The 72089-nt window shown below is 41.2% G+C and overlaps 2 protein-coding genes across 2 annotated transcripts; both read left to right on the forward strand.

Moving 5' to 3' along the window:
• Positions 1-1478: 1478 nt before the first annotated feature.
• On the forward strand, positions 1479-11421 carry LOC137276638 (cytochrome P450 2C3-like). The gene is made up of 4 exons (XM_067808249.1): positions 1479-1911; positions 6578-7096; positions 7662-8102; positions 9183-11421. The coding sequence occupies exons 1-4, from the start codon at positions 1521-1523 to the stop codon at positions 9362-9364; spliced, it is 1533 nt and encodes a 510-aa protein (XP_067664350.1). The 5' UTR covers positions 1479-1520; the 3' UTR covers positions 9365-11421.
• A 13125-nt stretch (positions 11422-24546) lies between these two features.
• LOC137276639 (cytochrome P450 2C3-like) lies at positions 24547-33532 on the forward strand. Its single transcript, XM_067808250.1, has 4 exons — positions 24547-24954; positions 30515-31033; positions 31319-31759; positions 32838-33532. The coding sequence occupies exons 1-4, from the start codon at positions 24564-24566 to the stop codon at positions 33017-33019; spliced, it is 1533 nt and encodes a 510-aa protein (XP_067664351.1). The 5' UTR covers positions 24547-24563; the 3' UTR covers positions 33020-33532.
• Positions 33533-72089: the final 38557 nt, after the last annotated feature.

Below are 72089 nucleotides of genomic sequence, written 5' to 3' on the forward strand. Positions count from 1 at the left end.
TCAAAACTTACCAAACAATTACATTTCTTTTAAAATCCCATTAACTCAATAACAACTAACATATCAAAGAGATCCTTGACAGACGAACAAAATACCGAAAAGAACTAACGACAGTACACAAGATAATACGTAGTGAATGGCTATCATACCTAGATAATTTGATAACCTGCAAACCATCAACTGCCTCAAATAATAACCTCCACAACAATTTTAACATTACCGTTCCTTTTGCCGGAAGTGCGTCTGTATGTCAGATTCACTAAAATTATGAAATTCACAAAAAGGCAATGTTAAATGAACCTAAACCAAGAATCTATCAAAATGGTATTAGATGGCCAAATTATTAATTTTCATAATTAGACTTTTACTCTGTCATTTCAGTTTATGGCTAGATTGTCTAAAATTGCTACAAGATGAACGAATGGTGTAAATCCAGTTAGGGCCCATGCTTAGAATAACAAGACGACCGAGGATGCAAGTGAAGCCAATAAACGCACAGTGGTATCATGCTCTGTCTTTGCACCACATTCACCCATGGTACTTAAAACAGATATTTTCAGTTGTGTCTCCTCTCCATCATCTGTTTTCACCATTTTTTCATGGGGCTAGACATTCTAAAGGAAGTGGTTTGGACTGGTTACAAAATGCTCAATGTCATCTTAGATTCTTCTAGTTTATGTGGCACAATGTCAAGGTATTGGATTCTGCCTTTACTTTCATTATACTTTTTAATTTTGGTGCCTCTGTGGAACTGAATACAGTTTCCTTGAACGTGCCCATTACAGGATAATAACCACACATTATGGTATATTCCACCATACCTGATTTGAAACTGATGACAATTGTTCTTTTGAAATTCAATTAATCAACAATTTTAATACTTTCATACAGATATCATAAGATAAGATAAGATATTTTATTGCATGACGTTCCATAATTTCGTACAGAAAGTCACTATTACTACAAGTGTCTTCAAATCACGACCTCTGCAATGTACTGATCACGACCAGTGCGGTGTATGTACAGTTTGATTTTCACAGAATGGGCGAAACACTCTGAGTTTTTGAAGCCAGATTCTCGAGATTGTGTAATAATTTGGTCAATATGGTTCCCAGTAATTACATCTATTGTCAAATAAGATTCTATCGTCACCACCCTGATCAGTACAACCACATGACTACAAACAAATACGTCAGCAATATGTTAAAGTAATGAGAGATATGGAATTAAAGCACCAAACATTCAGCTTCACATCCGTCCTAAGCAATAAGCCTTTACAATCCATATGTTACTCCAGAGCACCAATTATTACACATTTGCCGTAAATATTCTCGAAAATGCGATCACTATCACTGATGCGTTCGCTGTACAGAATCACTATCACTTGATACCTATGGTGCAGGGTTCCAAATGGTGTGAACCACTGGGCTACAGCACCGCCTCTCTGTGGTCTGATTAACTGCTATAAATACGCCTGCAGTACAAGCGGCCTGACCTACATAAGCTGACAAGGCGTCGAAATGGCAGCCTTCTTAACTTCAAGCCCTGCTGCCCTCGTGGCTTCTATGACACTGCTGGTGGGGATGCTAGTGTTTAATGCATCTCTGATACTGGTGTTTATCACTGTATTATTAATACTATGGCTGTCAACACGGCGCCCTGCTGGATTCCCACCTGGACCCCCTCTTCTACCAATAGTGGGCAACATATTTCAAATGGATGCAGACCCCAGAGTCGCTTTCAGCAAAATGCGACGTCAGTACGGCGACATCTTCAGCGTATACATCTTCCATAGGCCGATCATCGTCCTCAACGGCTACGACGTTATGAAGGAGGCTTTCATCAAGAACGCCGACTTCTTTTGCTACAGGCCATATTCCTTTCTAACAAATGTTTTCAGTGAGGGCAAAGGTAGGTAATTGTTTAGTTTACCTTAAGAAGTTGAAAGTGACAGTTGTTAGACCACTTTTACCACTGTTATGGACATAGCACGGGGATTTTTTATGCTGGCGTTTCCCTGGGTGCCATGTCAGTCAGAAATATGCTCAGTTCCAAAAGAAACGCGGCATTCATGTTTGTTTTGGAATTTCCATAAGTATCTTATCAACTTTACAATCATAACGCACGTGCATGGTAAATGTTCTTGGAAATTACTTTTTGGAATAAAACATCTGAAACAAGACTTGGATGTCACAGAGACATACAGAGCCGTAACCTAAATTCGTGGATAACCTTGATTCGTAGATCGCAGAAAATGTTATACCAACTCGTAAATTAAGTTTTGACTGACGTCTCGAAGCGGTATTTCGATGTACATACAACGCCACGCATAGATGACGAAAAAAGTTCAGAATCTCTGCATTACACGATATAGTACACTGAATACAATTATTGCTAAAATGGATAGAATTATCATTAAAACGCCTGCACGTTATCAGAAATGAGCGGACCACTGTAACTTGATAATACCCGCAAAATGCTTGACGAAGGTCCATTATCAAGCCCGTTGTTCGGTAACGTCATGAGTGGCTCAGCTGTTGAAGTTAAATCACCTACGGCTCGTTTGAACTTGGGTTCATTATTGACGATATATCTGGCTCGAATTCGTCACATGAACATTTGCTATTATGCACTCTCTTGCCTGTGCCAACCATAACAATTGTACCATAAATTGTCATATACAGCAAATGAAAACAATGGCTCCTTGTAGTATGTGCAAAGGTCAAGGTCGAATGTCGTCATTCACCTTAGTGACGTCATCTGTATTGTTCTATGACGTGTCTATATTTGTAAAATGTGTGTCAGTGACCTTCGACGTTTGGTGTTATCAGTAAAATGCTTCTAAACCGATGCCGTTGTTTTTGCTCCTATTTTATTAAAAATCATATTCATTTTAGCTATAATAATAACGGTAACGCTGTTTTTCAGGGCATTATCATTTGCAGGAGCCTTCGATCTTTTCATCTACCCTCCTTCGTCGGGCAGTTAATGAAAGACCTCAGGCTTCTGCAGATGATAATGCCCTGAAAAATAGCGCCACCCTTATATTTTCCAACATTGAGGTGAATAGCCCCAGATCACTAATACCACCATTACCAATTTTTATCTTTTCGTAAGAGGCTACTAACGGGATCGGGTGGTCAGGCTCGCTGACTTGGTTGACACATGTCATCGATTCCCAATTGCGCAGACCGATGCGCCTGTTGTTGATCACTGGATTGTCTGGTCCAGACTCGATTATTTACAGACCGCCGCCATATGGCTGGAATATTGCTGAGTGCGGCGTAAAACTAAACTCATGAGTTCCTGTGATGTACAATATTCAGTACGATGGGACTGATATGGCAGTTTCATACGACCAGGTTTATACACAGCGATTTCAGTCAGTATTGTAAGTAAAACTGATAATATTAATAAAAACGATTTAGACATTTTATGAAATGTAAGGGCACACATGTTTACACTAACTGTATTGTTCAATGAATTTGTTTGTGACGTTTGGTAGATAAAAGAATTATGAATATTGATTTACCAGGTGCGAGTTTGTCAAGAACGTTTTATGATTCATTATCACTGTTTTCGATAATACAATCAATTCAAATTCGATTAAAACATATTGTAACGGCAGGATATCTAACTCAAACAATGTATATACGAAAACGGGTTAAAAATATAAAAACCTTGTCATGTTTTAATTTGGACAAACTTTATTGTAATAGTTCCGTGCTAAAAAACACGACCCGTGAAGGTCCGGGGTAGAATAGGCCTTCAGCAACCCATGCTTGCCATAAAAGGCGACTATGCTTGTAGTAAGAGGCGACTAACGGGATTGGGTGGTCAGGCTCGCTGACTTGGTTGACACATGTCATCGATTCCCAATTGCGCAGATCGATGCTCATGTTGTTGATCACTGGATTGTCTGGTCCAGGCTCGATTATTTACAGACCACCGCCATATAGCTGGAATATTGCTGAGTGCGGCGTAAAACAAACTCACTCACTCACTGCTGAAAACGATCTTTTCGTACCTCTCACGCCATACTTATGACGAGAAATAGTAACATAATCATAAGAAGAAAAAACAATGTCCTAAATGAATATTCAATGAATGGTCAGGTGCTGAAACCGATATCAAACAGGTGCGCGAGTTGCTCAGAAGACACGCAGTTAAACCGTCTAATTATTGATATATATATATTATTATGTTTTGTCAAAAGAGTGTTGAATTCTGAAACAGCAGCCGAGACCTTTTGTACAATTGATGGAAATTAGGTGAGATATATATCAATCAGCAATCCAATGTCGTCTTTTTCCCACGTCACAAAATGCACAAAACATGACATGACGCCATGTGGCTGTTACTCCGTTAATTATGATGCAAAAGTAGTCAAAATACAACTACACAAACATCAGAAAATGGGAATCTAACGTATATAACGGATATGGCCATCCAAATAACTACAGCTTGTACAACTTGTACACTGGCATCTTTTCACAGAAATTGTGAAACTACCAAAAAGGTATCCCCTCACAATGGGGAACTTTGTACTCGAATTATTTGGTTCACCGTGAACAACACATAACGAAAATATAGTGTCCGTATCCACAACAAAGTCTCTTCACGTGATCTCTGCTACGTTGGCCTAGTGCTATTTAAGCATAGCGGGGTTATGCCCCTTTCTACATGCGTGGCCTCTCTGTTGACGTTTGACGTCATAGAAGACAATACAATTCTGACATTTAAAGCGGGTCATTTTTAATGTTGAGCGTAGAACGTTATGCACTAGCACAGAAATTCATTTCGTATACATTTATGTCGTTCAGATATCAAGCTGTATTTTCTTCGCTCACACTTAAAGAGCGAAAACAGAGAAAAATGTGCTTTTTAACGGATATAACAATTTTAATGAGAAAAAAAACAACAGAAACGCATCAAATAAACGCATGCCCTGAATTTTACGCATGCAGGTGAATTTAACTTAACTTTCTCAAGAAAAAAGAGAAAAAGGACCCTATAAAGATGTGACGGCTGTTTCTGTTGTGTTTTTTTCTGAGAGGTACGTAGGACAATAGGCCATGTCTACGTGCTCTTGGGATGATTGATGCAGGTTCCAGTGTTGTCAAAGTCGCACAACATATGGGGGCACATCGGACGACACTGATTTCATCGTTGAATATCGTCGTTCAAACGAATTCGGTGAGAGATCGACCTAGAGATGGAAGGCTACGAGTGGCGTCACGCTGGTATGATCGTTACATCATCACGTCACATCTTCGCAAAGGTTTTCACAGCAGACCAGTGTCAGGAAACACTGTGCGTCGACATTTGGCAGCACACCGACTACACTGTAGGAAGGCCTATGCTGGACCGATTTCGACGCCATGGCACCGTCGTCTGCGCTTAGCATGGGCTCGCCAACATCAGCATTGGAGATATGCACAGTGACAGAACGTTGTTTTCTCAGACGAGAGCCGTTTTGTGCCCACGTTGCAGATGGAAGAGTATGGCGACGACGAAAGTAACGCTTCAGAGACTCGTGAATTCGGGAAGTGACCGCTAGGGTGGGTCATCCCTTATGGTGCGGGGTGAAATAAGCTACGGAAGCATGTACTTCTTGTAATCTTCTGAAACAACGGACAAGGTCGTGGAAGGGGTCTAACTGGACGATGCTACTTTGATGAAGTCTTATGCCTGTTGTCGTCCCCTTCTTCAGGCCCAGACCATAGTTGCAGTTCCAACGCGATAGTGCTCGCGCCCATTATCGCAGGACAAATTCGGCAACTCACCACATCCAGACAATGGTTTGGCCTCATCTTAGTCCTTATTTAAATCCATTGGAACATCCCTGGGACGAGTTGGACCAATGCCTTCGTCAAAGACCAGTGGCCCGTTTCACGAAACTCTCGTAAGCCTAAGATCTCATAACTTTTCTCGTAGCATTTTACCTGGCATACTGTAACATAGGAGGTGCATTGCTACAAGAACAGTTACGAGATCTAAGCCTTACGAGAGTTGTGTGAAACGGGGCCCTGATCCGACATTCGTAACTACTCGTGTCATTCCGGCAAGCCGGATGTCACGGAAAGAGACGGGAAGCTACGAATGCCTGATTCCAGTAACTGGTAGATATGTGACTAAAGATCAATTCAAAATCGGATTGTTATTGTATATAATATGGTTCGTTATTACTCATGTGGCAAGTGTGTTGGTATATTTGGATACTAATCTCGTACGTCACGCGAGTGTCGTATCGGGTTGACCTGTGTCGTAACGACTTGACCTGAGATTCTAACGATATCCCGATAACCGATGAACTCTGACCTTCGTGTCTTCTGATATGAAACATATCAACGCTCGTTGATAAAAGTAAAAATATCTTCGGGAAGCGTATGTTTTCACTTTATTAACTCGTGGTGATATATTTGATATTAGAAGACACGACGGTGAGATTCTCTATGTGTGTAGTTTCTGTCGTTCCCATTCATATAATATATCTCCAACACAAAAGAAGTATACAAGTTCTTAATTTCATGACGATGTCAAGAAAAAATACATATAAATTTCCTGTATGTTTCAGGAATATTTACCACAAGCGGCGCAACATGGAAAGACATAAGGAAGTTTGCTGTCACCACTATCAGAGAATTGGGGATGACAAGTTCAGTCGCTGAACAGAAAATACAACAAGAGCTGAGTCTACTTTTGAATGCTTTCGAGGATGAAGGTTCAAAGGAGTTTGATTGTAAACAGATTCTCTTCACTGCTACGTGCAATATAATTTCTGGAGTTTGTTTCGGAAGGCGGAATTATGAATACAATGACCCAAGACTCAACAAGCTAACAGTTGCAGCAGAACAAATATTTAGTGATTTAGGGAATGCAAACGTGGTCGATATGTTCCCAGCCGTAAGGCTGCTGCCGGGAGATTTCTTTAATTATAAACGTCTTATGAGAAACATTGCGGTTATGAGGAAGGAGATATCTCGACTCACTGAGATCTGCATGAACCACTACGACGAAGACAACGTTGAAGATTTTGCCTCAGCCTTCATCAAGGAGGTGCGACACAACAAGCAGGAAGACAAGGCGTTTGATGGTAAATTGAATTATATGTAATGAGTGGGTGTCTGTGTTAAGTAATTGATGTATTTTTATGCAGACGGGCAACATACCTTCTTTACAATATTGATAAGGCTTTCAAATCCCCTGTTGTTGATGCTTTAAGTCTGTTGCTTTAAACTGATAATTTGTAAACAGTCTCTATGTGGTACCTTCAAACTTAATTAGAGTCCCCAAATCTATTGTCAGTGGTGTTACAATTTACAAATGTTGCACAATTGTATAATTCTTAAACAATGTTGATACCTTCATGGTAACAGTTATATAAAGCAATTGAACTCACATTTATTGACTTACACTTTACAAATGTTGCACAATTATATAATTTTTTTCAAACAATGTTGGTACCTTCATAGCAACAGGTACATAAAGTAATGGCAAGTCACGACATCTATTAACTTACCATTTACAAACTTAGCACAATTTAATCATTCTTATGCAAAGTTGGTACCTTCATACTAACAGTTATACAAAGTGACTGAAGTCCCGAAATCTACACAAATTTTGCACTGTCTAAAGAAAAGATTACCACTTTTGTCTAGAAAGTCACCTACATATGGCAATTATCGACCTCTTTATCCCCGGAACGTTTGATGTCGGCAACGTCCTCAGGTGGTCACTTCTACATCTACTCCACTACCCGGAAGTCCAGGAGAAGTGTTTCCAGGAGATCAAAGAACACATTGGGCTGGAGAGACGACCCACGATGATGGACAAAAGCAAACTTCCTTACGTTGAGGCTACATATACAGAACTGTTGCGACACGCAGATTCTGCACCCACAGGAGTGCCCTATACAGTCCCCCAGGACGTTCAGTTAATGGGCTATACGGTTCCCAAGGGTGTCACTATATTGCCCGTGATGAACTCAGTGCTCCACGATCAGGCGACGTGGGGGGATCCCCAAAATGTCAGACCTGAGCGTTTCCTGGACGATGAAGGGAAATTCCAAAAGAGGGATGAATTTGTGCCCTTTTTCCTTGGTAAGACTTTGACTGATGATGTGAACTTTTCTGCTTATATAGCTTTTCATTGTGATTGTTAGTTTTGATAGTGTGGTGTTTGGCAAGATTCGGGAAAACAGGATAAATAAGTGGATATCGCCTATAAAATATCTCGCTTGCATCTCAAATACAATATCGTCAGCCTCCCCATTTATGTCTGCGAGATTCGGTTTGGTACCTCCAGTTCTCTTGAACGTTGTTGATGGGTCCGATTAAGCAGCTCTTCCGCGGAATCCAGTTCGCTCTCTGGGCAATCCGTAGAGGGGCAAGGATAGAGGTGGGTGCGATTATGAGAAAATAATGATACAGGCTTGGTGATGCTTCTCCGTGGCGGCATAGATAGGGACGAGAGAGTTGTTCCCCTTTGATGTTGGTGCAACATTTGGTTATGTGGCAGCTGGAAGTAAACAATCTATTAACTTGCGCAGCGCTGGCAGCCATATCGACTTAATTTCTCCTAATAAGTCAGGTCTACATATAGTTGGGGATCCAGACAAATGTAGAATACACCAGGAGAAAATCTGAAAATCGAAGCTTATCGCTAGCAATAAAGTCAATGCCACAATTCATAAATATTTCGAATATTTTTTAGTGGAAATAGTATGAAATACAAAACAAAGAATCATATCAATGCATGTCCTCACCCTTGATCTCAAGATATGTGAAACATGTGGAAACTCACTATGAAAGACTGTATACAATTTTCCTAGGCGAGGGTGTAGAGCACAATCGCAACGTCAGTGTGGACTTTGTTGTTGGTTCTGTATTGGACGACACCCCAAAAATGAGTATCAACCAGGCGTTCTATGTCATGTATCAAACACCACACACTCAAGTTTGCAAGGGAAGGCTATTTAGACAAACACTGCCCAGCTCTTTTAAAAACAATTTTTGGCTTGGATAATGCCTGCTGAACAGAAAACTGAAACGGAACGGAATTGAACTGTACCGATATCAAATATCCTGGTGTAGCCAAACCCCACAAGTGTGATAAGTAAAATGATTTATCATTTGTGTTGAATACGCAATAATGTTTCTGGTATTAAATCTGTTTGACAGGACGTCGAGCGTGTGTAGGACAACCCCTGGCTCGCATGGAACTCTTCCTGATTCTCACCACTTTGATTCAGAAGTTCAAGTTCGTCCCTCCAAGTGGAACGCTGCAACCTCTGATAGGAATACTGGGTTTAGCCAATACTGCTCCCCCTTTCAAGTGCAAAGTAATACCAAGGGACATTTGAAATGATCACCACTTCATAATGATTAAATGCGCTCGCACTGTATTTTTCTATGCGAAACGGTTTCTGTTACTGAGAATCTAAGAATCTAACAAGGTCGGCTGTAAATGAAATTTCCAGGCATCCTATTTGTTAAATGTCAGTACACCCGCTGACTGGCTTGTACTTTGAGGGCCAGACCCAATTAAGCCTCTCTTGAACTAAATCATGATTGGGCTGAGCTCACCTAAGATGTAGGTGCAGTCATGCACCCAGACAAAATACTGTCTTCTAGATGAAGATTAACGGAAACCATGTTCTTGTCTACAGTGAACTTCTTTATTGCAATGAGTGCAACGTGAAACGCTGATCATTATCAAAACATCATACCAAATCTGTGAGGTTTTTAAATTTTTTTTGTAGATTGTTAACCACCATTTTTATTTTCAGGGAAAACATTCTGCAAAAAGTAATGAAGGTATGATATTTTGATTATTATGCATTATATTGAGCATTTAATGTTCATTAGCTTTCGAGTTATACTGCAGTTCATCGGCCCGATTTGAGCTGAACGAACTATAACACCATCATCAAGCAAGTGGTGATCGGATATACTTCTTATCCAAGTTGCTGGGTTTGTTAGTGGACTTAATTGACACGTTTCCATGTAGATGGCGTATAACTTCTCAGACAGTCATTTTTAAAGTTGTGAGTGAGTGAGTTAATATGTATCGTCACATCGGCAATAGTGCAGCCATATCGTGACGAGAACAAGTAATATTGACATTGTAGATCAAGAATATAAGAAACTAAAACCCTGTTGACGAAAAACAGTAAAACCACTAGTATATATCACAGATATCCATTTAAAACTAGTAATTATATCTGAAACAGTTTAACTATAGAGGATAATACAATCTAGAAATGGGCTGTAGATTGCCAACACCTGAAGGTAGATCACCACACTACGGTTAAAAGTTGTGAAGATGACGGAACACCTAGTTCTAAATAATCACTTGCTCAATGGTACCTTCGCCGAAACGTCGCATTCATTGAAAGTTCTTTTCATAGAACTTGGTTAATCTCCAGGAAAAAACACAAATTCAGAAAAACCTATGTACATTAACCACGATTTTTCGGCCTGTTTAGTTCAACATTATATTATATTCGATCGATACACATTTCCAAAATGTGTCAGGGTTTCCTGTGTGACCTTTAACCTTTCTCAATGTTCCGATATGATTTGTAACTTTTTTTGTGCGTGAACATAAGTTAATGTTTTGGGACCATAGTAGTATCAAACCGCCCTATCCAAAATAGATATTTATGGATCGATACACGTTAACGATGATCTAACATAAACTGATGCATGGGCGTATATTTCCTCATGAACTACAGCGCACCAATGCCCTCTTAATCAGCAGTTGATTGTTTGATGTTTGACTTGCATACAAACACAAACAACATATGGCTTAATGTTTATCATTATGTACATGAGACGTGTACATTAATACCCGTATGACTGCTTAGCCTTGCAATTATAAAGTCCTAGGGTTTCACAGTGTTCTTGCCAGCAGTAACCAGTAATAGTCCATCCACTGATTTTCCCATTCCCAGACAGATTGCGAGTTACAAATTTGTCTCCTCTAGGCTGTATGACAAAAAATAGATCTCAACTGTATTTTTTTAAATAGTCAACCTTCCTTTCATGTCGGCCTATATTCCTACAGCTCCAGTGTTTGGTGTTTCAAGTCACAATATATGACGTCCAAGATTTCTAAGCGAGCCATGCCACTCTTGCATCCTCAAAATTAGAGATTTACATCACCTTTTTAATTCTCGTCCTTTTCAACATTTACATAATCGATTTGTGCGAAACACCTCGGTCGTTATATTGCCAATAGTCAGTACATTGTCACTTGCATACTCAATTGTATGGGTTTTCTGGAATGGATTTCCGACATATATTCAGATGAAAGTAGTATGTAATGTATCTTTTGCATTTACCTTCATTTTGCCATTTGTATTGTAGGACGTGTACACTTATGGCTGGATAAAAAACTTTGCCTTGCAATTAAAAAGTCTTATGTTTCACTGTGTTTCACATCATTGATAACCATGAAATAGTCAATTCCCATCCACTCAATTTCCCATCTATGTATACAGATTCCAGGTGACAAACACTACGCTACATGACAAAACAGATGATTTCAGCATCCCAATAAACTTTCATTTCATAATGTACAATCGTTAACCTTCCAATAAACTTCCTTTCATGATGCACAATCTTCAACCAAGATTTCTAGGAGCATCACACGACGCATGCTCAGATGTTTGGTCACGTGGACATTTCAGAATCAGTGAAGAAATGATATCAGATGCATTCCCTGTATGGACTTGTACCATACGTTCCCGAATCAGGTGTTTTTATAATTTTATTTCAAAATGTCTAAACAAGTGGGTGAGTGATTGTGTTAATATTTATTGTCACATCGGCAATATTGCAGCCATATCGTGACGACAACAACTAATACATTACATTGCACATTAAGAAAATTAGACACTAAAACCGTGTTGGCGAAGAACAGTAGTGCGTGAGTGAGTCAATATTTAACTCACATCGGCAGTATTTATCGTGACGAGAACATTTTTGACATTGAAATGGAATACGGAATACGGGTCGTCAAAGGATACTAAAACAACTAGATTATCACAATCACATTAAAACTGGTATGGAAAGGTAAAACTAATAGCACTATTTGGACAGAGCACCACAAAACACGGGCTAAACATAGCTAACAACCAGAGGTAGATCACCATACCTGGGTCCATGGGGACTTACAGTACTTTTGCTACCTGCATAGATCCTAGCTGGATTTACACCATTTACGATGGCAGGAAGATTTGTCCACAACTTCAGAATTTAAATTAAGAAAACGAGTATGATTAAAAAGTATGGTTGAACAAAATTGACTATGAACGTTTCTGGGAATCGCGTATCCTCTGAAGAACAATACGTTTACGCAACTTCAAGTCCCTTTGAGTCTACAGCCACTAACAATCGCAGTATCTAATAAATACCACCTTGTTTCAAAATACACATTACATATGCACAAAAATATTCAAACTTTATCTAATAATTTTACTTCCTTTAAAAATCCAATTATGAAATGATAATTAGCATGAAAAGAAAGATTCTAACAGTTTTCAAATTGAATTATTTATCCCTTGTGACTGAAAACCAAACAAAATAAAACGACATGCATTGAAGTTGCTATTTCATTTGATTTAAGAGGCAGTGATGTACCCAGTGGTTGTGTGGTCACGTGGTCACGCCAGGGGCCTGGGCCTATTCCCTTCATTGGTGTAACTTGAAGAGCCGGGTTTTTTTAATTTCACATCGTTATACTACTGTCAGGGACATTGCATAAAAAAGCGACCGATCACTCTCACACTCTGCAGGGGGTTGTGTAATGTGTACATGTTCATTGTTGGAACCAATACTAATTGTCATTACTGTTGTGTATACATTCGGAAAAAAAGCATGATTTCATTTTTTCTGTTTGCTGTCAATGTCATTGTGGAGTAATTGAATATGAATTTCCCAATTGCTTGTGACACCATTTCGAGACAAAAAAATTCATAAATTTATCACAATAGAGACCTGTAGTTATCAAATGTTGCTTATGATGTATGATGTAGAAATGACCAGACAATGTGAATAATTTTAATTTGGTGACATAAAATATGACACCGTCCTATAAACTGACCACATGTTGTCTTTCCGTAATCGGACACCAACCTTGTAAGTACCGGCCTATAGTAATGGAAACCATTTATTCAGTTAATGAATGAGTGGGTGAGTTGAACGTTAACGTGACATCGGCAATATCTCAGCTATATCGTGACGAACACAATTTACACAATAAAAATGAAAACATTTTGAAGAATAATGTTTCTGGGAATGGCGTATAGTGCCCATGGGCTCCCCTCTGTCCCCACTCCTCACCGAAATTTACATGACTGCCTTTGAACAACAAGCTCGCAGCACCTATCTGCTGGTACCGGAAAGTCGATGATCGCCTCGTCATCCTACAACAGGACCAAGATCCAGAAACCCTCCTGCATCACCTCAACCAACAACATCCTCGCATCAAGTTCACCACAGAAAAAGAGACCAAAGGCCAACTTCCCTTTCTAGATGTCCTCGTAACTAGAACCCCGCCCAACATCATCCAAATCAGTGTCTACAGGAAGCCAACCAACTACGATCAACACATACACCATAACTCCAACCACCCCCTGAGGATAAAAACTGGCATCATCTCCACCCTCAACAGGCGCACCATCAATCTTTGCCCTGCCGACTCTACTGCAGAAATCCAGCACCTTTGCCTTGTCTTCGCCTAGTTCAACCATTACCCACCCAAGCTAGTTGACAAAATCATCAGCACCACTGTCCATCCAACAAGAAAACCAGACTCAACCAAAGCCGAGTCAGCACCCATCCGCATCTCTCTCTCTTTCTCAGGAAAGACCTCCTACCACATCAGCCGTCTCCTCAAACGACAAGCCGGCATTGAAACCCTTTTCACCAGCTCCACCCCCTCTGAAAACTCCAAGCCAATGGTAGGAATACTGCCAAACATCTAAAACCCAAAGGAGTTATCTACAAGATCAGCTCTGACTGTGGTGAGGCCTATGTTGGTTAAACTTCCCTCCCGATAAACCTCAGAATTAAGGAACACCAGGCATCAACCAAGAAATCAGATCGAAAATCAGCCATCTCAGAACACAAAATCAACTGCCCTGGTCAAAACTTTGAATGGGACAGTGTGGAAATATTATCAAAATACCTCCACGACTTTACCAAAGGAAAACTGACAGAAGCTGTCCAAATCCGCCGACACAAGCCTTCAATCAACAGAGACCAAGGATTCCTCATTTCCTCCGCCTACAATGGACTCATAGAAACAACAGGACAGGGCACTCCAACCATCGTTGCCAATTAAACCCTATCTGCTATGTATACCCTGGCTCCCTCCTATTATCATTGCATTACTGCCCACCTCATCTGCTATGTATACCCAGATCTGCTCTGGCTTCCTCCGTATTCTTACTGCATTATTACCCACCCTATCCCCTATGTATTTAAGAAAATACGGTTCGTTCTACCACCATGTATAGTGAAAAAAAGCACACTCGTGCTTTAACTATAATAGTTCAGGGCGAAAGTGTGCTTTATTACACTATACATGGTGGTAGAACGAACTGTATTTCTTTTCTAAGATGCCGTATTCAATAACTTCTAAGCCTAATTTCGATTAATCTACGGAAGAAAACAAACGACGGTGTCTGTGACCTAAATTAAGAATCCTCGCGCAGGGCTAACTGACGCGCTGTTCTTTTGACGTGTCAGCCCCCTACGTTAAGACAAAGGTTACTAGAAAAACAAATGATGAACAGTTTGATGATGGTTTATGTTCGGGTTAAATATCTTCTCTAGATCATTTTATTTACATCCGTGATTCTCTTAAACCATACAAGGCAATATGACCGCCTCATTTCTACTACCAACGAAAGTTTAGATCAGTATATTCAGAGGAAGCTGACTCGTCAAGCGACATTCCACGATTGCATTATGGGAATGTAAACATTGCCAACATTACCGTGTCTCTGTAAGATTTTGAGTCGAACTATGAGACATTTTATCCTTCGGAAAACATAAACGTAATGTTTCCACAGTGATGTTGGTTGTGTAGTGCAACTGCAAACACCTGTTTATGTTGAGGGTGTCTTTGAATATATTTAAGAGCAGTTAGTATTGCGTTAGCTTCAGCTGTAAAAATAGAACTGTTTGGTAATCTAGAAGATATTGTTCTGGATCCAATGACAGTGGCAAAAGCTACAGCGCCACCGTCCTTGGACCCATCTGTAAATAAGGATTTATAATTGCTATATTTATGTTTTAATTGATGATATTCTTGTTTGTATTGTAATTCATTTGTTGCTGATTTTTTATATGTGGTCAATGTTAGGTCCACTTGGGGCCTGACCAACTGCCAAGGAGGAGAAGAAAGAAGACGGGAGGGAGCTATGTTTTCCAGCTCAATGCCGGCCGAAGAAAGAAAGGGTTTAATTCTGTGTCCTAGAGGCGGGACAAGCGAGGATTTCTTGGTGTATAAATCCTCATGAAGGGGATTGAAAACGCAGTTATAGGCAGGGTTAGATTCATTAGAGTATAACTTAGTAATGTACTGTAAAGCTAACTTTATACGGCGGTGCTCAAGAGATGGTTCATCAGCCTCAACATAGAGACTGTCAATAGGTGAAGTTCTGAAGGACCCAAGACAAAGTCTTAGGCCTTGGTGGTGGACAGAATCAAGAAGTTTAAGATTGCTTTTGCAGGCTCCGCCATATACGATGGAGCCATAATCAAGTTTTGAACGGACCAGTGATCGATATAGGTGTAAGATCCCCTCCCCACTTTGAGTTGGAACCAACTTTCAAAAAGTCAAGAGCCTTCAGGCATTTAGTTTTAAGGAACTTAATATGAGGCAGAAATGTTAAGTGGGAGTCAAAGATTAGGCCCAAGAACTTGGCCCAAGAACTTGGCCAAGAACTCTGATGGGAGTGCCATCTAGAGATAGTTCTGGGTCCTTATGTGGCTTATATTTTCTACAAAAAAGGATACAATTAGTTTTGGATTTAGAAAACTTAAAGCCATTTTCAAGACATCATTTATTTATTTTGTTTAAACACAGCTGCAGTTGCCGTTCAATAGTATGCATAGTTTTCCCACGACAAGAAATATTAAAATCATCCACAAATAACGATCCATCAATTGAATCATTTAAAACTTTTGCTAAACTATTTATCTTTATACTAAAAAGAGTAACAGACAAAATACTGCCTTGTGGAACACCCTGATCCTGATTGTAATGATCAGACAGGGTAGAACCCACTCGGACCTGGAATTGTCTGTCATTTAAAAACTTGGCAATAAATTCAGGCAAACGACCTCGCAAGCCGAAGTCATGTAAATCTCATAAAATGCCATATTTCCAGGTAGTGTCATATGCCTTCTCAAGGTCAAAAAAGATAGAGACAACGTGTTGTTTTTTGATTAGTGCGTTTTTCACAAATGATTCTAAACGCACTAAGTGATCGACAGTACTTCTATTTTTACGGAAACCACATTGTATATCTGTGATAAGGTTATTTGTTTCCAAGTACCAAACAAGTCGATTATTTATCATGCGTTCCATGGTTTTGCAAACACAGCTAGTTAGTGAAATAGGTCGATAATTGGACGGATCAGTATGATCACGTCCAGGTTTAGGTATTGGTATTACTATGGCGTCACGCCATGAGTGAGGAAAGTTACCCGATGTCCAAATATCATCAAAAATATTTAGAAAAGTTTCTAGGCAGGATTCTGGTAAATGCTTTAGGAGTTGATAATGGATGTTATCAGCTCCTGTAGCAGTACCATGGGCTTGATCAAGAGCAGTATGGAGCTCATGAAGAGAAAAAGCTTCATTATAATCTTCCCCATTATCTGAATGGAAGTTAATAGTTTTCTTTTCTTGTTGTTTTTTATACTGCTGGAATTTAGGTACATAATTAGAAGAGGAAGAATGTTTAGCAAGGGTTTCGCCCAGTTTATTTGCAATATCTGATTTATCCGTTAGTAATTGATCTCCATGTTTAAGATAATGGACTGTAGATTTAGTACCTTTACCTTTAATTTTCTGGACCATGTTTCATACCTTGGACATGGGTGTCCGAGAATTTATTTTGGATACATAATTTTGCCAAGATTGGCGTTTGTTCTGTTTAAAAGTACGCCGCGCTTTAGCATTTAAAATTTTCAATTTATTTAAGTTATGCACCATAGGATGGCGACGGAAATAATGTTCTGCTTTTTTCCTTGCCTTCCTAGCTTGTTTGCAGTCATCGTTGAACCATGGTTTTCGGATATGTGGAACTGCAGAGGACTTTGGAATACACTCATCAGCAATGTTATTTAGTTCACCAGAAAAGCACTTGATAGCATCAGAACGTCAATAAAATGTTCAGGTTTAAGTTTGTCAGCACATTGTATAGTATATAAAGGCCAGTTAGCCTTTTTAAAATTCCATCTGGATAATGGAGGAGTATCAGATGGGGTCACACGTTTAAGTATTGTAGGAAAATGGTCACTTCCACAAAGGTCATCTTGGACTGACCATTCAAATTCATTAAGTAAGCTGGAGTCAGTTATTGATAGGTCAAGGGCTGAATATGTTCCTGTTCCAGGATGTAAATATGTATCTGCACCATCATTGTATATACATAAATTATTATTTGAAATAAATTCTTCAATAATTTTACCTTTAGTGTTTGTGGTCGCACTCCCCCAGAGCGGGTTGTGACCATTCAGATCGCTCATGAGTACACATGGTTTGGGAAGTTCATCATAGAGAGATTGAAGATCAGCCAGAATAAGAGTTGATGATGGCGGAATGTACAATGAACACAGAGTAAGTGTAATGTTCAACGTAAGTCGTACTGCAACTGCCTGAAGGTTTGTTGTGAGTTTCACATGACTGTGGATAACGCCATTTCTGACAAGAATGGATGATCCTCCAGTGGCCCTATTATCAGCAGGAGAATAATAATGATATGCGCTGAACTGACGAACGTTTAAAGAATCTGTCTGCTTCAGATGCGTTTCTTGTAAGCAGATTGCTGACGGTTGAAGGTCTTGGTCTCATAGATGTAGCTCATGCAAATTATTTTTAAGGCCTCTGCAGTTCCACTGTAAAATGTTCGAAGAAACTATTTCTTTGGGGGGTTTATTGGGGATCTACCCCTTGACTTTCGAGAGGGTGACAGACTATGTGCCCTGTGCTGGATGTTTTCGGACACGTCCATGGCTTCAAGGGATCCAAACCTATTGTATATCTGGATCTTATCTTCTGCACCTTTAGAGGCTCTATCACTCTGAGCTTTCTTACAAGTATCATTGTTTGGTTTCACTTTGGTTTTTGAAACCTGTTTCCCATAATTTCCAATAGAGAGTGTTGGGGTAGACTGCGATGATGATTTATCCTTTGACACTGACCGGGATTGAACTTCAATTGTGACTGGTGTTTTTGATAGTGATTCGATGGTTTGTGTTGACTGGTGGGGTGAGTATACCTCAGGTGTATCAGTGTCAACCCATGTCATATCAGTTTGGCATGATGTGGAAAAGGTGGACATAGGTACAGTTGCTTTTTGACTCGTTCCAGCGGATACTCGAGTAACTGAGGCATATGACTGATTTGGTTCTGGGGTCTGAACAGCAAGCTTTTTGGCATCAGCAAAACTAATATTTCTGGTGAATTTAATTTTGTTTATTTCCATCTGTTGTTTCCATAATGGACAGTCTTTAGAAAAAGCTGAATGAGTGCCAGAGCAGTTTGTACATTTTTTAAAGTTACTATCACAATCTTCAGTCACGTGAGTTTTTACACCACAGTGAGCACATGTTATGGAATTTGTGCAGTTATTGACACCATGTCCATACTTTTGACATTTAAAACACCTCAGAGGGTTTGGAATATAAATGTCAACGTTGATATTGCAATATCCTGCTTTAATTGATGCTGGAGCAGTTGGCGAAGAAAAATGGAATAAATAGGTATTTGTTGGTCTATTTTCAGAATTTTTCCGGGTCATGAATCGTTTCACAAAAGTTACTCCTTGGTCCTTCATTTCCGAGGCAATGTCCAGTTCATTCATAGCGGCAAACAGTTGGTCCCGGTCTCGCACGATGCCTTTACTTGAGTTCAAAGTTCTATGCGGAGTAACTGATACCGGTATTCCAACGAATAACTCAGTGGACATCAAATTTGTTGCCTGCTGTTTTCTACTACATTCTATGAGCAGAGAGCCTGTGCGTAACCTTTTTATGTTAGAAACTTCACCAGCAATACCATGCACACCTTTTGATACCGCAAAAGGATTGAGTTTTAGAGGTGATTTGTCAAGTGTCTCGATCACTAGAAATCGTGGCCAATATTCATTTGAGTTTGAAGGTCGTCGATCATCATCATCACTGTCCAGTTGACGCTTGTTTCGTTTTAGGGGGGTTTTGTATTCCATAGTAAGTGTATAAGTTTCATCATCCGAGCTCCCCACCCACCACGGAGTATCACAAGGACAATGCTAAAAACAAGCGGGTCTCCAGCTTGCAGCACCAAGGATACCCGGATGATATACTCCAGTAGAAAAATTAAAAGATTAATTATTCCACCAGATTGGCCCATGAGCCACCGCCTTCTGGCAACTCTAGGCAAAAACAGACATTAACTTGGGTATTGAAAAAGTCCAAAAGTTCGCCAAGACTTTAAAACATATCAAAGGATAATTTTCAAACTTTGGTGCAACAGTACAATATGTAGCACAGGGCTTGGCGTGACCAGCCGATTGATTGAATTGGGCCTATTCAACCATCCGTCTAGGTGAAGTTAGGCCCGAAGTGGTGTGTTGGGCAACAGGATCACCTAGTCCTTGTTCCAGTGCCTTCAAGAACCAGGATCCCCTCCTCCAACCCACGGCCAACAGGTTGCCCAATTTGGTCGCCTCTTACGACCAGCAATGGGGTGCTGTTTACACATTCTGTCCCGGGTCCACACGGGAGGAGAGCACTTAGCGTTACCCAGCACCCACCACGAGGAGGTGGCTCTTCATGGGTGCCCAGACTAGAATGGCGCAGCGACATCAACAAATTGTGACGTAATGCAAAAAGTGCACATTATGATCTGATAAAGTATTGTCGGCGCCTTTGATCTTTCGACGAAAGCATCTTAGAAACCTTGTTCCGCCTCCTCAATATTGGCCTCCTCGCATTGTTACTTTATTATTATTAATCCCATTGTTGTTATTGTTAATCCTTTTGATGCATTCCTTTATGTTGTCTTACTTAATCCCAGTTATATGTATAGAAGCTGGTTCTGTGCTGTGTTGCTTTACACTTGCTTGAAAACGGTATAAGAAGCTATACCGAAACGTCGCGTTATAGAAATAAAGAAGTTGTTATCCATAAAGTATTATACTTTTCTATTATCCATCAACTTCTAAAATGTCAATCAAACAGATCAAGAATAAAACCTGTCAACGATGGACTGCAGAAATACCAGACATGGACATAAAAGTAGCATGGACAACTAAAACATTTTAATTAAAGCGGACAATGCAATATAAAAGTACAGGCTAGATTACTAACAAGTGAAGGTAGGATATCATACTAGGGACCATGGGGACTTCCTGCATGGGACATCGCAGGAGTTACACCATCCCCTCAGCCGTTAGCAATTTAGACACATCTAACCATGCATAAAAAACTCAGATATGCTACGACTCAAAAAGTAGAATGTTTAACTTGACTTTGAATACACGTACCCTCGCAGTAGGACCAATACTTCAACCTTCTTTGAGGGTACAGCCACTAACAATCTAAGTTACTAATGTAGTCAGTTAATGCATTCTAACATTTCGCATTATATATTATCATGACAATCGTATGTACTAATAATATTACCAAGGTGCGGTTAATGTGACAATCATATAATCAAATCAAGTGTCAAATCAGGCCTACCGGTACAGCGAGAACTGACACACTGACACTCGGGTCTGCGAAATTAAATGGCAAATGACAAATCTGCAGTCTGAATGTATTAATACGGGAGTAACAAACTATACCAGATAACAGATATAATTATTACAAGCGGGATATGCAAGTGCAATATTTAATGTGTACTAAGAATTAGCATGTCATTCAGTGCGTCATTAATCTGTAAGAACAAAATATGTTGTTGAAATACAAGCTCCGAAATTGTTCTACGTATATTTTATCTTAATGTGGAGCTTAGTTGTACGCCACATATTTCGGCAGTCTGTAAATAATCGTGTCTGGACCAGGGAATCCAGTGATCAACAGCATGAGCATCCATCTGCGCAAATGGGAACCTATGCCTGCGAGATTGACCACCCGATCACGTTTTTCGTCTCTTACGGAAATCATGGGTTACTGAAGGCCAATATTCTAACCCGGATCTTCACGGGTCTCATGAGTTGGAAACTAGAAGGGCTCTTGTTAGAGAACATACTTCCGCCTTGCACAGCGTGAGTGAGTGAGTTTAGTTTTACGCCACACTCAGCAATATTCCAGCTATATGGCGGCGGTCTGTAAATAATCGAGTCTGGACCAGACAATCCAGTGATCAACAACATGAGCATCGATTTGCACAATTGGGAACCGATGACATGTGTCAACCAAGTCAGCGAGCCTGACCACCTGCATGATCCCGTTAGTCACCTCTTATGGCAATCATAGTCGACTTTTGCCTTGCACAGCAGCCTCCATTCACTATTACACTTTACAGTACCATTGTATAGTTGTAGTTCAATTGAATGTCACAGAACCGTGCCCCGTGTCATACCTAACATAACCACAAAGATTCATTCAAATCCAACCATAACTGTTTGAGATATTGTTCACATTCTGGCACACAATCAAAACCCTCAATTATTGCTTTTCACGTGCAGAAGATGAGCACAACCTATAGCGTATGACTTTAAAAGCCCCAAATGCATCTCGCAAATTAATCCAAGACCCCTGCAAATATTGGAAAAGAAAATGGGACAAGCTGGCGAATCAAAGAGCGTCGTTACGAGGACCTTCAGCTTTCATCCCAACACTTGTGAGGTCGTTTTGCTCATTCTAAATCGACAAATGACCAGTCAAGATCAGGAAGACCGGAGGTCACCACACCAGCCCAAGATCGCCACGTCTGCTTCACCCTTATACTGCATCAGGCTAGTGGACAGATTTGGACGAGATGATGTCTTGGTGTAGGTGGCCATAAACCTGCAAATCGGTTTGGTGCTCGTCCAGAGCAATCTAACAACTCCAGCTTTGTTTAAACAAAATCAGTAAGTGGCGTTTGGAAAATGGATTTAAATTTTCAAAAACCTAAAACTAATTGTAATTTCTGTCTCTAATATAAACCTCATAAAGATTTATACTTAAATAACACGCCTATTTAAGTTGTCAAAGATGCTAAATTCCGGGGTTTAATTTTTGATGAGTAATTGACCTTTCGACTTGATGTTAAATATTTAAACATAAATATCTGAAGGCCCTTGATTTGCTTAGAGTTGTACCTAATGCTAAGTGGGGAGGGATCAGACCCCCACATTCACAACCGGATTATCGGTCCATTGTCTATGGATGAGCCTGTAAAAGATATCTTAAACTTCTTGATTCTGTTCATCACCGAGGTGTATCTTGGATCTATTCGTACTTCTCCAATTCACAGTCCTTCAGCCGCTGGTAACTGTAGGATAATTTAGCCAAAATTTAAAATAACAAAGGTACTACGTTTACAGTGAGTGAGTGAGTTAAAAGCCATAGTCACGTCGGCGATATTTCAGCCATATCATGACTAAAACAAGTTGTAACTTCACCATAAATACATGTAAATTATAAAAACATGTCAACGAAGGACAGTAAAACGAACTAGATTATCACAGTATGGGTGCTAGTAAAACTAACACCTACCTCTAAAATTGGATTCCAAATTCAGACAAGACAGTATAAAAATGGGCTAGGAACCATGGGGACTTACAGTACATTCGCTTCCTGTATGGATCCCAGCTGGATTAACATCATCCCCAGCCCTTAGCAAATGTACTGTTGTTTAGGAGGTGTGTGTGTTCCAGAGCAGTCCAGCCGCATTTCTAATGTTGTTATTACAGTCCCTAGTAGCATATATTTACTCACTGCAATGAGCACATGTTATAGAAGAGTTTGTACAGGTATTGACACCATGACCGGACAATTGGCACTTCGGTTTGGAATATAGGTATGAACACTCATATTTCAATAAACCCGTGAAGGTCCCAGGGTAGAATACGTCTTCAGTAACCCATGCTTGCCATAAAAGGTGACTATGCTTGTCGTAAGAGGCGACTAACGGGATCGGGTGGTCAGGCTCGCTGACTTGGTTGACACAGGTCATCGGTTCCCAATTGCGCAGATCGATGTTCATGCTGTTGATCACTGGATTGTCTGGTCCAGACTCGATTATTTACAGACCGCCGCCATATATACCGGAATATCTGAACCAGAACAAGCAAGAATTGGAGGAGGAAGATGACAAGGTGGATACATGACGCAACGAAGAAGGATTTGCTGCATAGCCACCTGGGACACTTGCTTCGATGGGAAATCCTTTCCTGGAAAAGTCTTCCAAACTAATGCACCTTGATGAGAATCACTGTGTTGGTGAAGCTGTCCACCATTCTGTTCAGCAGTCTTCGAATTTTGGAGACCGTCTTGGATTTAGGGGAAAACGGGCCCCAAAGGTCGGTCACCCCAAAGTATATTTTATCATGATATTCCTGAGCTCTTTGCAATGTTTAATGCTTTACTACAGTCCATCATAAGGGATAAGTATTTTACTGTAAAAACCGTCAAGGATCTTTTATCCTTTAAAAGGATTGTTTAATTGTGAGTGATATGTTCTGAAGATAGATATATTTTAATAATTGGCTGTTTAGATTAGTAACTAGAATTGTTAGTGGCTGTGCCCGCAAAGGGGGTGAAGTATTGTAAAATTATTGTCCTCCTGAGAGGGTACGTAAGTCCAAAAACATTCAAGTCAATGTAAACTCACCAGGCTTTTTAAGCACAGTATTCTTGTTGTTTTAATTTTTTCTAGCTTTCCGTACACTCACCAGCTGCTGAAGGTATGGTCCAACTAGCGTCCATGCAGGTAGGAAAGGTACTGTTTGTCCTCATGGTCCCTAGTATGGTGATCTACCTTCAGTTGCTGGCGATCTACAGCCTGTTTTTATGCTGTATTGTCCATATAATGATATTAGTTTTAACTTTCTACGCTAGTTTTAAGGCTAATTATGATATTCTAGTTGTTTTACTGCCCTTTGTCCACAGGTTTTTATAATACACATATATTCCATTTCAGTATTAAATGTCCCCGTCATGATATGGCTGAAATATTGTCGTGGAGACGTTAAATATTAACTCACTCACTCACTACTACGGCAAGTATCGATTTTCTCCCACGGTCACTGTATTATTGCCGAGAGCCAACAGATGTGCATTGAGGTGATTCTGACACAAGCTATATGAAATTAACAGTCCTGTCTTTGGCAAGTTGACATTGTAATGGCAGCCATGGTAAATTCAAGCACTGCTGCCCTAGGGGCTTCTATCGCACTGCTCGTGGGGATGTTGATGTTCAGTACACCTCTGATACTGGTGTTTATAATTGTATTATTGATATTATGGCTGTCAACACGGCGTCCTCCTGGACTCCCACCCGGACCCCCTCGTCTTCCACTGGTGGGCAATATGTTTCAAATGGACAAATATATCAGAGTCGCTTTCAGCAATCTACGACGTCAATACGGCGACATCTTCAGCATATACTTATTTCACCAGCCGTTCATCGTCCTCAACGGCTACAACGTTATCAAAGAGGCCCTGGTCAAGAACGCCGACCTTTTTTCATGCAGACCTTATACATTTCTGACGGAAGATTACTGTAAGGGCAAAGGTAGGTAATTGTTTACTTTGCATTAAGAAGTGTGTAGTTTTCCGCCACTTGAGGGTCTGTGTTATTCAAATAACAACAAAGAAATGTGTTGCATCAAGCAAATAATAACAGTGAGTACATTTATATGGCGCCAACTCCAAACACTATGCGTATGCTCATAGTGCTATACTGTCGTATCCATTTTAACTCTGTCAATGGGGACAAACACAGTGCAGTAGATTTTATGACTTTGGAAGAGATATGTCCTCATAGCTGTGACTTAAAAGGCGAGAATTTTCCACTTCTTTGAGTTCAGTTCAGAGTATCTTTCATGTAACTGTAGCATTATAACTGAAGGATCTTCCACCTAATCGTGTTTTGGAATCAAGTTTTGGATTGTAGATAGATGCTGGTCTGCTGAACTAATGACCCCGGACGGTTATACACTTGTGTGAGTTTAACCAGATATGGCGGGGCTGATATACGGTAGAATACCAGTGCCAATACCTTGAACTGCACACACGTTTGTAAAGGGAGCCAGTGTAAATAGATGAGCACAGTCGCTATGTGACTTGCTTGTTCTGGACACAATCCTAGCCGATATTTATTATATTCTCTGTAGTCTGGAGAGCTGTTTCTGTGAAATATTAAATAGCAGAGTATTTCACTTTGTCCAGCTTTGAAAGGACTAGTTTTCTGACCAGCACGTGAGCGGCGTTAGTGGTCAAAATGTTTCAGATGGCATGCTTTGTAGATTATGTTGAATTGAGAGATCACTGTCGAGAAATACTCCCAGGTTCTTGACACAGCCTGATACTTGGGTGCGAGACTCTCCAGCACATATTGATGATATAATTGCTGTCTCTCTGTTCTTACGCGTCCCAACTTAAGTGGCTCCCCGTTTCCAGTGTTTAGTTTCAGCATGCTAACATCCATCCAACACTGAAATTGTTTGTGCAAATTTCATCTGATCAACTGCAGACTGAGAATCCTTTGGAAAGAATGCTTTCATCAACTGACATACACACACAAAAAGGAGAACAACAGGGTTGAATAGACACCCTCTGACACAACCTTCAGTTTTCGCAGAGGCAGTTATGATCACGGTAATCATTACGCATACACATACTATCGAGACTTATGATATGTAATGGTAGTTGTAAAACACCCATCGCAAGGTAGATTTTGATAAACTACATTGCTGTGTTGTGATAGATTTACAGAAATATGTTGCTCTCACACTGGTGTTGCAGCTCGATTATTAGTATCGATGTTCAGTTACACTACTGCCTAAAAGTTCATTCCCCTTCAGACCCGTGAAGGTTCCAGGGTAGAATAGGTCTTCAGCAACCCATGATTGCCATAAAAAGCGTCTGTGCTTGTCGTAAGAGGCGACTAACGGGGTCGGGTGGTCAGGTTCGCTGACTTGGTTGACACAGGTCATCAGTTCCCATTTGCGAAGATCGATGCTCATGTTGTTGATCACTTGATTGTCTGGTCCAGACTCGTTTATTTAAAGACCGTCGCCATATAGCTGGAATATTGCTGAGTACGGCGTAAAACTTAACTCACTCAGTCATTCCCCTTCAACGCGTCCAGAGCGCGTGCAAAACGCATATTGTCTGTCTCAATATAATTCGCGGCAGAAAACGATATTGTCTTGAATGCTAAAACAAATGAATGAAGCCCAAATTCAAATATTAAAATCAAACAGACTAAAGTTATGCCAACAAAGTCAGCCTTGTGCCAGAAATGTATGCATCAATGGCGACATAGAGGAACCATATATGCCATTCGCCTGTAGCTGGCAAAGAATCCTGTTTCATGCCCTGTGTTTACTAACAGTCTAATATTTCGAAAAAGTGACATATCGTTTCGGGTTTTTTACACTGGTGTATAGTCAGAGGTTAATTGCATGATGTCCGCCATTTTTAACAAAATTAATTTAGTTAACCAATAATGAGCAATCAGTTAACGTATTGACGGTCAAATCTTTGAAGGAAGGACGTTGTTTCTACACAGGCACCATACGACAGGGCATTCGGTGTTATCGGTTAATTCTTTGACCGATGTTTAGTACTGTAACTCAGCTGATACTTCCTCTGGTTACACTTCCATGCGTGTATCTACATTAGATAACATGTACTACTTTCCCCACATCAGACCTATATTTATAATGTTGAGTACTTACTCCAGACACGAGAAATACTTAATGGGAATCTTTGTCGAGTAATCTGAGTGGTATAGCCACTAATTATACCTGTTATAACTTCATCAAGTGACAAATGACAAATAACATGTGTAGGTTTATACCGCCAAGCCGCAAAGGAGAAGTAAACGCAAGCGCTGTATTGCATACTGGTTAGAAGCTAATTGATTGGTTGATTGAGTGAATAGCTTGGTTAGTTTTTTCGCCTGCCGATGATACGTTCTTTCTGTGCTCTCTTCGTTAATCATTAAGCCATTAAGGTGTAGGCAATAAGTGAGAAGTTGTTGTTCATATCGTCGTATGCTTCGTTACTTATTTACCGCTAATAACCGATCTAACAACACCAAATAATGTATCTTATCGTGTCAAATAGAATTTACGCTATTTTCGATACTTACATTAACTTTTGTAAATGGTTCCAGTGATACTGGTTTAATATACAGCTCGATATGAGTGAAACTACAGTACGTAATGTTTGTCACTAATCCTTACGGGTTTTTTTTCTGGAAACTTGTGTAAATCATGGTGTGAAATCTATATCGTTTGTTTTTATTCCTTCATGCCAAAGAATCCAGTCACATATGTGTTATATAAGGGCAAACTCCTTCTGTTTATTAAATCAGTGTCTCATTTCGGTCTAGATGGGCCGTTAACTTCAGGATCAAAAATGTGTCTTGCTACCAGTGTATTTTAAAACAATCAGAACGTTATTTACAATTTCATGATCACTTATTTCTTTTTCATGAGGTGTTCATGTTTACTTGTCACCTTTCACAGCTTTTGCTCGTATGCTTAGCACGGTTGACAAATACTCCAGCACACACTCTGTTTACATTAAAATTAGTAATACAACTTCAAATTGCACATATTGTTAATTCCCAAATAATGCCGCATCGATTGATTAGACATTTGACAGCGGCGCTGACATAATATTCAACAGACCAGCGCAAGCGGCAATATTGGTACAATTAACTTCAGCAGTGGATAATATTTTTCCTCTCTCTCGGCAGCCATTATGTCATGGTTATCTCACACACGAGTCACATGTAATGGTCCCACCTGTGGTAGGACAATTGTTACAACACAATGTATTTTCTCCCGCAGTAACCGACGCTCAATAATTAAATGCTGCTCTTCTAAGCGTTACAGCCATGGAGTTGAAACAAGGATGTTGTCCCAGTAAAGCGAAATTTCAATTTGTACTATTACCGGTAAAGCGAAACCCTATATTGTGTTAGAGCGAGTGAGGAAATATTTAGCACTACCTCGGCAATATTGCAGCCATAACGTGACGAGAACAATTTAATTAATATCAATGTTAAAACCAATAAATTGTGAACGTAAAAAAACTGTCATCGAAGGGCAGTAAAATCACCAGACTATCACAGACATGAAGGTAAAACTAGCATATAAAACTAAAACATTGTAATTAAAGAAGACAAAACAATATAAAACACGGGCTATATAGATCACCAACAACTGATCACCAGACTAGGGACAAAGTTGCGTTAGAAGTGCCACGAAAGAAAATTGCTATGAAAACATCGGATGACCGTACTTGAGATTAGCGCTCCACCCCAAAAGTCGGTCTCCGAGATTGAGATGGTTTCCTGTTACCTGAGTTTTAGTTCGTTTGGCTCAAAAGCAGACCCATGAACTGCAATGTAACTCAAAAACTAATCAACATAACATACTGAATGAAACGCTGATCATAAGCAAAACTCTGTGAGGTTTTCGCAGAATTTTTGTCCTAATAGTAAACAAGTCGTTTAACAAATTATGATTAAATATTTACACAGTTCACTGTTTATTACGAGGAAGGAGTGCGGAGAAACGCATTGCCAGGTTTTCGAGAAGCACGTGCACAAGTGCCGAGAATGTTATTTATTCATTAACCTGTGCTGTGCTGTCTCCATGCTTCCTCGCACACCTGGCTGTCATTTTCTCTGCACTCCTGTCTCGTAACTAACAGTGTACTGTGTCAATATATTTGATGATACTTCAGTTGTTGGCGATCTATAGCCCATTTTTGTATTGTGTTGTCCCCTATAGCTAAATATTTTAGAATTAATTACTAGTTTTAATTGCATATCTGTGATATTCTAGTCATTTTATACTGTCCTTTGTTGACAGGATTGTATAATCTTTCATTATTGTTAATCTATATATTGTTTTAGTTACGATATGGCTGAAATATTGACAAAATGACTTTAAATTTTAACTCACTCACTTTAATGATACTTTGATCACTTTCAAATGATGACATATCGGTGAATATTCTACGACTCAAACATTCATTGTTCTTTATTTATCAAATTTGACTCCCAGGAATCTGAAGCAACAGACATTACTGATAATGATGAATATTATCATTGGTTCGATAAATTAACACACACTTTCCATGGATTTCATATTTACTTTTTGTCTAATTTTAAAATTAGTTTTAATCCTATAACTGTGATAATATAGTTTTTTACTGTATTTTGTCCACAGGTTTTCAGTATTGTCACAACCCTTAGTGTACAGTACAAAACCCACGAACTACTTGGTAAATGACCAAATGATGGCCACGTGAATGCAAAGAAGCAGCTGCTTTCGGGTACAGCGACGAACAGTACACTTACATACAGTACTGTGCTTATGCGTCTAAATCCACCCAGCTATGAATGTGTATCTCGTTTTCGGGAAAACCACATAAACATGAACTCATGATTACTATAAAGACTTTGCCTTTGAAATATCTCGCTTGCATCCCCATTGTCCTCTGTGGCCTTTGTTTGGTACTTCCCGGTTTCTTGAAGGTTGTTGATTTGCTGATTTAAAAGCTCTTTGTGTAAGAAGGCCTATTTTCTGTCTGGACTGTGTGTATATCAGTAGAGGGGAGACGGGTACATGTACTCATGATGAGCCCTACGTATACCAGGTTGATTGTGCCAGTACAACCTCACACTCTGTCATTCCCAATGATGTATTGGAGCACAGTAGGGTAATGGATAGCATGCTGGCTTCTCACGCCAAAGAGCCGGGTTCAAATCCCGGTGAAGACACCAAAATTTGTGACCTGGGTCTCATACTGTGTTTGTGGGCAAGATACTTCGTCCATCCAGCTGTTTAAAATGGGTACCTGAAAAAGGGGATGCACGGACCAATGCGCTTGGCGCTTAGTAGCAGCTTTGAAAGAACAATTCCGTCAGGGTAATAATGTGTAGAGCAAACTTGATGTATGGACTATTGCGCACTGTAAGTATCCACATTATTATTATAATTTGTTATTATTATATACATAAACTTTCCAACTCAGAAGATTCATACATGTTCTTCATTTCACGGCGATGTCAACAAGTGTCCTATATAAGGTGATTTATATTTCAGGAATAATGAACACTGGCGGAGTAACATGGAGAGACATAAGAAAGTTCACTGTCACCAGTCTTAGAGAATTGGGGATGGCAAATATAAAAGCTGAAGAGAGAATACAGCAAGAGTTGACTCTACTTTTGAAAGCTTTAGAGGATCAAGGCTCAAAGGAGTTCGATTGTAAAGATTTGATCTACACTGCTACATCCAATATTATTTGTGGTCTTTGTTTTGGAAAGCGACAGTATGAATACAATGACCCACGATACACAAAGCTGTCAAACGCAATTGATGACATATTTTTTGTCCCAACTGAACTAACTATGGTCAACCTGTTTCCAGCTCTGAGATTGCTACCAGGAGACTTATTTTACTATAAACGGCTTGCGAAAGCCATAGCGGTAATGAAGAAAGAGATAGCTCGACTCACTGAAGAACGCATCAACGCCTATGACGGAGAAAACGTTGAAGACTTTACCACAGCTTTCCTGAAAGAGGTGCGATGCCGCAAGAAGGATGACAAGGCCTTTGATGGTAAAGTGAAGTGTATGTAATGAAAGTGTGTGTATGTGCGTGTGTGCGTGCGAGCGTGTGTGTGCGCTCTGTTGGATAATCGACCTGTGTGCAAATGGGAAACATAGGTCCTTTCTAAAGTAGAGGAAGCTTTAGCCTCTCACTTTAAAATCTTGATTTTTGAACAGTCTCCTGTTTCTGTCTTCATACCTAGAGTTAAATGGAGTAATGAAAGTCTTAAAATCGTTTGTTTTGCAATTTACAGATGTTGCACTATCTCAAGGAAAGGTTATCATTTTTGTTTAGAAAGTCACCTAGACATGGCTTTGACTGATGTCTATATGGCGGGAACAACTGATGCTGGTAACAACCTCGTATGGTCAGTTCTATATCTACTCCACTACCCGGAAGTCCAGGAGAAGTGTTTCCAGCTCATCAAACAGCACATCGGGCTTGACAGACGACCCACGATGATGGACAAGCCTAACCTTCCTTATGTTGAGGCTGTGTATTCAGAAATACTGAGATGCGTAGATATGGTACCCACCGGACTGCACTATACAGTCGATCACGATGTCCAGTTTATGGGTTATACGTTTCCCAAGGGTGTTCCTGTAATTCCCATGATAAACTCAGTGCTTTACGATCAGGCGGCGTGGGGTGATCCTCAAAATTTCAGACCTGAGCGCTTTCTGAACGATGAAGGGAAATTTCAAAAGAGGGAGGAATTTATGCCTTTTTCCATTGGTAAGAATGTTTGAGTCATGATGAAAACTTTGTCCTTTCTATCGTTTGTGCTACTACCACTCATAATGATAATAGGAGTAAGTTCCTGTTTTGACAACAACCTGATTGGCAAGATTCGGGAGAAGCATTATAGATATATGGACCTCGCCTTTGACATGTCTCGCTTTCATCACATGTACACTGTTGCCAAGCTTCCCATTGTTCTAGGTGACAGATCAGGAGAGTGTTCGGGTGGGTTGGTCACATATTCCCAAGAATGCTTTGCTTTTTCGTTGGGTAGAGGGGACAAGGCTAGTTGAACTTACAATGAACTATATTTTGCTATATGTAAGACCGGTCTGACTATGTGTCCCAGTCCACCCAAATTGTGAATAGGTACCTCGTAAGGATGGGAAAGTCAGTAACCTGGGCAATGTGTCGCCTTTGAAATATCTCGCTTTCATCTTCATTGTCTCCTCATAGTCCTTGGTTTGATACCTCCTGTTCTCTTGAACGTTGTTGATTCGTTGACTAAGCAGCGCTCTGTGGGAGAAGGCATATGTTGCTGTTCGGGCTATGTATAGGTATGTAGTGATGACAAGGGTACGTGTGTTAATGAGGAGCCTCTTTAAGGTTGACTGTGCTAGGACAAAAATCACTCTTTGCTGCACTTTAATGTTATCTATAAAACATAACAATAAGGACCTGGTGACAAACGTTTCTCCGTGGCGAGTCTAGATAGGGATGGGTTATTCCTCTGAGCTATTCCCAGATGTTAGTTCAATATTGGGTCACAGATCCTTAGTTGAAGCATGTGAGAACATTTCATTGTCTCCACAGAACATGTGGCAAGGATGTTGTACTTAATCATAAGATATCATCGTCGGTTCTCTGTTGGTTCTTTAAACATTAATGCGAACCAAACGGGGTCAGGTTTGCAAGGTAAGGTACTATATGTATGTGTGGTATGGAGAAGATATGTTCTGCCGAGTCATTTCATGAGAAGGAAAACAGAAGGGTGGATCAATAAGAAAAGTAGCACTGTGTTGTCATTTATGTACATCATGCAATAATATTTTTTCTTTACTCTGTTTGGCAGGACGCCGTTCTTGTTTAGGACAATCGCTCTTCCGTGTGGAACAATTCCTGATTCTGACCACCTTGATTCAGAGGTTCAAGTTCGTCCCTCCAAGTGGAAAGCTGCGATCCCTGTATGGAATAGTAGGCATTGTCGATACTGCTCGCCCTTTCAAATGCAAAGTCATACCAAGGAACATTTGAAAGAATTACCACGGTTTCGGATTCTTCACATGTCCTTGTACATTAGGTTTCAGTGTGATACGATTTCTCGTTTCTGTTATTGAGAATCTTGAAATCATGAACATTTGAAACCCCGATTTACACCAGTTGTAATCAGAAACAACTGCTTGGGTCATCATACCCATGTATATATACGTATATACGATCACGATTTTAGATTCAAGTAGACATTATCTTCCAACAATTAGAAAATAGTTTTCAGTTTTTCATTGTGTGATTATTTTACTCCACAACGCAATATCCAACAAGACGAGATGCAGGATGTATACGGGATGTCAGCACCATAACATGTGCCATTTGATGATTAAGGCATGAAGACTGTAAGTTTCTGTTAATCCAGCATAAACAGATGCATGAACGTATACTTGCTCACTAACCACAGTGCTCCACTGACATCTTAATCAGTTTTGTTTGATATTTGCCTTCCATGTAAAACTACATTCGGAAAATTAAAGAATTATGTCAACATTTTAATTTACGTCCTTTTCATGATTTATACAGAGAGTGTGTGTTAACCCTCTACTCTTTATATAGTCTACAGTCAGCATATAGTCTGTAATTTCACTCAGCGTATATGAGTTTTCTGGAGTGGGGTTTCTTACAAGTACAAGTGGAATGTAAAATGTATTGCCCGACGTGTATTTCACCGAGTTTCATACCAGTAATAACCCTGAAATAGACAATTCCTTCAACTCTTTTTCCCATCTATGTACACAGATTCCAGGTGACAAACAACTCTGTACAAGGCTATATGACAAAGAAATGATTTCAACTTTCCTTTCACGTCGAGCTATATTTCAATAGCTCCAGTCTTTGATGTTTGAATTCACAATATTCAATAGAGCATGTTTACCAAGATTTCTAAGAGCGTCAGAGGTTGTGTGATCACTGTAAGAGCATACAGGTGTGTGAGTGAGTGACTTTAGTTTTACGCCGCACTCAGCAGTATTACAGCTGTATGGCGGCGGTCAGTACATAATCGAGTCTGGACCAGACAATCAAGTGATCGGCAGCATGAGCATCTATCTGCGCAATTGGGAACCGATGACATGTATCTACCAAGTCAGCGAGCCTGACCATCCAATCTCGTTAGTCACCTCTTGCGACAATCATAGTTGCCTTTAATGGCAATCATGGGTTGATGAAGGCATATTCTTCCCCAGACCGTCACGGGTCAAGAGTACTCTAGGTCTGGGCAGAGTTTTATGGTAGACATTAAAATGAAACATGGAAATTTATGGATTACAGCTTCTTATTCATTGCCTACAGCGACCTTTTGATGTAGGTTCTTACATTTGTTAATCAGCAAAAGTGAAAACAAACAAGAGCTGAGCGGTATATATTCATAGCTGGTTGTCAAAGCTATGGGTATAGACCTCACATGCTCAGGTTGTATTCACCATTTGCTTGCTTACGATGTAAGAACCTATATTTAAACACCACTCTAATATGTTGTGATCCCTAAAGTTGCCTCTTCTACACTCTTCAAAAAGAAAAAAAGACACGCAAATGTGATTCAATGGACTCATGTTGCTGCCACAAAAGAAAAGAAACAGAAAGAACAAGTGCACAATGTCTTTGCAAAGCGTCATATTTCTGGCACTGTATACAGCCTTAGCACCAGAATGCGGCAATGTGTCCCTTGTTTTCAAATATATATTCGCCAAAACGTCACCAAGAAAACATGTACATACAGGTACATAGAACAGAATGCGCTATCAATTACTGAAAAAAGGGCAAACGTGTTTAGGTTTGTCATTGTCACATCAAATTACAGTGGCTTAGTACCGCCACTTGAAACAATACCGTAGGCATGATATAGTCAGAACGCCTTCGAAATGGAGATATCGGTGTTGGTTTCCGGTACCACGCTAACGGTCAACACTTCGACCCTCGGAGAATTCTGGGTAAGAGGAAAGTCTATGAAGACATCGTTAATGACTTCCTTTTTACAGTGAACTGTGCGCTAGATGTCTCCACTCAGACATGCAAGGAATTATGGACCTCTTCTCCTAAGGATATGCCGGCCTCACAATCTCCAAGAAGACTGAAGTCATGCATCAGTCACATCCATCAGTTCCACACACAGAGCACCACATCACCGTCAACGGCCAGAAACTTGCAGTGGCTGACAATTTCGTGCACGTGGGTAGAACACAGTCGTGTTCCGTCAGCTCAGACCAGGAGGAGTTGTATCGAATCGCCAGAGTAAGCACAGCCTTTGGCAGAGTGTAGGGCAGGATACGGGAACAAAGAGGACTGAGCCTTGACACAAAGCTCAGAGTTTATAGAGCTGCAGTCCTTACTTCCCTGCTCAGCACTTAAGAGCCTTGGGCAGTGTACTCCTGACACGATAGACAACTCATCGCTTTCCACATGAGATGTCTCAGGACCATGCTGCGTGTAAAGTGGCAGGACTGAACTTGAGGCCCTGATGTACTCAAGCTGTTTGAGACTATGGACGCCAGTGCTCTCCCTCCATTCAAAGGTCTTCATGCACGGTCGTCAGGCAAGTTCGTATGTTCGTCATTTCGAGAGCACACATAGACGGTAAGAAATCTGTTTGCAGTGATTTGGTAATGCTACACGTTATTGTAAGTAAATAAATGAAATTACTGTGCAGTACATAATAAATTATGTACTGATCTAAACATTTGACATTACTGCGGTATGTGAATCTAAGTTACTTATTGTTACAATCAGTCTCATCTAGAGTCAACGCAATTCAACCAATCTTCCAAGAATAAAGACATGACGTTGCTCTCGTTCGTTGTGTTAGGTATAACTTGTACAGCTCGTTCTGAACTTTCCATCGTTATATCATTGGGACGATTAATGCCCCAAACGGCGAAAGTCCTGCTCACCCTACTGGTTTAACGGGTACTTTGCAGTACATATACTCGTGGAACATTCCAAATTCTTCTTCTCACACGTCATAAATCCTAGGATATTTAGGATATATTTTACGGATGAAGGAGAAAAAAAATATATATGTGGTGTAAATACATTCGCAAGCGGTGGTCACATTCGCTGACTTGGTTGATGCATGTCATCAGTTCCCAATTGCGCAGATCGATGCTCATGTCGTTGATCAATGGATTGTCTGGCCCAGACTGGATTATTTACAGTCCGTCGCCGTATAACTGGAATAGACCCGATCCCGTTAGTCGCCTCTTGCGACAGGGATAGTCGCCTTTTATGGCAAACATGGGTTGCTGAAGGCCTATTCCACCCCGGCCCTTCTCGGGTCCCCTGGTAAGTAGAGTGTCATCGAAGTATATACAATGTAAGGGTGTAGATATTTCAATTTTGCATTCTCGATTAGTGCACTACCGGTCTCTCAACGTTTTAATTTATTTGTAATTTCATTTGATTAGACGCCATTTTGTCATAATTAGAGATAATAAAGCCACGGTTGAATCGGGCCTCTAGACACAGTTTGAGGGGGGGGGGGGGATCCTTCAAAAACGCTCTGCGAAAAAGCCGAAGGTGGGTGGGAGACCGTGAAGTATGAAGTGCCAAAGGATTTAGCTTACGATTCAGACGATGGTCGGAAAATCACAATGACAGATAAACAAATGGTTATGGAAAATACGCCAGAAGTGTGGAAGAGAAGCTCCATACCCGAGTAAGTCAACCTCGAGACGAACACAGACATCTCAGTCCATGCAAAGTGTCCTTCGCCAAACTACCGCTGTATTTCTCCAGCTTAGCACCTGTCATCTTTTCATCCTATGGTGCATTAATTGAATAAATTCAAAATTTTAAATGCAAAATCTTGACTTAAAGGTTTAAACAGAATAAACGCCAATCTTGAAAAAATATGTATCCAAAATAAATTCTCGAACGCCCATAGGTATAAAACATGGTCCAGAAAATGAAAGGCAAAGGTGCTAAATCTAGCGTCCATCATCTTAAACAGGGAGATCAATTACTTACCGATCAGATATTGCAAACTCTCGCTAAACACTCTTCCTCTTCTAATTATGTACCTAAGTTCCAACAATATCAAAACAACAAGAAAAGAAAACTGTTAATTTCAATTCAGATAATGGGGAAGATTACAATGAACTATTTTCTATTCATGAGCTTCATACTGCTCTCGATCAAGTTTACCATACCGCTACAGGGGCTGATAACATACATTATCTTACCTCACACATGAATGTCGCTTTCTGATTGGCTAAGCGCTGTTCTATTATTTTCAATGTACCCCGCTAACAGGCAATGTATTATTTTCAATGTACACCGCTGGGAATTCCGAACTCATGGTAGTATTTTTATACCTCGAATAACATTGAAGCGCGCATCAAGCACAGAAATTACCGATGTTTTGCGATTGAAAATCGATGAAAGGGAGATAAATCTGTTTTACCTTGTGTCGTCTGCAAAATGGTGATTCGCCTCGCATTCAAAAGCAGTGCTTCAAACAGTTCAAAATTAACATTCAGGTGTTCGGTAAGATAAATATGTTGTTCACTGATCCAACGGGGTCCATGCTCTCATGTACCCTCGTGGTTTGTTTCCAAATACCAAACAAGTCGATTATTTATCATGTGTTCCATGGTTTTGCAAACACAGCTAGTTAGTGAAATAGGTCGATAATTGGATGGATCCGTATGCTCACGTCCAGGTTTAGTTATGTGTACTACTATAGCGTCACACCATGAGGGAGGAAAATTACCCGATGTCCAAATATCATCAAAAATATTTATAAGAGTTTCTAGGCACGATTCTTGTAATAGCTTCAGGAGTTGTAATGTAAGTTGTTCACTGGTCGTGAGGGGACCATGGGCAGGCTCTTCACAGCCATCTCAGCATACAGAGACTCATTCACGCTCTCCTGTTGAGACCCTATGACGTGCTCATGTTATCCAGTGGAATTGCAGGCCTTAGAAACAATTTTAACGATCTTCAACTATACATAGGGAAAAAAGTTAAGCACCCCCCGAAGAAAATAGATAAAATGTCGTGTTAGTAATAAGGACGTGAAGCTGAAGACCCATGATTTTTCCAACTTGCAGCATAATCTTGCCTAACAATTTCACTAGTTGATGGGTTGTTCTGAGATGGTTTATCATTTTCCTGAACAATGGCTCGTAGGATGATATCAGAGGCACAACGATGCCAAATTATTGGTCTTCGTGCAGCAGGAATGTCCTTCAAAGCAATCTCAATTCAGACTGCTACCATTACACAGTAATAAGCAGATTAATTCGAAAACATGCTCAAGCCAATGATGTCAAGGACTGTCCACGCTCTGGACGACCTCCTGTGACGTCTCGCCGTAAAGACAGAGCGCATATACAGCTGGTGCAACATTTTCCATTTGCATCAAGCACAGTCCCGAATCATCAGTGGTTACCAAATCGCCGATTGAGCACTAAGACTGTAAAGAATAGACTTAAAGCTGCAGGACTTGCTTCACGGAGGGTTATCAGGCGGCCCCAGTTGACAAATGACCATAAAAGACGGCGATTGATATGGTGTCAAGCGAGACCGGACTGGAATCTAAGGTCGTGGAGGAAGATCCATCGGTCCAAGGAAAGTCGGTTCATGCCAAAGATGAGCGAGTCCGCGTTTGGAGGCGTAGAAATACAGCCTAAAGTGACAAGAACATCCTTTCTAATCTTCCTTTCTGTGGAGGCTCAGTAATGATTTGGGGATGCAATTCCCACGATTGTAAGTTGGACCTTCGGACGATTCAGGGCAATCTCACATGTGCACGATACATCCAGGAGGTTCTCCAGCCTGGTCGTCGTTCCTATTTTTGATAACCACCCTCTTGCCTCCAGACCTTTATTCATGGATGATAATGCTAGGCCTCATCGACCTATCGCAGTGAACAACTTTATTCACCAGAATGCTGTTGAAAGGTGTGACTGGCCGGTTATGAGTCTTAACCCGATCGAGCACATTTGGGACATTATTGGATGACGTATACAAAAGCGAGATCATCCTATACTGAACCTTCAGCAATTGGAGGCGGGCAATTGAAGAATGGCAGAGATTACCCATGAATCAACGCCTCGTTAGGGGTATGGGTAGGAGAACAGAGGCTGCCATCCGGGCAAATGGAGGATATACACGTTATTGATTGTGATTTGTTGTAGACACCAAATGTGAGTTTGTTGTCAAATGCCATCATCACATGGTCACCAATAGATATGCCAGCTCCATAGTTTAAGCCCGCTTTCACTTTGATGAAAATTCAGTCGTTAATTGCTATGACCTAAAAGTAATACAAATATTGTAAAGCAATCAGTCCAGGTGTTCCTGTATTCGCAAATGTCTGCTCTTTCATTTCCTGTTTGAGTCTCCTACGTTTCACATACCATATTCACCCAATCGGCGTTTATATCCTCTTGAATATCTGAAACACTAGGGGGTTCTTAACCTTTTCCCCCTATGTATATTATAACAAGATTTTAAACCATCAGCTTTTAGTTTACATGAGACATACCTGAAAAGTACAGATATATTTGACTTGCGGTCAGTATAACTAATTTCATTCGTTTTCACCCCCAGGCGATAAAGCCATTAGAGGCGCTCCTATTTTGGTGAGGCAGCGTGTTATTCATAGCCCTGATCCCCTTAAAAGCAATCTTCAGGCTGTTGCTGTACGGCTTTCTTTACAAATAACTTTCACGGTTTGCTCCTTGTACATTTCACCATCTCCAGCTATTCAGCAGTCCGATCATCAGGATCTATACGTCCAACTTCCCAAACCCTGTATTTTCATGGGTGATTTTAACGGATATATCCCTTTATGGGGAAGTACTGATATTAACACTAAAGGGAAAGTACTTGAAGACTTTATAGCTAATAACAACGTATGCATATTTAATGATGGATCATTATTTACTTATTTACTTCCTGGTACTGGAACGTATTCTGCACTCGTTTTGTCACTCTCAGATCCAGATACATGCAATGAGTTTGGATGACCTTTGTGTAAGGGACTATTTTCCAACAATTCTCACAGCTATAAATCCGGCTGATAACCCACCTGCAACAAGGTGGAATTTTAGTAAGGTCATTATTTAGGACACTGTGCACTGAAAACTTGACAAATGACGTTTTTATCAATACTCTGGATTGTCAACTCCTGAAACACTCACCCGAATCATGCCTGGAAACACTGCTTAATATCTTTTATATGATATGGACTACAGGGACGTTCCCAAATTCATGGCGCAATGCCATTGTAGTTCCTATACCAAAGCCTGCCCGGGATCATACTGATCCTTCGAATTTCAGGCCAATATCTTTAACGAGTTGTGTCTGTAAAACCACGAAACGAATGGTAAACATTAGATTTACTTGGTGTCTTGAAACCAATAATCTTATAACAAATATTCAATGTCGTTTCAGGAAAAATCGTAGTACCACTGACCATTTGGTACGTCTAGAATCCTTTGTGACAAATGGTATGGAAATAAACAACATGCAGTATCAATATTCTTTGATTTAAAGAAAGCATACGATATCATTTGGGTGCTTGGCATTTTAAAGGGCTTACATGGTTTTGGTTTAAGGGGACGTTTACCCCTTTTATATCACAGTTATTAACCGACAGGCAGTTTCAAGTCCCAGTGGGTTCAACTGTCTTACAAGGCAGTATTTGTCTGTCACACCTTTTAGTATCAAGATCAACAGTCTATCCACGGTTTTAAATGATTCAATCGATGGATCACTTTTTGTGGATGATTTTGACATTTCTTGTCGCGTGTCTAGAAAACGGCTTTAATTTTTCAAACTCAAAAACTAATTGTATACACTTTTGTAGAAAATATAAGCCGCATTAGGACTCAGAACTATCTTTAAATGGCACTCCCATCCAAGTTATAAAGGAGGCCTAGTCCTTGGGTCTAATTTTCGATTCACACTAAGTGAGTGAGTGAGTTAATATTTACCGTCACATCGGCAATATTGCAGCCATATCGTGACGAGAACAGTTCACCTGATAAAAGGAAAAAAATCTTGAAGAGTAAAAGCTGTCGACTATGGACAGTAAAGGCACTAGACTATCACAGATATGAACATAAAACTAGTATGTAAAACTAAAACACTGTAATGAGAGAAGACAGTACAATATAAAATACGGGCTATAGATCACCAACAACTGAGGGTAGATCACCATACTAGGGACCATCGGGACTTACATTACATTTGCTACCTGCATGGACCCTAGCTGAATTCACGTCATCTCCTCAATCGCTGGCGATTGTACGACAATTTAACCAAAATTTAAAATAACAAATATACTACGTTTAAAAACCGGGTACGTGAAAATTTTACTTTGAAAGTTCTGGGACTTACGTACTCTCTCAGAGGGACAATAATTTTACGATACTTTAACCCCCTTGAAGGCACAGCCACTGACAATCGCAGTTGTTAATTTATACTACCATTAACAAACATATTGTTCAAAATTTATCCAACGATTCTATTTCATTTAAAAAACAATTATTAAGTGACAATTTACTTCATTAAAAAGATCCTTAATTGTTTTGACTTTGAAATATTTATCCCTTGTGATGGCAAAATCAAAACAATCAAGCAAGACATGCTTGACCGTGATTCCCTCATCACAAGGGATACAAAACGGAGGATCTTCGCCTTTTAGCAAATACTCATGAGTGTATCTTGTATGAGTGTATCTCGCCAGATAATGACCTCTTCCAATCTGGACTGACAACCCAAGTAAGTTTTATATGGTGTTATGTATTGACGATGACGATGTCGCATTGGCCAGTAGCAAGATCATTATACAATTTTATAATGTCTAATAAAAGTGGATGTTTGCAAGAAAGATTCCTAATAGAATGAAGACACGGAAGAGAGTCTGAAAAGAATTATGTATTGCTTATATTTGGGGTGTCTATCAATATATTTAGGAGCCGTTAGTATCGCGTTTGTTTCTGCAGTTAAAATAGAGCTATTATCCGGTAATCGGGAAGATATTGTTCTGGATCCAATGACGGTGGCGCAAGCTACGGCGCCACCATCCTTGAACCCATTTGTAAATAAGGATTTGTAATTGTAATATTTACTTTTTAATTGATGATATTCCTGTTTATATTGTAAATCACTTGATTCCGACTTTTAAATGTTGTCAGTGTTAGGTCAACATCTGGTCGAACTGACTGCCATGGAGGAGAAAAAATCAGACTGGAGGGAGATATATACCGAGAGGCGGAACAAGAGACTTTTTATTGTATAGAGCCTCATAAAGAGGATTAAATACACAGTTAAATGCAGGGTTGGACTTATTGGAATATAGTTTAGTGAGATACTGTAAAGTTAATTTGATACGTCTTGGTTAAGAGATTGCTCATCGGCCTCGACGTAGAGACTGTCAATAGGGGAAGTTCTGAAAGTTCCAAGACAAAGTCTTAGACCTTGGTGGTGGACAACATCTAATTGCTGTTACATGCTCCACCATACACAATGGAGCCATAATCAAGTTTCGAGCGGACGAGAGATCTGTATAAGTGTAGGAGAGTAGTGTGGTCTCCTTCCCACTTTGAATTCGAAACTACTTTTTTTAAGTATTTAATGTGTGGTAGGAAAGTCAGATGAGAATAAAAAATAAGTCCTCGGCTTCCTTTACAATTTTGATGGGTGTGCCATTTAAACAAAATTCTGGGTCTTTGTGCGGTTTATATTTTCTGCAGAAATGTATACAGTTTGTTTTGGATTTAAAACCGTTTTCAAGACACCATTTATGGATTTTATTTAGGCATAATTGTAACAGCCTCTCTATGGTATGCATACTTGTATCACGACAAGAAACATTAAAATCATCCACGAAAAGTGATCCATCGACTGCATCATTTAAAACTATAGAAAGACAATTTATTTTAATACTAAATAAAGTAACAGACAAAAGACTCTCTTGTGGGACACGCTGATCCTCATCGTAATGGTTAGAAAAGGTCTTTTAAAAATTGTGAGATAAAATGAGGTAAACGATCACTCAAACCGGAATCATGTAAATCCTTCAAAATGCCATACTTCTAAGTAGTATCATGTGCTTTCTCCATGAACAGTACTTCGGTTTTTCAGGAAACTACATTGAATATCTGTGATAAGATTATTCGTTTCCAAATACATGTACCAGACTAATCTATTGTTTACCATTCGTTCCATGGTTTTACAAACGCAACTGGTATGATCCCGGCGAAGCTTTGGCATGGGGATTACAAAGGCATTGTGCCACGATTAAGGAAAATTTCCTGAAATGCAAATTTGGTCAAATATTTCCAAAAGCGTCAAAAGACGTGTCAGGCAAATGTAATTGGTAATAAATGTTGTCATCACCAGCGGCAGTGTCGAGAGCAGTATGTAGCTCATGTAATGAAAATATCTCATTATAATCTTCACCGTTAGTAGAGGCAAAATTAATTCTTTGTTTTTCTTGTCGATTTGTTATATTTCTGAAATTCAGGTATTTAATTTGATGATGAAGAATTTCTGGAAGGTTTCACCGATTTTATTGGCAATGTCACCAGTTATCAATTTATCAATTTCTTTAAGATAATTAACAGAGGATTTGGAACCTTTCCCTTTTATTCTTTGGACCATTTTCCACACCTTAGACATGGGTGTTCGCGAATTAATGTTGGAAATATATTTGTTTTGTTTATACGTTCGTTGTGCCTTGGCACTCGTAATTATAACATTATTTAAGTTATGAACGGTAGGATGTCTGCGAAAGTAGTTTTCTGCCTTCTTCCTACATTTTCATGGTTGTTTACATTCATTGTTGAACCGATTCACACTAATCTTTTTTTGCCGCATATCAAATCACTAAAAACAAAATGCCTGCAGGCACTCGATTTACTAAAAGTTGTATCTAACTCAAAGTGGGGAGCGGATCAAGCTTCTCTCCTACACCTATACAGAAGACTTATCCGTTCGAAGCTTGATTATGGCTCTATCGTCTAGGGTGGAGCCTGAAATAGTAATCTGATACTTTCTGATTTTTCCACCACGAAGGACTTAGACTTTGTCTTTTAGAACGTTTCCTGTTGGCATTCTTTATGTTGAAGCGGATGAACCATCTCTCTCAGTATAAAATGTGTCGTTAATCCTATATACGAGGATTTGTACAATAAAAAGTCTTTTCTTGTTTCGTCATTTGGGCTAAGAATTATGTTACGGTTAAACATTTGCCGTGACAAAAGGTGTAAGAAACCCCTACAGAACCAGCAAAATACAACACTGAGAAGTTTTATAATTTCAATATAGTTTATATTCATCAAAAACAAAGGCAAAAATGTACAGATTCACAAGAGAGCTTTCATGTACAAAACAACTGAGTCAATTCTAAAGTAATGGGTCACAAATATAATGTCAACTCACCGAAGTCTTGACGTGAGAGTGAGAGTGAGAATGCAGAATGTACCACAGCGAGCGGATAGGCAGTGCTTATGAAGATCAAGCGTTGACGGAGGCACGAAGATATATATACTCCAGTAACTTGTGTCGACAACACGTCAGCTAGCCTTATATATATAAAGTCATTTCCTGGAAGTTCGAGCACATACGATCATCGCCATCACCGTAGGATGCTCTAGACCAGCCTCGTGTTTATCTCTTAACATAATCAAAGGGAGGTAAATATATAGAACTACCCTAAACGCCTGCCGATGAAATACTAATACCACTGAACATTTATGATACGAAATGTGACCCCTAATAAATATTTCTTAATTAATAATACAATTCACCGAACATACACCATTCCTTTCCGCTGCTGGCATTGAGCTGGACAATGTATCTCCTCATCCTTGGCAATTAGTTAGGCCACAGGTTGACCTATCTCCAACACAGTTAAAGAAGTCAGAAACTAATGAATTACAATATAAACAAGAATATCATCAATTAGAAAGTAAATACAATACATGCAAAGCCTTTACAGATGGATCCAAGGCTTGTACCACTGTCATTGGATCCAGGACAATTTCTTCAAAGACCGCCTAAATATAAACAGACTATAATCTTTTCTGACTCTCTTGCTTGCCTTCGGGCTGTTAAAATATTTCTTGCAAACATCCACTTTTCATTGATATTATTGAATTATATAAAGATCTTGCTTCTGGCCAATATGACATCGTCTTTTGTTGGTTCCCAAGGCATGTTGGCATTTCTGGGAACATAATGGCTGATCTTGCTGCCAAAGCAGCACTCAACAGATCTGTGACACCACTTCGTATTCTTGATACTGATTATAGAGCTGGCATTAGATCTTATATCCGCGATAAAACCTTATATTGGTTATACTTACTTGGGTTGTCTGTCCAGATTTGAAGAGGTCATTATGCGACGATGTCGTATTGGTCATATGAGATATACACATGAATACGTATTGAAAGGTGAGGATTCTCCGTTTTGTATCCCTTGTGGTGAAAGAATCACAGTCAAGCACGTTTTGCTTGACTGTGTGGAATATTCCATCACAAGGGAAACCTAAATTTATTTTGAATCACGTACTATGAAGAACTTTTTTTACTAATACCAGTTCCCATTTAATTATTGCATTTTTAAAAAAAATGGATTTGTTAAATGAATTGTAAATAGATATTTTTAGTATTGGTAGTCTAGAATAGTAACTGAGATTGTTAGTAGCTGTACCCTCAAAGGGGACTCAAGTATTGTAAAACTATTGTCCTTCTGAGAGAGTACGAAGTCCCAAAACATTTGATGTAAATTTAAGTCTACCAGGTTTTTAATTGAAAGAGCTTGCCACCTTTCGTAAAGACGGCAATTTTATTTTTGTTTTGTCTCTGTTTACAGACAGTTTATACTGGTCAATGCTGAAAAATTTTAAAAAATTGTCTAATTCGTCTATTTCTTTCTATAAACCGTTAACTGTACTGGATAATAAAGCAATACCATCGGCAAAGAGTAGCAAAAAATAGTTGCATTATGTCTGGGTGTAGTATGTCTGGATCGCATTCGTACATTCGTACATTCGTACATTTGTACTGCTAGTTCATTAATGAAAAACTGAAAAGGAAAGGGCTTAAGATACAACCTTGTCTAACCCATGGTTCACTAATGAAAGGTTTGGACAATTCACACATTTTAACATTTTTGTATACACTCTTCAACAGTTTATTCATTTTACTACTAAGATCGTGCGATTGTTGAAGCCCCCAAAGTTTATTGCTTCGCACAGAATCAAAAGCCTTTGCAAAATCAACGAATAGTGCGTAGAACTTTCCACCTTTAGAGCTGAGGCATCTTTGTATTAGGCTATACAGTATAAATATATTATGTGTTGTTGTATATCCCTCCCACGCTTCGATCTCGTATATCTGGTTCTTGATGTCAGTCCATTTAACTATTCTTTTGTTGATACGAGTATTTGTCGACCTGCCTGAAAAACGTCAAGATTCATAATGACAACATAATGCACGTGCTTCCCATGCATTGTGTTTGCGTGTGATTATAACGTGAAATGATACTGCACACACAAGATGAATGTCATGGTAACGTTCCTCAATGGGTTTTCTTTCTAACAGACTTCAAAGTTTAGCTTCCCCTACTTTTTTGGAAGACTATATATGTAAATAACTTGCAGAATAAAATTTAATTATAAAAATACATATTCATTAATGGTACATTGTAAAACAACTGTCAACGAAGGACAGTAAAACTAACTAGAACATCAGAGAGAAGAATATAAAACAAGTAATTCGATCTAAACTATAGAGGACAAAAAATACGAGTATAAAATATGGGCTATAGATTGCCCACAACTCAAGGTAGATCACCATACTTGTCATTCACATAGTTTTGTCTATTTGCATCTGGGTTGTTATCAGAAGTAGAGAATAATGACTGAAAGCAATTGAGTCATTCGTCGATTTCAATGTTGTTATTTTGATTATTCTTAGGATTTAGTGTTTTAAGTTCATACCCAATTCTTTTGACATCATTTATATTATTTTCTAGGTTTATTTTATGCCTTTCTCTTTTCCTTACAGGTTCGGTTATATCTATTTTTACATACTTATCAGGTACGATTTCCCACTTGAGTTTCTCTCATAACACAGTCTCCACATAGTACTGGATATTAGTAAGCTGTATACTTCGTTTCTTGCATCTTTATCTCTCTCTTCCATCCCCTTTCTAGTCGATGTCGGGTGCTTTTAGTTACCTGCGACTAGGAAGTTTTCTCGTTCTTGTTTGTTGTTTGTTAGGCCTGCTGTCGATTCACGCGTTAGCCGGCGCTCCACCTGCACATACTGCAATTGACTCTCGCGCTTGTGTAGCCTTTACGAACCCTTCGTCAGTTGACTGTCGTTTCCCCTCCGCCCCCGTGCAGAGAGGCGGAGGACAGGCGGACCCTTCGTTAGTTCCCTTTACTATCGAACCCCTCCACCTCCGTGCGGGGGAGCGGTGGACAGACAAACCCTCCGCCTAGGTGGACCCTTTGTTAGGCGTTCCCTCTGTTGTTCCATTCCGCCCCCTGTGTGGAGTAGAGGAGGACAGGCGAACCTTCCACCTGGTCGGACCCTTCGCTTGTGACGTGCTTCTCCTCCTAGGATTGGAGCTTAAACGGACGTCACCCCGTGGTAGTGAACCCTTTTGTCCGTTCCACCATGGTATTCGCCTCCTTCTGCACAGTGTGGCACGCGGAAGTCAGATAAGTGGGACTTGCACACAGTGTGAGGTTCTCTCTGAGCCGGACTTCCGTCAGTACCTTGTGACGATGAATTCCGCAGGTTCGCCCGTATCTCCGGCGTCGTCCAGTCGATCGGTGCCTCCCTCCCTCCTCCACCCTCCTTCTCCCTCCGCCTCAGAGGACTTAGTTTTACACGAGGAGGCAGAGGAGAAGAGCAGGAAGGAGAAAAAAGCGAAGAAATCTCGTGACAGGGAGCAGGTTCGTTCAGAGAGGCTTCTCCTTTCGGTTAAAGGGATAGTGGAGTGCATCCTCGATGCCTTCCGCCAACCAAACCACCAGGCTCCTCGGTGCCCTCCTCTCTACTCCGCTCCCTTGCCTCCGCTGACCAGAGGTGGATGCCTGTTCACTCCTTCTCCCAGGTCCTCCCCCTGTCGCGAGTTCATTGACACAAGAGACAATCAGATAATCGCCTCATCCATTTGGACAAGATCCATTGTGGGGCTGAGCAACTATGTTGCTCACGACAGCCAAGCTATGGCCATTTTCGCCAAGGAGGCAGGGATGGAACAGGGTGGGGAACATCTGTATAGGGCACAGCGGAAAGGCACAAGTCACCCTGTCAGCTGCTAGGATTTCGTCCGCCATTACCAACCTCAGACGAGAAGGCTTCCTTGGGCGCACTAATTTCCCTCCGTCACGCCTCCGTGTCCGCAGATACTTTGTTCACGGGGGGAGATCCCAGAAGCCCTCTGGGCTGGCCATGAGATCAAGCAGCAGGATCTAACCAATCGGATCATGACGAGCGGATGACCCTCTGCAGGCTTGCAAACGCAAGCATCATGGAGGTCCCCAACGGGGAAGTGGACGGGGAAGGTGGACTTTCGGTTTGGAGGTTGTAGCCAAGCACCCAGGAACCAGTCTAACCAGCCCAGCCAGGCTAACCAGGGGTTCTAAACCCCCAGCAAGTGCACTTCCCTGAAGCAGAACAAGGGCAAGTGAGAGAATTCACCCTTGGTGCCCCCTACGCTCGACGGGCCCATTGGTGGTCCTCTGAGCCTCTTCGTCCCGAACCTTCGTCAGCTAGGACTAGACCCGATGAGGTAGCAGGAGTTGAACTCCTTCAAGTGGTGAATCAGCCGCCATTTCCGTGGATTGTGTTTGGGCCTGACAAACACAGGGGAATAGAATCCATGAGTCAGATCCTGGAGCGGGACTTCCGCATCCCGATCTCCTCTACTCTAACCTGCTCTCTGATCGTTTGATGGACTCGGTCAGGTTCCAACTCACCTTAGAGCAGGTGGAGTCTCTCGTCTCCAATAGGAAATCCCCCTTCAGGGAATCGGCCCGATTCTATCAATCGGCTGGTCACGCCATGCCCTGTGCATAGCAATTATGTTTTGCACACTTATCTTATTGGGTATTGGTCATCTTGATTTCTAGTATAGAAAAGATTGCAACATAAATTTGCCTAGAGTCCTATGCCAGAAGGCGGTGGCTCATGGGCCAATCTGGCATTATTGACCTCCGGGTTCTACTTGTCATCAGGTAAATGTCTAGGGCGGAACCAGCCTTACTTTCACTCTGTTTGACTATTGTAGCTACCTGTGTCTCTTTTGCTGGAGTATAGCATCCCTGTAACCCTGCACTGCAAAAATGACTTGGTTTCCAGAAACCTGGAAACCATCCGTAATGTGGGTAATTGCGGAATCCAGTTGGTTTCCATTCTCTGAAACTCACTAACTGAGTTTCCAACTAGATTCCATTTTGGAAATGTGATTTTGGTATTTCTGTAAATGGAAACCAAAATGAAACTAAGTTCGGGGGTTTCTTGTTGGTTTCCATACCTGGAATTTGGAACTCTCAGATCTCACTAAATGGAAACCAACATAAAAGTAGAAAATGTAGTTTCATGTTGGTTTCCATTGCGCGGTTTTGAACTAAGTAACATAAAATGTGTAATTGTTTACCATCCTGACATCCAGTTGGTGTCCATTCAGTATCCATCTGAATGTGCCTGGGGAAGGAATAGTAGATTCGGTTCTTTGCTTAGATGAACAAGACAACAAAAGTATATTGTTGACGCATCATTCTGTGCATATCACAATATTAAATGTGGCTTCAAAATGATGATACAAGAACAAACTATACACCTTTTTCCTTCACATTCCTGTTTATTCGTAATGTAATGAAGCATCATATTCCAACTACCATGCACACAAACTTCACAATAACCGCACTAAACATGCAAATGGTGCTAGGCACACTTAGTTCCGTTTCTCTAGATTTGGATGAATGGGGCAAGTCCAGGTTTCGGTTGTCTGCTTTGTCAAATTGAGGATCAAACGCTTTCTTTATCTGAAAAGAAATAATAAAACAGTGATATCTATATACAAGAATAAAAGGTGAGTTGACTCTGCATAGAAACATTGCTCAAACTTTTATTATATATTAATTATAACTTATTGGATTATTGAGTTGTGTACGGGCTTGTATTCCTTTCAGTAAATATATTGTATAAAAATAAATAAAATTAAAGCCACTTTAGCAATAGTTCAGATATATATTAATAATTAAAAGATAAATGATGCAATATATATAAAAAAAACAGGCTATAGACTGCCAACTCCTGAGAATGTGAAAGAATATAAGCATTTAGGAAGATTAGTATAAGTCATTAAAACAATTGTCAGTTCGGTACTTACATGATGATATTTATGCAGAATATACGTGAATTATACAATAAACTGAGGCAGTGCGGTAAAGTTTAGCGTTAAAAGCATTTATAGTTGGCATAAATTGACACTGAGTTCAAATACTTGACAACTAATCAGTGTCAGGTCATTAGTGTGTCGGGGTTCGTGTGTCGGCTTCACTGGGGCAGTCCCCACTTAACAGGCTCCTATTATCAAAATTAGCTAGCTGTAAAAACAATAGAACTTACCTGAGTCAGGTGTTGACAGACAAACCCGGAAGTTATGAACCGGTAATCCATGGGCACGCGAACTCGTGACATTTTATGAAAGCAACAGTTTTATGTACTGAAGTGGTCGTTTTCAGTCTTTGTCTTAAAATCACATCCAAATTGGGTCAGAGAAGGATTTCGTGCCTGCCAATCGAAAAAGGATCAGGTATTTCTTATTACCCACAATGCCCCTACGCACAGTTGCCGCCATTTTGTCACTTGATCCCAAGTTGTTTTGAGACGACTATTTTGAAAGCAGTTCTCACCCGGTATGTCCAGTAACGACGACAAGGAAGTCAACACAGTTTGCCCGTGTTATCTGATTCAAGAGACTGGCAATGACATTTACAATGGAAGCTTTTGAGATTCGGATACGTGAAAAATTGAGAACAGCAGCAGTCGTCGATCGCCGCGGGAGAAAAGGAACATTCCACGATCTGGTCAGGTACAGTGTTATTTTCTTGAAATAAGCAATAGCACATGTTATTCGTAATGTTTAACGTAAATAAGTAACTACTACAATACATATGAAATTTTAGACTTGATGGACCTCGGTAAACAAATGCGTGTCGAATTCTTAGCAAGAGAGATGTATGGCTTCCTTCACTCAGCACTCGGTTAATTCAAGAACTCAATATTACTGTGATTTGGATCAGCTCACACACGATTAAAATGGTTCAATGTGTTAATGAATTATCTTTGCAAGAAAAAAATAAATCACAAATATCTCTAGTATATTATTGCTAATGTGCTTGTTACGACTTTTCATATTGCTTTTGATATTTGCACGTTTGAAAACAATGTAGTCGGGAATAGTGTGTGATTTTGCATTTTTAGGTTAGGCATTCTCTGACCAGATTTGGTGCATTGTTTGAGGAAATTTCAAAATTGAAATTTCACAATGTTTTCAAACTAACATTGAAGAGTTTTATATTATTGATTTATGATTTAATTTAGATTTGCCATCTGATATAAGTAGTGTTATGCTTATCATATCAAGATTTAACGAACTCTGAATGAAGAAATGTGGATTGTGTTAGTCCCACAGAAAAGGTTATGAAGAGTATATAAAGAACATATGGGTATACAATGATGGATTGCCAACCCAAAATAGTATATGAATTTGCTGACCTGGATTCTTTTCATCTAGCATATTCTACGCTTTGCAAATTGATATTTATTCTTTTTATTCGACACTTTATTGTTTTCAAGAGTGCAATATGACAAGTTCCTGTTTTCCTAATCGATGCATTTCTACGTTTCCAGCATAAAGGAGGGCAGTGTTGGAAAAACTGAAGACGGCAGTCTGGACCAACTCATTTTGACATACAAAAGGTATGTATAACCTGAACCGTCCAGTACATAATGCACGTACAACATAACCAAATAATGTAAATCCTAGGAATCAGTAAAAACGCATAGCGCATGTCACTATTCTTGTAACCTCCAACTTGAAACATGTTTCACTTATAGTTATGCATCATGCACATGTCTCCTTTCAGAAGCTTTTTGATGGGTTTGGATGAACAAGATGGATCACTTATGAAGGTGTGGGGAAAACAGAGGCCCAAGGCTTGCATGCAAAGAACGGCAAAAAGTTCAGAGTAAGTAAACGTATTCTAGTCATTTGACATCTTGCAGAGATTAAAAATTTTAAGGAAACCTTTAAAATATCAAGTTAATTTGGATTCTTTCTATGTACATTCAAGGAATTTCAAAATGAACACTGTTTAAAATGTGCAATTTATCCTTTGAAAAATACAGCTTAAAAAGTTTTAAATATTATGCTGCAGCGTATGCTTGTGACCCCATATTCATAGCTTGTCTGCCTGAATGACTCCACATTATTGGTAAAGAAAACATGTCTTTTCACAATCACGGATAAATCGTAGTTCTATACTCATAATGTGCATTGTAAGTAACATTCAGAAAATAAATTATGGCTTTCAAAGGCGAATTTCTTCATGTCTCCGCACTCTATCATATATCAATAAGATGTTCTGCGATTGAAACTTTTGATGTCAAATGCTCAGTTTATACTTTTTGATCTCTTCGCTTATCGGACATGGGGGTTCAGTGTATTTCACCTCAAGCAATGTTTGACAGTTTTCTTTTCTCTAGCCATGGATATCGTAGACGAATGCTTGTTTGTACTGATAGTTTGTTTTCTAAATTTCAGAAGCTGGAAAGCAGGAAGGCTGTGAAACGATTGACTGGCCGGAGGAGAAGAAGCACACAGTTCTTCCTCTCTTGGGGAAAGAGCTAACATTTTTCAAACTAGGAATATTCCGAATATTATTTGATTACAAACATATTGTTGAATATAAATAAACTTTTAATGAATTTGTGTTTTATTCTGTTGTTTGTCATCCTGAAGCCTTTTACCATTATGCAATTGTATAAAATACCTGATTTGCTACATGTGAGATATTCATTATCAGCTCCTTAAACATCTCCCTGAATCGTGTTTAGAAACATTACTGAATATCTTTGACAGTATCTGGACTTCTGGTAATTTCCCACCATCTTGGCGAAATGCTATGATCATTCCTACTCCTAAACCTGGCCGGGATCATACCGATCCAGCTAATTACAGACCAATATGGTTAATAATCGTCTAGTCTGGTACCTGGAAACCAACAACCTCATCACTAACATTCAATGTGGCTTCCGGAAAAATCGTAGTACCATCGATCATTTGGTACGCTTAGAGTCTTTTATCAAACATTCTATGCTAAATAAACAACAGACTGTATCAATATGTTTCGATCTTGAAACGGCATATGATACGACAAGGAAGTATGGCATTTTGAAAGATCTCCATGATTTTGGTTTAAGGGGTCGTTTACCCCTTTTTATATCACAATTTTTAGAAGACAGACAATTTCAAGTCCGAGTGGGGTCTACCCTCTCTGATCATTACAGTCAGGTGTCCCACAAGGCAGTGTTTTGTCTGTCAAACTGTTTAGTGTTAAGATCAACAGTTTGTCAAAGGTTTTAAACGATTCAATTGATGGATCTCTTTTTGTGGATGATTTTAATATTTCTTGTCGTGGAAAACATATGCATACTATTGAACGGCAACTACAATTGTGTTTAAATAAAATAAATAAATGGTGTCTTGAAAACAGTTTTAAGTTTTCTAAATCCAAGACTAATTGTATACATTTTTGTAGAATATAATATACCGCATATAGATCCTGAACTGTTCCTAAATGGAACTCCCATCAAAGTTGTCAAGGGGGCCAAGTTCTTGGGCTTAATTTTTGACCCACATTTAACGTTTCTACCACACATCAAATCTCTTAAAACTAAATGCCTGAAGGCACTTGAGTCGTTGAAAGTCGTTTCAAATTCTAAGTGGGGAGGGGATCAAGCTACCCTCCTACAGCTTTATCGATCACTGATCCGTTCAAAACTTGATTACGGTTCCATTGTATATGATGGAGCTTGCAAGAGCAACCTAAAACTGTTAGATTCTGTTCACCACCAAGGTCTAAGACTTTGCCTTGGCTCCTTTCGAACATCACCTGTCGACAGCCTCTATGTAGAGGCTGATGAGCCATCTCTTACCCAACGCCGTGACAAATGGACGTTACAATATGTAACAAAATTATATTCCATCGAATCAAACCCTGCATATAACTGTGTCTTTAATCCCTTGTATGAGGATTTGTATAGCAGGAAGTGTTCTCTTGTTCCGCCTCTTGGTATCAGTGTGAAACCTTTCCTTTCTGCTGCTGGCATTGAGCTAGAAAATATAGCTCCTTCCCGTTTACTTTCTTCTCCTCCTTGGCAATTGGTGAGACCACAAGTTGACCTAACACTGACAACATTTAAAAAATCAGTAACTAATGATTTACAATATAAACAAGAATATCATCTATTAAAAAGTAAATACAATACCTATAAATCCTTATTCACAGATGGATCCAAGGATGGTGGGGCAGTGGCTTGTTCCACTGTCATTGGGTCCAAGACGATCTCTTCTAGATTACCGGCTGACAGCTCTATTTTCACAGCAGAAGCAAACGCTATATTAACCGCTCTTAAATATATTGAGAGACACCCCAAACATAAACAATATATAATCTATTCAGACTCTCTTTCTTGTCTTCTGGCGATTAAAAACATTTCTTGCAAACATCCACTTTTAATTGAAATTATTGAATTGTATAATGATCTAGATACTGGCCAATACGACATCGTCTTTTGTTGGTTACCCAGCCACGTAGGAATTTCTGGGAACACAATAGTCGATCTTGCTACTAAAGGAAGCACTCAACAAATCTGTGACACCACTTCCTACGCCGTCTTCTGACTACAAAGCTAGCATTCGATCTTACATCCGTGGTCTTATGCAGAAGAGGTGGGACACCCAAGTAGGTATAAATAAATTACATGAAATAAGGCCCTATGTTGGTTACACCTACTTGGGCTGTCAGTCCAGATTTGATGAGGTTATTTTGCGACGATGTCGTATTGGTCATGCCAGATATACTCATTCATACCTGTTAGAAGGCGAGGATCCTCCGTTTTGTATCCCTTGTGATGAGAGAGTCACGGTCAAGCATATTCTGCATGACTGTGTTGAATTCTCCATCACAAGGGATAAATATTTCAATGTCAAAACAATGAAGGATCTTTTTACCAGCGTTAGTTTTCATTTAACTATTGGTTTTTAAAAGAAATTGATTTTTTTATTGAAGTTTGAGCTACATGTTTCTGTAGAAAGATGTATTTTAATAATTGGTAGTTTGGATTCGTAACTAGAATTGTTAGTGGCTGTACCCTCAAAGGGGGTTGAAGTATTGTAAAATTATTATCCTCCTGAGAGGGTAAGTAGTATAGGGAATGATAGTCCGAAAACACTTTTCAAAACCCCCTCTAAAAAGCCTCATTTACTAAATGAGGCTTTGGTGGGACCATTAGCTCTTGATACTATTGCCCCTACTACAAAGCCACGCCATCACGTTTACCGTGACTTGGCAGGCGGTAACACTGTGCCGTACGGTACGATCAATAATTCTTCTCTTACAAACCCCCTACCTGGCCCACCCCTCAAGTAGTACAAGTTAGGTTCGTCGGCTTTCATATCCACTTTATCTATGTTGTAAGTTTTGACCGACCATATAGGATCGGTGGCTCGCTTACGGCTATCACCCTCGTGTTCCCCAGGCTGGTACAGATACCTCACTAGGGCCCTATCCGGTATCTGTTTCTCCTTCCCACGCAATGGAGCGGCCGACTCTGCAACTATTGATTTTAGTTTGATAGCGTCTGCCGGTTTCTTACCGGTGAGACGGGTGACTTCATGGTTGATTGCCGACACCACCTCGGGTAACCTCGTGACCCATTCAGTCGATCGTTTTCCAGGGGTGGTCATCTCCCTAGCATACTGATGGCCGAACAAGCGCTCAGCCAAAGTCCTATTAAATCTCTCAACTATAGCTTGGCTGCGATGGGCTCCAACCGTGCCACGCCTGACCTTCGTATCGTGTTTGGCTAGCAGTTGTGACACAGCACCCATGAACTCCCGTCCGGGGTCAACTTGCAGCTCTGTTGGCCACGTCAGCGGACTGCGTTTGTATATACGTTCGAATCCTCTGGCTACCTGGGCCGAATCTTTCGTGGTCAAGGGTTCGGCTTCCTTGTAACGACTGGCTACGTCCACTACGGTTAAGGCATACTTGTACCTCTTATCGTGAGGTAGGAACAGTAGGTCTGCCTGGTGAATGCTATTAGGTATGTTAATACCGAACCTCCTTCTAGGTACATAGCGTGGTGCAGGCAAATAGATCTGCCACAGGGCTTGTTTTTCAAGCCACGCTTTGGCTTCCTCCGGGGGTACTCGCGCTAGTTTAGCTAGCTTATCTACTGCGCTAGCTCCTTTCCAGTACCCACGCGGGCTGTAGTAAATAGACTCAAATTTTTTCATGTCCATACGCGTATGTGTTTATACCATCAATAGCTATCCAACGTTTCGTGTCCATAGGCGATAGGGACGTCTTGTTTATAGTCAGTCCGTATATCTTGTGCCCATCACTTCTAAGTGTGTTCATTTTATGTCTAAAGGTACGGGTCTTGAACAGGGCTTCCTTGAATCTGGCGTGTTTGATGTGTTGTTTCACCACATACTTCTTAACCCCCTTAGCCTTCCGGATCTCGCTATTGTCGGCTTTCAGTATGGAGTACATCTTAGGCCTCAAACCTATGTACTCGGCTATGGGCGTGCCAGCACACTCGTCCTTCATCTTACCTAGGACCTTTTTATTTACCGTACTGTGCATGGCATGGGTCTTAGGGTAGTCGCTGGTGTCGTATAAATCGATGTGTTTTTTCATGTCCTCGTACACGTCCTCAGTTCGAATCTCCATCAGCAGGGAATCCGTGTCAGTGTACAGCACTTCACACCTGTCGCCGTACTGTTTCTTGAGCTCGTTGTAGTAAAAGTCGTACATCAGGTGTTTGGATAAATCAAGGATGCTCATCCCCACGTAAACAGGTCGGTTGAATTTTATGTGGCTTTTCTTCATGTGTAGGGCAGCCAGGTCGTCTGTGAATATCTTGCTACGGTTGAATGCCGGACTGGCTATCAATTTCCTGAGCTTGTCTTCCTCACTAGATCTAACCAGCTTCACGGTCACGCGTTTCCTCAGGTTCTCCATAGTCTTACCAAACACCGAGTTGTTCATGAGCTTGTAGAGATTTTTCTCAAAATCACTGGTGGCTTTTTTTCGTAGGTCTGTGTTCATTCTGATGTAGGGCTCCATCCATGGGCTCTGGCCAAACATGAGCACCCTGTGTATTTTGGCCAGCCTCATACCCAACGACAGGTACAGCTGTAGGTTGCGATAGTGAACGATGTACTTGGTCTTATTCATTAAGTTAGGCACGAGTTTTTCAACGTCTGTCACACGACCACCTGACAAGTTATGTTGGTACTCAGACATCCAGTCTGGGTTAACCCTCATACGTTCGGGTGCAAGGGGATAGCTGTTGTGCGATGCGTGTAATGCCTTGGGATACTCTAAGTCAACCTCGAGGATATAACCTTTGTTCGAATCTGGTGCAATGCTCATAGCATCAACGTGGGGTACCCATTCGAATCCCCCTGTAGGTAGATACTGGCTCATGGCCCAGCCGTACAGGTTATTTGCGTCGAGGTAGAGAATGTGATTGGTTGGTTTGTTAGGATCGTAACCTTTCACGTATTGATTATTTGCTTTAGCGTATCGTTTGGATGCCATGGAAATCCCACCTCGCAAGCCTTTCTCAATGAATAGGTGCATGTCGTAATCTGTGAGCAATTCTAAATTAACTCCGGTCTTTTTAAGCAAGGCGTCCCACGACAGACCTGGGCTGGTGTAATACCATGCGGGGTCGAGTTTATACTGCTTGAAACATGTCCGCCGAAACGTCTCGAACACGTCGGCTAACAGCAGTACATCTGTCCTCAAGTACAGGTCGTGATAATCGCCCAGGTTATTACAACCCAGTTTATTCCATACGTTAATCGCGTGCGAGTAATCGTCTCGTGAGACGGACGCCTCATTCAGCTTGCTATAAAAGCAGTCGATAGGAGGTAGTCTGGTCTCGGTGAACTTGACCCAACTATCCATGTACTCATATGGGTACACACCCTTCCTCATAAGCAGGGGTCTAGTCTCGGCGTCTGTGTATCGATCGGTGATAGGGAAGGTATTGTTAGCCTTGACCAGACTGTCGAGTGACGACAGGAGGAATTGAAACGAGTCAATGAACCTAAGTCCGTTTAAGCTGAAGGAGATGTATCTCTCCATGTTGTTGGGGATGCACGATATATTACCATCGATTTTCGCGATGGCCTGCATGATCAAGTGTGAGTCGTACCCTCTCAAGTTGTGAAAGACAACGGGGATGTTTATTGTCTTAGGGTTGATTTTAAGCTTGAGGTTGCACGCGCTGTGAGCGGCGCCTCTATACTTACCAGTTATGTGACAGTGATCTCTCACCGAATCACCGTTAAGCGGTGAGTCGCACATGTGACAGTTAGTGCTACTAGTGTGAGCTAGCCTGTCGGCTCTGGTCATACGCATGGGAGCGATTTTATACAATGCATTCCTAATAATTTTTTCTTCCTCCTGCAAGCACTTTAGAAACCTTTCAGCCGCGTCAGGACCCCTATACACTACCGGAGCTTTCGTTTCCCCGTCACAACGGACGACGATGTATCCAAAACCGCAGGCTATATGCTCTTGTGTCTTGTGGGTGAAACTCCCACTGGGGGATGATTCCCCTACCACCAAGGCTTCGAAGTCGGCGTATATGATATAAGGCACAGACATTTGATTCTTGTGATTGTCGAATTTTAGGATATTTTCACCTTCCTTAGGCATGTCGACTCGTATGGCCGTCTGCCCCACACCTTGGCAATCCTCCCGGTGGGATTCTAATAAATCGGCCCGACTGAAACCGTGTAGGCATCGTACACAAAAGTGTTTTTCCCCAACGTGTTTCGACTGGTCGTGCAACAACCGGCTGAGATTTTTTATCCACGTGTAGTGATACGTTTCACCTCGCTTGATCATGAATAAATTAATAACTTGGTGATCCTTCACCGGGCTGACCCTGTGTACTATTGTTGTGTTACCTTCGTGTCCAAAGACATTTATAGCCAGATTATTCTGTTTTTCTACTTTAGTGATCTGGGATATTGGGGTGGGTTCATCTATACCATCCCAGTTGAGCCCATCGTCCTGTGGATAATTAGAAGGCCTGTTCGGATTAGTGGCAGCTGGAAATAAGGCTGACCTGATAGCTAACCTCAGGCAATCGTTTCCTCTATTCTTAACGTTTACTATGGCTTGTTTGTTCTTATAGTAGGGAGGCAAGGCTAGGTATGACCCACCTCTGAACGGCACGTAGTTAGCTATATCTAGATAGACGTTATCGATTTTATCTACAGCCCACCCGGACCCCATGTGCGTGTAGCGTTCTAGGTATTCTCGTATCTGCTGAAAACTATTATCGATTGATGCGTCAATGGTCTCTGTATGTGTGACGACCTCTTGTTTGCCTCGGAAGTAAGGTTGAACATACTCAGTGACCCCTGTGGTGCCCTCCTTATCGAGCGACATTTTCACCGTGATCTGAAACTTGATACTTCCTAGGTTATTTAGTTCCTGGTTGACCTTATCAGCTATCAGAGGCTTGATATCTGTAATGTCTATGTTTCTATCAACGTGCATGCGCCAACCTCTCAAATAGTTGCCTACAGCGCGCTCAGTGCGCACGAACTGTAGGTCAACAGCTCTATTCTGTTGTAATAATTCTAAGAGCTGTGGTTTTCTCATACGGGAATACCCGCCTAAACCCAAATCGTGTGCCTCGACTTTCAGTTGTTTTACAGTGGGTACGGGGGCATGTGATAACAATGCGGTTAACCCGGCTCTCCCCAGGTGTGAATAACCCGTGTGTCCAAGCTGTTTCGCTTGAGCTTTTAACTGTTTTACCGTAGGAGGGACTTCTAAACCTAGTAATCTCAACAATGCTGGCTTCCGCATTCTAGAATACCCGATAACACCTCTCTGTTTTGCGACCCTCTTGAGCTCGCTTACAGTAGACATCGTGTTTACACCTAAGAGAACTAATGTCTAATTGGTTCACAGTAAGGGGAGGTAACTCTTAAGTGGCTATCTTGAGCAGTCGCCTACGTTCTTTTATGTAGCCTTTTTTATTCTCGTATATGAGTTGATGTCTGACTACGTTCGCTCCGTGAGCTTTACATAGACAGTAGTGTCCTTTAACCCCGATTCCACACACAGAACACGTGTAGTTAGGACTTCCCATATGGAAACAACAGAACCCCTGATTCCTGCATTTCCTACCACAGGCCTCGGTCTTCCCCATAAGTATATATTCACATCGGTATGGAGCGGGTCTCATGTTTACTTATATAGGTATTTTAGTTTAATTGCTTCGCAACCAACACAGTAGCTGCTATACCCAACACTATGAAGCCCAGTTCACGATTCATTTGTCCCTTGGATGGTGTGTAGTACTGAGCGAGTGTGGGTTTATTGAGCGGTTCCAATTGTTTACCAGTTAGTAGGTAGTATTCTTTCATTGCTTCATCGACATCGTAGAATGTTTTAATGGCATGGTTTTCACGCTTGAGTTGTTCGTTAATAAAATCAATCCTCTGGAGGCGTTTTTTAACGTACTCGTCCTGTGCTCTTTGTAATTTCTCAGTAGCGAGATCGTGTCGCTTCCTTTCTTCCTGTATTTCAGCCGCGTGATCATCTCGTAGTTTCGAGAAGAGGAAATTACTCCCGGAAAATGCCAGGGCATTCACTAACGCCCCACCGACCATCATAGCTATCGTGGCCATCCCTATATTTATTTCATTATATTATCAGGTATTATTCCTTGTTTTACTAGGATGTCTTTTGTGGCCATCGCCATACCAAGGTTCATTATGAGCATACCCATATCCTGCAGGTTGAAATCTAGCTTGATAGTTGGTTGTTTAAGCACCATTTTAGTCAACCGAGCGTACCCTACGGCTAGACTAGCGACCACTGTGGCGTGGTATGCGTCGTTGACGAACGTTTTCCCCTCAGACATTATGTATATGATATAAAATATTAAAATTATAACATGATATGCGGGTCTACTATGGGGGATACCCCCATACCCCCACTATTGTGGGTGGGTGGTGGCTCACTGTTGTGGGTGGGGGGTGGTGGCTCACTGTGGGAGGTGTATAACCATGTTATAACCACGGCAGCAGTTACACCTACAGCCAATAACAGTCGGGTTGGGTTGGTCACTTTATGTTGGTTACACCACCGTTTTTTACCGGCAGCTACTCTCTTAGGATTCTTCTGCCTGGTTACTGTTGAAGGGGTCTCCACCGTCACCTCGGGACTCACTGGTTCCGTCACCTCGGGACTCACTGTTTGGGGTGTGGGGGGTACCACCACTGGGGTCTCCTCCTGTGCAGCATCCATCTATACTATTATTATTATTCTTTCTCTCAAATTGACAATGTTTTGCCGTGATAATCGCCGCCGTCACTGGAGCCAACAACATACCATATTTGTGGTACAACCCGCAGCTGATAGAGCTCACGGCGTGTTCGATAAAAGGGTCTTTCTCGAGGTCCTCCCATAGGTAAAGTCGGCGCTCTGGTGGAATGGGAAGGAAATGTGACACAATACCGGTGTATATCTGGGTCATAGCCGATCCTATTGTCTTTGTCATTTCTGCTCCGAGCCGGGACTCGTATCTAGCGTACAGCTTATCGATTTCTTCGGCTGACATTTTGTGAATTTTATCCGGGGTGTAGTCTCCAAAGTAATGTTTGGCTTTGCCGCCAACAGCCAATGCCACCAGTTTCTCTCGCTTGTCATCAGTGGGGCCTGCGGGCGACAATTGTTCGAGCAATTCCTCACACTCCATCTTATAATATAACAAGTAAGATTTAGTTTTAACTATATAATACCCGATGCAGACAAAACACAGAGAAATGAAGGTTAAGTTGCACACGACAAATACTTCAAATATCATAGCTATGCTTAGCATTTGCTTAGCTTTGCTTAGCTTTACTTAGCTTTAGCTTAGCTTTGCTTAGCTTTAGTATACTATATATGCTACTGGTTGGTCGGTCTTTAGAACGAGCTTAGCGTGTTTAGTTTCAGCGAGCTGTTTCTTCACCCGTTCCCGTTCTAATTTACTCATCACATCGTTCTCTCTCAAACACTCCTCAAACGAATCCCTATCCTTGCAGTGAAATAAGGCCACCCATCGCGTCTGCTCCCTGAGGTCTTTCAACACCGAGTTGAACTTCTGCGTTAGCACCCAGACGCTGTGATTTGCATGCCGGCCGGAGAAGGCCAGGTACGATAGCATGTCTCTCTTTTTTGTTATCTCACGATTAGCGCTGCAGTCGTCCAGTATAAACAGCGTCGGTTCCCCTTTAAATTTCTCGTGAAGAGCTTTCAACCAGTCCTGCAGGCGTGTTCCAGGGTCGATTTTGTGTACGTCCGGGTCCGTCATCACCCAAGGTCGCGCGTACGTTTTATTCATGCTCAGAGTAGGGCACATGATAACAATGTTATCGAACACATCCTTGTAGTAACCCTCCAACATATCCAACACGAAAACGATCTTCCCACAGCCAGTCTGCCCGCATATGATAGCGCAGTGTGGGTCAGTGGGTAACCCCAGGTGGTCTCCCCCATCAGTAGATGGCTTGCACGAATCTCCCATTGTCTATATTAAGTTGCGCGTCCATAATAACGTACAGATATAATTTCAACTTACCAGCGGTTTGGGCCTTCTTATTAATCTGGATAGTTATCCCTTCGCTGCCGTTATCTATACGGCGCCCGCTACCGTGCAGTTTATCATCATCCGTGGATCGCATGTCCAACCATAGGGCGTACTTGGTGGTCAGGTATTCACCGATCTGCACGGAGCCGAGGTCCAGGTCCTTTGTTATGTAATCCCCCACTGGTAGCTTTTTTATCTCATCCCACTGCTGGTGTGGCCTCATACCATGACTGAACAGCTGGTTGGGCACGCCCTCGATGGTAACTTCCACCTTTTCAATCTCGGGGTTGAAAAACTTCTCGCTGTCCCTCCGGAATGGATCATAATCCTCCACGGGGACGACCAGGATACCTTTCATCGATCGCGCCGGCACGTTCAGGTTGATATTCCACACAGTGTCGCTCTTATCTCGCACGACTGATCTATGCCTCAGTACACGATCGTACAGGATAGCCATCTTCCCAGAGTACTGGCTTCGAACCTGCCTGGCCAGCTCCGGACTAGTGACCATGTCGAACTCCAGAGAGATGTTGTCTATGGCATAACTGGCCTCATCACCGTTCGGCGTACGCACTACTTTGCTATAGTCGTTAAACGTGAGCTCGTATTCGAGCCTATCACCCAGCGCGGCCTGGTAAAACGGCGCGTGTCCCGTGAGCAACTCGAAGTCGAGCGGCACGCAGAATCGATTCCCGTATGCTAGAGCGATGGCCTTTTCACCGTCCGATAGCTTGTCTTGCTGGTCTGTCGTGAAGACGTACCCTATGCGCGCCCGGGTTGATTTGCTGATACCCTGGTACACATCATTGACTCGTTCTCTCTCGCTTTTCCAGAGATCTTTGTAGCAGTGAAACACGTCGCTGTCGTCGATACTCAACACCTCGTTACCGCTGATCTTGACGGTCGTTTTCTTGATGATAGCTCGACCCACGTTCCGCACTAGCTCGCGTTTGTCGTTGTCGGAGGTCAACGTGATATTGAACGCCAGTCGAACAGTGCCTGGTACAATGAGGTCATTCTCACCAAGGTTTGGAAATCTAACCAGCAGAGTTTGATTCTGGTCTATCTTGCTGGGATTGTTTGTGATGGTCACCGACTGTCGCACGGCTCTGGCTCCTAATGGCTCTCTCAATCTTCTGAAAGGATCTAATTTTCTACCGTACATTGTTATATAAATGAAATATATTTTTAATACTAATGGATGAAGACATACCTATGGATGATATGTGGGACGATAGTGCCCAGGCATTCAATGATGACCAGGAGACCTCATTCTCGCAAGGTGACGAGCTCCTTAAAGGCGCCGTCGACGATTATTACAACGCAGTTGAAAATAAATCCAAACTCAAGCCGTTGGGAAGGAACTATTCCGATTTTACCCTCAGCAATGGCACGCTGCGTTTGAAGTCTCGCCCGGAGATCGATCTCATGAATAAACGCACTAGAGAACCGCTTGCTTTATCAACATTAGCCGGTAAACATGGAAGTCAGTTGGTCCAAGATGAACTAGGTTTCATAGATTACGGTGGCGCGCGACCTAAGCAGTATCCTCCGAAGTTAGTTCAAGGTCTGGAAGGCATCAGGGACGCCACATCAGATCAAAACATGACTTATGATATTAAAAAGGTGTTGGCTGACTACGAGAACGAACCCTTCCCGGGGCTCGAATTTACCGTTCGGGAACTGAGGGGGTTGGACCTGTTGATGCAAACCATTCGTGGTCAGCTCTGGAAAAGCACAGCCAAAATAAGTGAGATAGACGACCACATCGCCTATGAAAAGAAAAAACTCGGTGAAACTGAGGACGAGTCTATGAAAACCACCATCGAGGAACGAATACGTAATTTGGAAGATGAAAGGCAGACCTGGTTGGAGACAGCGTCCGGCTACAAAGAAAAGCTTAGATCCCAGGTCAGCCGTATACGGGAAACCATCAATCAAGTCCTCCACCGAGACACCACGTTAGCAGACAGGATTCGGATATTGTTCCGGGAGCAAGGGATCACCATCGTCAGCATTCTGACTGCATTGGGTTTTATCATATCAACCCTGGTGGTGTCACTAACAGGAGGTACCCCTGTTGGGTCTACAGGAGGCGGCGGAACTCCAAGTGGCGGTGGGGGTGTTAAAGACTGGATTAAAAAACTCGGGGAAGGCCTAGCTAAACTGGCTGGTAAAGCCGCCGAAGCCCTCCCCGGCATCCTGGGTAGCATCGTCTCGTGGTTGTTGAGCGCTCTGTCTAAAACTGCCATGTGGCTCAGTCAAAACCTGTGGGCAGCCATCGTCGCCGTGGCGGGTCTGGTGTACGTAGCGGCTAAGAAATCTTTAACCAAATAAGTCCCAAAGTTACCCCACCAACCACCAGGGCCGTTTTACTATCAATATGCTGCTGATAGGGGGGTACCCCCACATGTATATTAGGGTGTGTGGGGGGCACATGAACTTTAGGCTCCGGGGGTGGCGCCACTATACCCTTTTCACGTGGTGGGATGTGTGGGATATAGGGGGTGTTAATATCGGGGTTGATACCCAACTTTTGGTCCGCCGTGGCTATGACTATTTTGTTGTTATAACCCACCACTTTTTTTATTCTCAGTTGCATATCACTCGGAGCCATGTACAACCCCACGCCGAACACGTAATTGACTTTCGATCTGGCGTATTCTAACACGTTTTGGTAACGGTCGATGGCCCTCGGGAGATCAACTGGAGAATTGATAGCATCCTCAACGTTGGAAACGAATTGTGTCTGAGCGTCGTAAGCAGTTCCCTTACCGAGGATGTTAGAACGCGTCATCGACTGCGCACCCAACAGCGCCCACACGTACGTTCGAATCGAGTCGTTCAAGCGTATTGTACCAGCACGAGTGAATTCTTTCGATGTTTTTGAGATCATTTTAGTCCAGGCTGTGGCTGCATCAGGACTGGTTTGCTTTATACAGCTGACATGGATCTTTTCATTCGTTGTGGGGCCTGTAAATGTATGACGGTTTGGGTTGTATGAACCATCTTTAGAACCGGCATAATATGTTCCGGACCTGTAGAAGTACACGAGAACTATACCGAGACCATGGTTCACACCAGGAAGGCGAAAGTCTTTATTCGTTGGAATCTCAAACTCCCCACAAATACGTTCATAAGCGCGTCTATCATAGGGGTTATTCGTCATACTCCACGCTTTATCTTGGGGAAGAGGAGCACTTATTTCCTTCAATATTCGTCTCGTTTGATAATAAATATGAAACAAAATAACCGCCTTACTCAGTTCGTCTATACCGTAGTCTGGTGTCACACCCGACCCTGTCGTCGCACACCACACAGCAAAGTTGAGTTGGTTCTGCCAAAACTGCATTGGGTTTTGATTCCAGTTTACCACCGCCTGCGCGTTATTAACGGACACGACATACTTTTCAAAGATATCAATAAAGGTTGTTTTAAACCCCGTACCATCTGCATTCACCACGATTTTCAAGTGTGTTAAATCCATATTATAATTTATAATTCATATATTATAATATGTACATAACACTTCCAGGAATAACGAGCGGTGAGGCCGTTCAGCTGACGCACGCGATCGATAACACGTCAGGTCAACTCGAAGTCGCACTCTGCGATATCACCTACCTACCGCAATGGACTAACATTAATATCAGCAACAATAAGCTGTTCGTCAGTGGAACTCGCAGTCAGATAACTGACGGCTACTACAGCGTGTGCTCTCTAAACGACGAGGTCTTCAAACCCCTGGGAGCCGAACTCAAGATGAACGACTCAAACGGTACAGTGGTGTTAATCAACAATGGAATAAACCCTTTGAGGCTCGGCCGACCATTAGCAAGGATACTCGGTATGTCTCCTGACGAGATAAAACCAACAACAACCGTCACAGGCACGAAGTTACCCGACCTAGTACCGTACCGAGAGCTATACATTCATCTCGGTCAGGTGAGCACAACGTATAACAATCAAGGAGGCCACCCTTCCACTATACTGAGAGCAGTGCCGGTGAAAACTGAGAAATTCAACGACGGTAGAACCGAGTCATTTTCACCACGGCAGTATAAGAGATTAACCCAGGGCAACATACCTGAGCTGACAATATCGGTGTTAGATATAAATCATAATCCTGTAAATATAGGATACCTCAGCTTAACACTTCATGTAACATGACCAGCGCACAAGGACCCGGAGTGAAAAAATGCGTCAATATCGGGATCTCCGACCTCGGAGACACGCGTGGTTTCGACGCTCCCGGAGTAGATGGTAAAACGTACGCCTTGCAACTGAAAAACAACATTTACAAACGCGTTGAAATCCCCTCCGGTGGAACCCTAAGTGATATGATAGATACCACAAGAGCAACAGTAAACACTAAGTACTCCCTTGTCAACACCGGTGATAATAGTTGGGTAATATACCCATCGTTCGGAGGTAAACTGTTCGACTTAGACGATGTTGAGAGCACTACCATCGTCAAAAACAAACCATATATGCTCATCTTCACCGAAGATGACAAGTGGGTGTTGTTACCCGATAACAAATGGTTTCTCAATATTAGACTCGTCTCCCCTTACGTGTTCACGGATAACAAAGACAACCACCTAAACAAAGTCGTGAACAATGGAACCCTGCTCGTGGCTTACGTCCCAACTCAGAGACGTAGCATAGTCGTCAGCCCAGTCAACACTATAGCAGCCCACATGCTATCGAGTAAACCAGCCATACAAAACGTGAAATTGCAGTTGGTGTCTGAATTCGAAGGCGTGGTCAAGATACTAGAGAGTCTACCAGCAAACTCAACACTGTTCATCAAAGTCTACCTAGGGGAACCATCGGTGAATGATGTCGAGATCGTGAAGGGGATCAAACTCGGGTGGGTGAAACGACACCAGTATCAAGTTTGCAACGTTTACGTGCGGGTGGGTGTCGACTCCAAGACCAGTCTGCAGGGGGTCAACGTGATCGTGGAAAACAAGATATCACTAATCAATATCTTCCTGCCTGACAACATACACTTCATGGGTATCAAGTTAACCCCTGAATTATTATCAGAAAACCAGTTGGAAATTATATCATAATAGTATAATAATGACCAGTCATCATCCCAACACTACACTTAACGACCTGGGAGATACAGAGGGGTTCGATCAGCCTGGTGAGGAAGATGAATTCTACATCCTACACTTCAAAGACAACGTGTACAGACGGGTGCCGTTACCAGATTTTAAAAAACCTAAATGGCTGATCAACTTAACACCCACCTCACCTTATATCACAATAGACGAAAATAATTGGATCACTAAGATTAGGAACAACGGTATCTGGGCCGGGGATTTCATTCCGGAGAGGGGATTAGGACACAGACAATCTGCTGGTTACGACAAAAATGGGTTATCAACTTTCTTCGAAAATAAATTAATATTTAGTAATCCTGAAATAATAACCCCCCCTTTCACACTCATCATAGAAGTCTTCTTTACGGATTCATTCGATGGAGACCCCCCAATAGTACACCAAATTTTACCCGGGGTGTCAATACGCTGGTCTTACATAGACCAATATTGTCGTATTATTATACAACAGGATACCACGGGCCCTATAAACCACTTAATAAGCCTCAGTGGGGTTTTTATTAGAATAGGAAGTTTTATTAGCCTCTCACCTATTACCCTGACTAGTAGTCTAGAACTTATAGGCTTCAAATACATTGATAGATTTTTAACTGAACCCCAATTAAAATATCTTTCAAAATATACATTATAGGATGGGCCTGTACCCAGTTGTAGAGGAAGTAGCGAAGACATTGGAAACCGTAGATGGGTTCCGCTTGAGGCAGTTATGTGATATGAAACGCCAACTAGAACAAGACCGTGACACGCGGAAAGCACTATGTAAAAAATATAATAGAGCTTTCAATATCGTGGACGGGGCTGACACTACCCTTATGGCAACCAGCATGGGACTAGGGGCGGCAGGCGTTGGGTTGTTAACCACCATCGTGGCTGCACCTATAGTGTTAGGTATTGAAATAACGGCTGGGGTGACAGGGTTGGTAGGGTTGGCGCTTAAGTTAGTATCACGCAGACTTAATCGTAAGGCATTGAAACACGATGAGATCAGGGTTCTGGCCGAAGCAAAGCTGAACACAGTTAGTGAGCGTATTTCCACGGCACTCTCTGACAGTAAGATCTCAGAAGAGGAGTTTCGTTCAATCCTATCTGAACTCACAAAATATAACGGAATGAAACAAGATATTCGGTCCAAGTCTCGTAAGTCTGCTATCAGCGAGGATGAGAAAAAAAAGTACATAGAACAGGGGATACAAAAAGCCCAACAAGCCTTTATTACGAACACCAAAGAGATCATAGGCGGTTCACGTTAAACTGTTTCATCGAGGTAAACGTGACATAGGGGTGATAGCCGTAAGCGAGCCACCGATCCTATATGGTCGGTCAAAACTTACAACATAGATAAAGTGGATATGAAAGCCGACGAACCTAACTTGTACTACTTGAGGGGTGGGCCAGGTAGGGGGTTTGTAAGAGAAGAATTATTGATCGTACCGTACGGCACAGTGTTACCGCCTGCCAAGTCACGGTAAACGTGATGGCGTGGCTTTGTAGTAGGGGCAATAGTATCAAGAGCTAATGGTCCCACCAAAGCCTCATTTAGTAAATGAGGCTTTTTAGAGGGGGTTTTGAAAAGTGTTTTCGGACTATCATTCCCTATACTACTGGGTACATAAGTCCAAAAACATTCATAGTAAATTTAAGTCTACCAGGCTTTTAATCGTAGTATTCCTGTTGTTTTAATTTTGGCTAGCATATGGTACACTCGCCAACAGCTGAAGGGATGGTGTAAATCCAACTAGGGTCCATGCAGGTAGCAAAGGTACTGTAAGTCCCCATGGTCCCTAGTATGGTGATCTACCTTCTGTTGTTGGCGATCTATAGTCTGTTTTTGTATTGTATTGTCTAAATATTGATATTAGTGTTAACTTTCCATGCTAGTTTTAATTCATACTGTGATAATGTAGTTGTTTTGCTGTCCTTTGTCGACAGGTTTTATAACACACATATATTCTATTTCAGTGTTTTGTTCCCGTCACGATATGGCTGAAATATTGCCGATGTGACGTTAAATATTGACTCACTCACTATAAATACATAAATCATTATCAGAACAAAGGTCCTCTAGTAGTTTACCTTTAGCGTTTGTGGTTACGCTTCCCCAGAGTGGGTTGTGCCCATTCAGATCTCCGATTCAGATCTCCCATTATGATACAGGGTTTCGAGAGTTGGTCATATAGAGCTTGATGATCAGTTTTGTGAAACGTCAAAGACGACGAAATGTAGATAGAACATAATGTAAATGGAACGTGCAAAGTTAATCGCACTGCAACAGCCTGAGGATTAGTAATACGTGAAACAGGGCTATGGATAATGTTCTCTTTCACTAGAATGGAAGATCCCCCTGTGGCCTTATCACCTGGAGGTGAAAAGCAGTCATATGCTTTGTAATGACGAAGGTCAAAAGTACCTGTCCGTTTTGAATACGTCTCCTGCAGACAGATCGCTGAAGGTGTAAAATCTTGGACTAATAGCTGTCATTCATGTAAATTAGTCCTGAGTCCTCTGCAGTTCCACTGTACAATATTATTGGAATAAACTATCTTTTGGGGGATCTATTGGAGATCTACCCCGCACTCTTTTGGAGGGCGACAAGCTATGTGCCCTAGAATGGACGTTTTCAGACGTGTCCATGCCCTCCAGAGATCCATATTTGTTGTGTAGCTGAATTCTATTTTCCGACCTTTTCGGGGCTCTTCCACCTTTTTTTTTTTTTTTTTTTTTTTTTTTTTGAGGCCTCATGCTCAGAAGATGACTCTGACTGCTTTTGTGACTGACTAGGAAGTAATACCGTAGTTTGAGGATATAGTAGTAGGATATAAAATCTGGGGACGTAGTAGGATATAACATCTGGGGAGAATCACATTTGACCAAAGTCAAATTTGTTTGACAGTTTGTGGAAGAAGTAAATATTTTATGGCTTGGTTCAGTTGATCCTTTGGTTATAGAAGCATAACTGTCTGGAGGTTCAGATGTCTTTACAAGTTTTTTGGTATCGGAAAAACTGATATTCCGGGTAAATTTGATCTTGTTCATTTCCATGTGTTCTGTCCAAATCGGACAATCTTGATGAATGGTTTCCTGAACAGTTGGTGCATTTTTAAAGGTACTTGTACAATCCTCTGTTGTATGTGTCTTTTCACCACAGTGAGCACACACAACGGACAATGTACAAGTATTTACGCCATGGCTGTACTTCTGGCATTTAAATCATCTGAGCGGGTTCGAAATGTACACGTCAACCTTTATGTTGCAGTAACCAGCCTTCAATGCTTTTGGAGCTGTCGGAGATGAAAAGGAGAACAGATAAGTGTTAGTGGGAACAGTTTCATTGTTTTTACGGGTTGAAAAACGTTTCACGTAGAGCACACCTTGATCTTTCATTTCGTACACAATATCAATTTCTGACATTTCAGCAAATAGTCGATCGCGGTCTTGCTTGTATTTAAAGTCTTGTGGACAGAGACAATAACTGGAACGCCGACGAAAGATTCAGTGCTCATAAGGTTTGGTGACTTTTAGCGCATTCAACCAGCCGCGCACCCGACGTAACGTTCTTATGTTCTTGACTTCTTCAGCAATACCCTGAATACTCTTAGATATGGCGAAAGGGTTCAGGTCTAAAGGTGTCTTGTCAACAGTTTCAATCACTAAAAAACGTGGCCAAAAATCGGTCGCAGGTCATCATCAATAGCATCAGTTTCAAGAGGACGTTTGGTTTTCTCAGTTGGGGTTTCATAAGCCATGTTTAATGCCTATATTTTCATCATCCGAACTCCCCACCCATCATGGAGTATCACAAGGACAATGCTAATGACAAGTGGGTCTCCGACTTGCAGCACCAAGGATACCCGTGTGATATACTCCAGCAGAAAAATTAAAAGTTTAATTATTCCACCAGACTGGCCCATGAACCACAGCCTTCTGGCCATACGACTCTAGGCAAAATCATAAATTTGTAAAACTGCAATTCAGAAGGTC

This window comes from Haliotis asinina, chromosome 3, assembly GCF_037392515.1.
Source record: "Haliotis asinina isolate JCU_RB_2024 chromosome 3, JCU_Hal_asi_v2, whole genome shotgun sequence".
Lineage (NCBI taxonomy): Eukaryota > Metazoa > Mollusca > Gastropoda > Lepetellida > Haliotidae > Haliotis > Haliotis asinina.

Bases quoted from the DNA above. Each gene is read 5' to 3' on its own strand.
- LOC137276638 (XM_067808249.1), top strand. From the start codon at position 1,521: ATGGCAGCCTTCTTAACTTCAAGCCCTGCTGCCCTCGTGGCTTCTATG. The intron at 1,912-6,577 runs GTAGGTAATTGT...TGTATGTTTCAG, and splicing joins TGTTTTCAGTGAGGGCAAAG to GAATATTTACCACAAGCGGC. The intron at 8,103-9,182 runs GTAAGACTTTGA...TCTGTTTGACAG, and splicing joins ATTTGTGCCCTTTTTCCTTG to GACGTCGAGCGTGTGTAGGA.
- LOC137276639 (XM_067808250.1), top strand. From the start codon at position 24,564: ATGGCAGCCATGGTAAATTCAAGCACTGCTGCCCTAGGGGCTTCTATC. The intron at 31,034-31,318 runs GTAAAGTGAAGT...ATTTTTGTTTAG, and splicing joins GGATGACAAGGCCTTTGATG to AAAGTCACCTAGACATGGCT. The intron at 31,760-32,837 runs GTAAGAATGTTT...TCTGTTTGGCAG, and splicing joins ATTTATGCCTTTTTCCATTG to GACGCCGTTCTTGTTTAGGA.